This window comes from Musa acuminata, chromosome BXJ1-6, assembly GCF_036884655.1.
Source record: "Musa acuminata AAA Group cultivar baxijiao chromosome BXJ1-6, Cavendish_Baxijiao_AAA, whole genome shotgun sequence".
Classification (NCBI taxonomy): Eukaryota; Viridiplantae; Streptophyta; class Magnoliopsida; order Zingiberales; family Musaceae; genus Musa; species Musa acuminata.
This window is the reverse complement of record NC_088332.1, coordinates 17501703-17567500: the sequence shown is the minus strand read 5'-3', so window position 1 is coordinate 17567500 and position 65798 is coordinate 17501703. Positions and strand designations below refer to the sequence as shown.

At 36.7% G+C, this 65798-nt stretch overlaps 3 protein-coding genes and 1 long non-coding RNA gene across 10 annotated transcripts in view; all 4 read right to left on the bottom strand.

The window, feature by feature from the left end:
* Nucleotides 1–20608: 20608 nt before the first annotated feature.
* LOC135676559 (poly [ADP-ribose] polymerase 2-like) lies at nt 20609–35225 on the bottom strand. 2 transcript variants are annotated; one of them, XM_065187883.1, is made up of 18 exons: nt 35059–35225; nt 34776–34965; nt 34588–34703; nt 33644–33725; nt 32657–32889; nt 32426–32552; nt 31288–31343; nt 29570–29643; nt 27608–27654; nt 27451–27500; nt 26585–26647; nt 24796–24894; nt 23017–23127; nt 22793–22868; nt 22199–22341; nt 22034–22107; nt 21056–21161; nt 20609–20951 (listed from the first exon to the last, which is right to left on the bottom strand). In XM_065187883.1, exons 1-18 carry the CDS (start codon nt 35140–35142, stop codon nt 20859–20861), a joined length of 1824 nt encoding a protein of 607 aa, XP_065043955.1. In that variant the 5' UTR covers nt 35143–35225; the 3' UTR covers nt 20609–20858. The 2 variants fall into 2 exon arrangements, with proteins under 2 accessions (XP_065043955.1, XP_065043956.1); XM_065187884.1 differs by having other exon boundaries at nt 24796–24876; nt 35059–35223.
* A 2121-nt stretch (nt 35226–37346) lies between these two features.
* On the bottom strand, nt 37347–40283 carry LOC103988576 (universal stress protein PHOS34). Its single transcript, XM_009407155.3, has 4 exons — nt 39983–40283; nt 39778–39872; nt 39057–39178; nt 37347–37695 (listed from the first exon to the last, which is right to left on the bottom strand). Exons 1-4 carry the CDS (start codon nt 40194–40196, stop codon nt 37608–37610), a joined length of 519 nt encoding a protein of 172 aa, XP_009405430.2. The 5' UTR covers nt 40197–40283; the 3' UTR covers nt 37347–37607.
* A 5373-nt stretch (nt 40284–45656) lies between these two features.
* On the bottom strand, nt 45657–46344 carry LOC108953066 (uncharacterized). Its single transcript, XR_001978459.2, has 2 exons — nt 45913–46344; nt 45657–45823 (listed from the first exon to the last, which is right to left on the bottom strand). It is a non-coding gene; the product is annotated as an uncharacterized LOC108953066 (long non-coding RNA).
* A 442-nt stretch (nt 46345–46786) lies between these two features.
* LOC135586072 (DNA mismatch repair protein PMS1-like) overlaps nt 46787–65798 on the bottom strand; it is a 20248-nt gene continuing 1236 nt past the window's right edge. The window contains exons 2-14 of one of the 6 annotated variants that reach the window (XR_010514333.1): nt 65039–65362; nt 63531–64700; nt 60918–61198; nt 60705–60831; nt 57408–57476; nt 57154–57227; nt 53215–53280; nt 50290–50393; nt 49992–50173; nt 47813–47913; nt 47360–47418; nt 47168–47246; nt 47011–47068 (exon numbers count right to left, since the gene is read on the bottom strand). Coding sequence is in view for 3 of the 6 variants with exons in the window: in XM_065187878.1 (XP_065043950.1) it covers nt 47032–47091; nt 47168–47246; nt 47813–47913; nt 49992–50173; nt 50290–50393; nt 53215–53280; nt 57154–57227; nt 57408–57476; nt 60705–60831; nt 60918–61198; nt 63531–64700; nt 65039–65362 (2637 nt within the window). In the remaining 3 variants the exon portion in view is untranslated. The other 5 variants (XR_010514332.1, XM_065187879.1, XM_065187878.1 and 2 more) reach the window with 5 other exon arrangements.

The following is a 65798-nucleotide window of genomic DNA, read 5'->3' as shown; positions in this document are numbered from 1 at the left end:
GTTAACTCCACAACTCCGATATCCTTGGCGCAATATCCACTCTTCTTGGCCTGATACCCGAATCTACAACCCGAAGCCTTCTGTTGATACATTGACCAATCTACCGGTCCGACGTCCAATCTTCTGACATGTTCTACCGGCCAAACATGATTTTTTCTGCTTTAATTGTCTCATCCTGATCGAAGCATCCTACGTCACTCAAAATGTAGATTAAAACATAAACACAATTATCAATTGGTTTCATCATCAAAATACGAGATTCAACATCATCGGTATGAGACATCTCTTAGAATTTTTCATGCCAAACCTTTTTATGATGGTCTCTATGTACTTGGACTAGGACAAGCCAAGCATCCTATTAGATCTATCTCTATAGTTCTAAATCCCCAATATATAGGATGCTTCCCCTAAGTCCTTCATGAAGAAGTGTCTAGATAATCAAGCCTTTATTGTAGATAACATTCTTATATCATTCTCAATAATCAGGATGTCATCCACATATAACACCAAGAAGGTTATAGCACTCTCATTTACCTTTTTGTACACACAAAGCTCATCTTCATTCTTAACGAAGTCATAAGATCTAATTGCCTCATCAAATCTTATGTTCCAACTTCGGGAAGCTTGCTTCAGTCCATAGAGAGACCTAAGCAACCTGCACACCTTATCTGAGTTATCCTTATACATGAATCCCTAAGTTGTATCATTTGCACCTCCTCCTCGAGGTTGCCGTTAAGGAAAGCGATTTTCACATCCATCTGCTAGATCTCATAATCATAGTGTGCCGTAATAGCCAATAGAATTCGGATGGATTTTAGCATAGCTATGGGTGAAAAGGTTTCGTCATAGTTAACACCTTACATTTGACGATACTCCTTAGCCACTAGCCTTGATTTATAAGTTTCTATCTTTCCATCTACTCCGATCTTCTTCTTGAAGATCTACTTGCAATCAATGGGTACAATATCCTCGGGTGCATTAACTAGGTTCCAAACCTTGTTGGAGTATATGAAATCCATCTCAGAATTCATGGTTTTTTGCTACTTCCTGGAGTCTATACTTATAATAGCCTCATCGTAGGTTTAAGGATCAATATCCTTAACATTATCTCCTTTAATATGTCTCACATATCTCTTAGGAGGATGTGATACTCTATTGGACCTCAATTAAGTTAGAACTTGTGTATTAGGTGCTAGTCATAGGTGCCCTACAAGCAAATCATATGAACGATGACATGTGTGATATGATACATATCCTTTTTGCTTATTATATTATTTGATATTTTATCACTTTACATTGCTTGTTGCATATATGCATATATATTCTGTGATGTCTATGGATCTGTGTAATGAGAATCAGATCGTGATGAGATCACGATAATGAGATCGATTCAACGTATATCCTAAATAATCCTAGTCATAGGTTACTTGAGAGAGATATTGAGATAATCGGATAGATTAGTATGCTATATACCTATTCATATGATGGAGGTAGCTAGTCTTATAGCTGGTTATATGAGGGCACTAGGGCTATAGTGCAAGTACTCATTGGAGAATGTGTTTACTGATTGATCCACTCATGGAATGCTCGATGATTAATGATACCTCATTGTTAGATAGTAATTCCGTTGTCCTAGTGGTGTACCTGGTCCTTATACTTGAGATATCAAGGATGTCCTATATGAGTACTCCACTCTTTGATACAAGACTTATAAGTTTGAAAGTTCCAGATCTAGCACAACCATTCATCGGGAGTGACAGTCAACCTTACGAGAACTATTGAGTGTCGATAGAGGATTATATATTCTTAGTGTCATAAGAGAAGTATCACATGTGTTCTTGCTCAGACAAATCCTTGGACAAGGTCATTCGGATTGAGAGAGAAAGAGTTCTCTAGAAGAATCCGATTAAAGCGAGACTCGAGTAGAAACCATATGGGTTTGACATCACCATACCCGGTATATGGTCTTTGGGATATTAGATAGATAAGAGACTATATGTATATAGTAACTGAGAACAAATAGGTCCTAAGGATTGGATTCCCCTATGTCGTATGGGGGTTATAACATAGTGGCCTAGTACGTCCATAGTTGATGACTTGAGTGAATTATTATCAAGATAATAATTCACTGAGCTAGAAGGAGTTCTGATAGGTATGACTCATAACCAGCTCGATATTGAGCCTAGAGGGTCACACATATATGGTAGGCATTGCGAAAAGTAGAGGTTCGAATATGAGATATCCGTCGGAGCCCCTATATTATTGGATCCTATGGATGAGATCCAATAAGAGCCAAGAAACTAATAAGGATATTAATCAGCATACTTACGAAGATGCTATTACGAGTATAAACATCGAGAAGTGGCAAAAAGCCATGAATTCTGAGATTGATTCCGTATATTCCAACAAGATTTAGAACCTAGTTGATACACCCGAGGGGTTATACCCATTGGTTGCAAGTGGATCTTCAAGAAGAAGATCAAAGTAGATGGAAATGTAGAGACTTATAAAGCAAGGCTATTGGCTAAAGGATATCGTCAAAGATAAGATATTGACTATGACAAAACATTCTCACTCGTGGCCATGCTAAAATCCATCCAAATTCTATTAGCTATTGCAGCATACTATGATTATGAGATCTGACAGATGGATGTGAAAACTACGTTTCTCAATGGCAACCTCGAGGAGGAGATGTATAAGATATAACCCGAGAGATTCATGACCAAATAAGGTGTGCAGATTGCTTAGGTCTATCTATGGACTGAAGCAAGCTTCTTGAAGTTGGAACATAAGATTTGATGAAGCAATCAAATCTTATGACTTCGTCAAGAATGAAGATGAGCCTTATATATACATGAAGATAAGTGAGAGTGCTATCACCTTCTTAGTGCTATATGTGGAATGATGTAGGAATGCTCTCCACAATAAAGCTTGGCTATCTAGACATTTCTCCATGAAGGACTTAGGGGAAGCATCCTATATATTGGAGAAATGTTTAGATAGCCAAGCTTTATTTTGGAGAGCATTCCTACATCATTCCCAATGATCAGGATATCATCCACATATAGCACTAAGAAGATGATAGCGCTCTCACTTACCTTCATGTATATATAAGGCTCATATATACAAGAGATATATCCAAGAGAATACTTGGCTTGTCCTAGTCCAGGTACATAGACACCATTGTCAAAAGGTTTGGCATGAAAAATTCCAAGAGATGATATCCAATAAGCTCTTGAATTATTGGATCCTATGAATGTGCTCCAATAAGAGTCAATAAGAGATTATTGGGTAGAGACCCACTAATCTAAGAGGCTTGAGTAGTTGGATGGAGATCTAGTACCCAATATGGTAAGATCCATTATGGTAAGTTGATTGGGGGCCTTTATAAATAATAGAAAACCAAAGGGCCATGGGCTAGGTTATTTTTGGTTGCCACCTCCTATTCTCCTATCTCCCTCTCCTCCTCAACCTGTAGCCCCTATTTGGGGCGTGTGGATAGCAAAAAGGGGTAGCCCCTTTTTGATTGCATGGTGCACACAACGAGGAGGATTATGCAATGATTTGATGAGTGTCTTCGCAACCTCTACCGCGTGGATTACCTCTAGAGAAGAGGATAGTTGACCTCCTTCATCCTCTCCCATAGATCTATAGGTTTTCAAAGATATATGATTTCTCTAGGTAACATAATCTCCCTTGTATGCATAGTTTTTTGATTTTACGAGTTTTTGCACACTAATCTTCATACGACGATGAACACCTTTTGAAAAATCTGGGATATTTGTTTTCTATTCTTCCACTACGCATGTGATGTTGCCTTAGATTTTCTAACATTTCGCCTTCCCAAATAGTGTCAAATTCTTAGCATTTACTAAGGGTCTTCCTTAGGGCATACGATGACATGGGGGTGGCATCGTCTCGTAATCTCTTATACTCGTGCTTCCGGTTGAGTTGGGGGCCAAACAATTACTTGTCAACTTGTGCGATGTTTAAAATAAGTGGAACAACTCCCTACAGCAAGGGGTGGAGGATTCACTTCTACATTGTTAGTGAAAGCCAAGATTGGGGCTTCCCGGTGGTTTGGGCAACGCACTCCATGGACAACGCACTACCTCCTCTATCCTCGGGTGAAGTTAACACTCTAGAGAAGATATAGGGGTTCTTCACATATGTGGCCTAGAGTATGAGGAGGTCCCTTCGGTGGAGGCCACTCCTCCTTCGACCCCAGATGGTATAGTCATTCTTTCATGTTCTGACCTTTTCTCCCTTGTCTCTGACTCTCACTCTGTAGTCCTTTGGTAGGTATAAATCTTTGAGAGCTGAAGAGGCGACGCCCTTTTGCTTCCCTCTCCATCCCTAGTGAGGGCCTAACAGTGGGTGAGCAATCGATGTGGGCCTAAGGCTTTTCTCGTGGTCCTTTTGTTGGGGCCTCAAGGGGTTCCAAGGTCAGCGCTTACCTGCTCAAGGGGGACTAGCAACCCCTTGTGAGGGTTCCAACGTCTTCGGGATCCTCGAGCGATCACGACATCGCGGGCCTATGCCCCCAAAAGAGGCATCAAGTAGTCGTTCTTGAGCCCCCGGAGCCATTGCCCATGGATGTAGAGGCAACTCCATCTCCCACGATAGGTTTGCCCAAGGGGGCAGGGGCCTCTCAAGGACCTCCCCCCGCCTCCCCTATGGGGCCCTCGACTGGGGTCCCAGACCTTGCCACTTCTCCAAGGCCATTGCTTGGGCCGACCCTGGAGCCATCTAAAGAGGCTACTCGCCAGCATTGCCACCTCAACCCCACACTGTTCCATCTTTTGAGGCCACGACTCCACATGTGGAGCCATACATTGAGGGCCCTAACCCGCAACTATCTTTGGCAGGGAAGGGTCCTCATGTAGCTCCTTCGGGCCCATCTTTAGGTCCGCTTGTGGTAGCGTCACTGCATGAGGAGGCGATTGAGGAGCCTTCTACCCCTTGGGAGGGTGACACCACCAAAGATCTGCAGGTTGTACCTCCGCCTCCTCCTTTCGACCTTTCAGTGGACTAGAACTTCCTTGCGTCTAGCTTGTCTACTATAGCTATGCCCGACCACGTGGTCGACCCTAGGCGCCCCCCTAAAGGTGCATTGGGTGGGGCTAACCAAGGGCCAATGGTTGTAGGAGGAGGCTGGACTGGCCACCACCTACTGTCGGGGGTCCCTTAGCCCCGCCCTGGTTGGCCTGGTGTACCACTAATAGCCAGGGGTACTGGTTGACCTTTGTTCTCGTAATGAAGTCTTGGTAAGGCCTCTTCCTTAAGCATATCCGTCACTTTCTTTGGTCTTCCTTCTTAACCACCTTGCTCCTGCCTCTATATAGAACCACCATTATGTGATGATGCTTGTTGACCGTCTGCGGGATGTGAGAGCATTGATCAGCCAACTCTCCTAGGCCAACTCCGCCTTGCAAGCCCAAGGGGAGTGGCTTGCAAAGGTAAAGAGCGTAGTGGAGGCCCGAGTTATAGAGTTGTCCTTACAACTGACTCGGGCCCACGTTCAAGTCGAGGAGGTGGAGCAATACCTCGTAAAGGCTTATAAGAAGGCAGAGGCCGAGACCTCCAAGTTGTCCTTGGATCTTAGGCTTGGCGCTTCGCTGTACCAAAGAAGCTGAGGCATGGGCAAAGGAGGATCAGGACGCGATGGCTACCACTGAAGACGAGGCTTCGAAGAGCATGGCGGAGGCCAAGAAGCGGGTCAAAGTCCTACGCCGGGAGCTGAAAGATGCCCACTGGTAGTTGGGCAAGGCCTTCGAGGAGGGTGGGTAGTTGAGAGAGTAGTTGTCGATCCACTCTAACGAACTAGTGGTTATCTATCTGGCAACCGAGGAGGCGAAAGGGGCTTGGGAGGAGTAGAAGAACCAAGCCTCTAAGCATGAAAGGAGAGTCGTGGCCTCCTACAAGGAATCCGAGGGGTTCCGGCCTCTAGTGCTCTAGCCAGGTCGCGTATGAGTTTGAGTACCATATTGCCATCGGTCGCTTCAGGGCGAGGTACCACGAACTCGAGATTGATGAGGATCCTAATACGGAGTTTCCCTCAAACGTCGAAGTGCCTACTCCTGCAAAGGTTCCCTTCGATGATCGCTCGGCGTCTCCTTTGGCCCTGCCTCCTTCATCCTGATACAATTGGGTCCTAGTGACTGTTTTTTATTTTTTGTTGGCTATTATTTGATGGCCTCCCCTTCGGGATGGCATATGCTTTTGTAACTCATTTTGTCCAGATTAATGAAAAACTTCTTTAGAACATAATGTTTGCCTTTGGGATGATTCCTGAGCGGGGTTGGGAATGTGTTGAATTCCTTTCCCTCGCTTCACCTTACTTAACTCACAAGGCAGGAGCCCCTAAGCCTTGTTGTCGTTAGAGTTGTTGAATCTCGGATTTTGATGATGAAATCAATTGATAAATTATTGATTTAATCCATATGTTAAGATCAGTGTTGCAAGATTAACTATGATAATGAATAAGGCATAAAGCAGATGTTGGGCCGGAGTCAAAGATCGGACGATATGACGAAGATTCAGACGATGTGCTGGAAGCTCGCCGAGAGTTCATCGGGAGCTCGCCGAGAGTTCGTCAGGAGCTCGCCAAGAGTTCGTCAGGAGCTCGCCGAGAGTTCATTAGGAGTTCGCCAAGAGTTCGTCGGGAGTTCGCCGAGAGTTCATCGGAAGTTCGCCAAAAGCACATTGAAAGTTCACCAGAAGTTTGTCCGAAAGTTCACCAGAAGTTTGTCAAGACTCCGCTGGAAGAACAATTGACATACTAGATAAAGATTGCCTAATTAATGTCTTAATTATTGTAGTTAGAATTTAGATTGAGTTAGGATTAAGAGGTAAAACCACTAACTTAGTTAGGAGCCAACTGGGCCCAAAACAAGGTTGAGTTGGGCCAGATGAAAGGCCCACTAGGCCACTTGGAGCCTTGCTAAGCGGTGGCACCGCCCAGGGTGGGCAGTGGAATCGCTTGAGGCTCAGCCTCATAGGTGGTTTGGGCGGTGATACCGTCGGTAGTTAATGTTGTCAAGCGGTGGTACCGCTAGAGCCCAATCTCCTAGGCTTTGTCAAGCGATAGTATCGCCAGACTAGGCGGTGGTACCACCCAGTGTTAGAGTGTTAGGCAGTGGTACCGCCCAATACTGGTGATGGTACTGCTAGTACCCCAAAAATCCGGGATAAGACATTTTTTTGCTCTAATTATGAAACCTTTGGGGCCTATAAATACCTTACTCCTTTCTATATGAAAGGGTAACAAAAAGAGCAGAAAAGTATGAAAAAATCTTGAAGTATTAGGGGTGTAAAAGTATTATAAAAGTGCTAAGGGTCCTCCTCCTCATTCTTCAACTTTGTAATCATTAGAGAAGAGATGTGAGGCTTGTAAGGGTTATCTCCTAAACTCGTGAAAAGGAGAAAGCTTTGTAAGAAGGTGGTTGGTATTCACCTAGTGAAGGAAGACCATTAGTGGATGCCAGTGACCTCGACGGAGTAAGAATCAGAAGTTGATGTAGGTCACAATGACCGAACCACTATAAATCCAGTGTGTTCTTTCCTTACAGCTTTCTTTCATTACTTATCTGCACTCTACACTTTACATTTACTCTAAGTCACTACTTTCGTTACTTTCCGAGATGGGCTTTGTTGAAATAATTTTATCGAATGAAAATTTTTAAATCAACGTAATTTCTATCACTGCACTAGTTCAACCCCCCCCTCTTAGTGTCGTATTAATCCTAACAATTGGTATCAAAGCAAGGTTGCTCTCGATTTGGTTTAAAACTCAAGAGAGATGACTTTTACCAGCAATCATGAGGGTCATTCTATCAGGGGTCCTCCCATGTTCAATGGAACGGACTACACTTATTGGAAAACTAGAATGGGGATTTTCTTGATTTCTATGAATTTTGAGTTATAGAATATCATTGAAAACGAAGTTTGAAAGTCTTCTCTTCTGATAAATGATTCGAATGATTTGGAGAAGAAGACTTTCTCTTTAAACGCCAAAGCTATGAATGCTTTATTTTGTGCTTTGGATAAAAATAAATTCAATCGAGTTTTTATTTGTGAAACAGCTTATGACATTTGGCATACACTTGAAATCACACACAAAGACACAAAGTATAGTTAAGGAGTTAAAAATCGATCTTTTAGTTTATAGTTATGAATTGTTTCGTATGAGACCAAGCGAGACCATTGGAGATATGTACACTCGATTTATGAATATCATCAATGGTCTAAAAGCACTTAGTAAAAGTTTTTTTAACTTTGAACTTGTTAAAAAGATATTAAGATCTCTTCCAAAGAGTTGGGATCCTAAAGTAACTACAATTCAAGAAGCCAAGGACTTGAATAACTTTCCACTCGAAGAACTTATCAGGTCTTTGATGACCTACGAAATGAAATGCAATGCATAGGAAGAACTTGAGAACAACCTTCTAAAGAATAAGAATGATTTGACACTTAGAACTCAAGAAGACCACCTAAGAGAAAACTTAAGTAATGAAGATGATGATGATGATGATGACTTGACACTTCTAACAAGAAAATTTAAAAATTTCATAAAAAGAAACAAAACTAAACATGACATTAAATATTAAAATGAACCTAAAAAGGACAAAATAATTTGCTATAAATGCAAGAGTCGGGCCACTTCAAAAGTGAATGTGATGAATTGTTAAATATTTTTCATGATTTATTTGATGAATGTAAAATAGTTAGTAAAAAGTATAAATTATTTAAAAAGGAGCATGCCTCTCTTATTAGTGAATTTCATAGTTTAAATATTAAGCATGATAATGAAATATTGCCTCCTTGTACAAAATATAAAGAATTAAAGATGCTTAAAAAGAAAATTTTGCTATTACATGAAACCTTAGAAAAATTTGAAATAGGAAGTAAATCCTTAAACATGATCCTAGCAAAAAGGGATCATGTTTATAGAAGAGATGGAATCGACTTTGTGAGTAACACTCACCAAAAGCCAACCATCTTTGTTAAAGGCCCAACTTTACATGTTTCACCCCGAAACAAGTGTAACTTTTGTTACAAATTTAGACATTATACTCATAAATATCCATTTAAGAGTTATAGTTCACATAAGTTAATTTAGGTCCCTAAAGGAACATTAGATGACTCAATACAAAATAATAAGCTAGGTAGATCTATTTATGAGAAACCCAAAGTAAAATGGGTATATAAAAGAAAATCTCATTTCTTGTAGATATGTCTACAATCACAAGCTAGGAGCAAGAGATGATACTTTGATAGTGGATGCTCAAGGCACATGACTAGAAATCCAACACACTTCTCTAAGCTCACTAGCCAAGACGAAGGATTTGTCACCTTCGGAGACAACAACAAATGAAATATTATTAGAAAAAAAATATAAGTAACAAATCAAACCTTTTGATTAAAAATATTTTATTAGTAATGGTTAAAGCATAACTTACTAATCATTAGTCAATTATGTGATAAAGGTTACAATATCAAGTTTGAATCTAATGCTTGCATTATAGAAATACCATACATGAATAGATCTTTGATTGTCTTAAGGACCAACAATATATATACCATTGATCTTAATGATTTTTTTAATGAAACTTGCTTTTCGATTTTAAATGATGATGCTTGGCTTTGACATAGAAGGTTAGGTCATACTAGCACGAAACTAATCTCCCAAATTTCATCTAGAGAACTTGTAAGAGGAATCCCTAGCATCAAGTTTGTTAAAGGCAAAGTATGTGATGCATACCAATTAGGAAAACAAATAAAAGGTAACTTCAAGTCAAATAATCAAATAAACACCTCTAGACTATTGCAATTGATCCACATGGATTTATTTGGACCAATTGATACAACAAGTCTGAGGTAGCAAATACGCCTTAATAATTGTTGATGATTATAGTAGATACATTTGGACATACTTATTAGCAAACAAAAGTGATTATTTTAAGTATTTTCTAAAATTTTATAAATTTATTCAAAATGAAAAAGGCTTTATGATTTCATTTATATATAGTGATCACGGCGATGAGTTTCAAAACCGTGATTTCTAAAACTTTTATGAATCAAATGGATATAACCATAATTTCTCTACTTCAAGAAACCCACAACAAAATGGAGTAGTCGAAAGAAAAAAATAAGAGTTTATAAAAAATGACAAGAACTATATTAAACGAACATAGCCTACCCAAATTTTTTAGGTCGAAGTTATTAACATGGTATGTTATGTCATTAATAGGGTTATAGTAATACCATTACTTTCCAAAACATCTTATGAGTTGTGAAATAACAAAAATCCTAATGTTTCATATTTTAAAGTTTTCGATTATAAATGTTTTGTTTTAAACAAAAAAAAGATGCCTTAGAAAAATTTGATGCAAAATCTGATGAAGATATTTTTCTTGGTTATTCTTTTACTTCTAAAACATTTCATGTGTTTAATAAAAGAACTTTAGTTATAGAAGAATCCAAGAAAAAAACTTTGTTTTCGAGGTTTCTGAATCCAAGAAAAATAATTTTGATGATGATTTTGATTTTTATGGTTTAAATTTGAATGAACCCTCTCCTCCCACTAGTAACTTGGATGCATCTTTTTCCAAAGAATTCTTACCTAAGGATTGGAAGTATGTAGATGCTCATCCTAAGGAGCTAATTATTGGAAATACTTCAAAATGTGTTCAAACTCGTTCTTCTTTTAAAACTTTTTGTGCGAATGCAGCCTTTTTATCTCAAATTGAACTTAAATGCATTGACGAGGCCCTGAAAGATTATTCATAGGTTATTACAATGCGTGAGGAATTAAATCAATTTAAGAGAAATGAGGTATGGAAGCTTGTTCCTAGACCTAATGACCATTTGATAATTGGTACTAAATGGGTCTTCAGAAACAAGCAAGACAAACTTGGTATCATAGTTAGAAACAAGGCTAGATTAGTAACTAAAGGTTTTAGCTAAGAAGAAGGTATCGATTATGAAGAAACATTCGCTCCTGTGGTTAGACTTGAAGTCATAAAGATTCTCCTTGCCTATACTAGATGTAATAATTTTAAGTTATTTCAAATAGATGTTAAAAGTGTTTTTCTTAATGGCTTTATTTCTGAAGAAGTTTATATTGAACAATCTCCCAGATTTGAGAATGCTAACTTTTCGAATCATGTGTTTAAGTTGACTAAGGCTCTCTATGAATTAAAACAAGCCCCTAAGGCTTGGTATGAGAGGCTTAGTTCTTTTCTTATTCAAAATAATTTTAAGAAAGATAAGGTCGATACTACATTGTTTATCAAATATTTTAAAATAATTTTTTCATTGTTTAAATTTATGTTGATGATATCATTTTTTGATCTTCAAATGAGTTTTTATGTGAATCTTTTACCAATAGTATGAGCCATGAATTTGAAATGAGTTTGATAGGGGAATTAACTTTTTTTTTTCAATTTACAAATCAAACAACTTAGTGATATATTTTTTGTTAGTCAAATAAAATATGCTTGAGATTGTTGAATCTTGAATTTTGATGATGAAACTAATTGATAGTGTATGTCTGATTTTGAGTGATGCAGGAAGCTTCGATTAGGGAGAGACAATTAAAAGTAGGAAGAATCATGTTGGGCCGGAGTGGAACATGTCAGTAGATTGGACGTCGAGCCAAAGGATCGGTCGATATATCGATAAAAGGCTTCAAGCCATGAGTTCAAGCATCAGGCCAAGAAGAGCAAAAATTATGCCAAGGAAATCAGAGTTGCGGAGGTCAAGTGGCCGATTGGGCAATAGACCGCAAGAGAGGACGATGCGTCGAAGAATTGGACGAAGCATCGATGAACCAATGACATACCAGACAATATGATTTAAGCTTTGTAATAATTGTCTAGATCGAAGTAGGATTTATTTGTATAAGATTAACTACGATAGTGATCAAGGTATAAAACAAAATGAAGTCCCGGAGTGAAGAATGAGACTTTATTGGGAGTTCGAGAGTCAAAAAGAATTTCTATCGGAATTAACCAAGAAGTCCAGGAGATTGCCGAAGAAGCTCGTCGAAACTCGCCAAGAAGATTGTCGTGAGGTCCAAGAGCTTGCTGGGAGTCCGCTAGAACATTGTCAAGAGATCATTGAAAGTTCGTCAGAAGATCGCGGGAAGAAACCTAGACTAACCGGATCGGATTTGCTTAGTGTATGCCTTAAATTTCATAGTTAGCACATAATTGGGATTGGAATTGAGCCAACCCAATTAGAGGCCAGTTGGGCTCATGTATGGACTGTGTTGGGCCAAGTGGAAGGCCCAAACAGTGATCCAACCGGTGGCATCATCGTGGCAGAGTCCTTGAGACTGTATCAGGCGATGGCACCGCCAAACTGGATAGTGGTACCACTTAGTGTCAGTGTTAGGCGGTGGTACCGCTAGTCTGGGTGGTGGTACCGCCCAGACACAGTTGGTAACGTCTAGTGTTAGTGCTACAGGCGGTGGTACTACCAAGACCCGGGAAACCCGGGATGAGATATTTTTAGGCTCCAAGTTTGAATCCACTTGAGACTTATAAATACCCCTCTCATCCCTGGTTAACTTACACTAGAATTGAGTGAAAAAAAATAGAAAAACTTTGTTGTAATCTTGTGAAAACTCCTCTAAAAGCTCTAAGTGTTAGTATAGTTTTAGAGATGAGTAAAGGGGGTATAAAGATTGTCTCCTAAACCTGTGAAAAGGAGAAGAGGGTTGTAAAAGGGTAGTTGATCTTGAAAGAATATTGTTAGTTGATGCCTGTGGCCTTGACGGAAAGGGAATCGGTAGAGTGGATATAGGTCATGACGACCAAACCACTATAAATTGATTTGCATCTTTGTTTTACTTTCAATTCTCATATTGTAAACTAATTTACTTACTTTATTTGCTCATGATATTCTTACAAATGTTTTAAAGTTAAGCATCTTTCTGAGATCGATTTTAATCGTATGAAGGCTTTCAAAATCGACGTTTTTATCTCTACACTAATTCACCCCCCTCTTAGTGTCGACTCGTTCCTAACAGAGATCTATTAAAAATATTTAATATGGATAATGCTAAGGCTATTAATACATCAATGAGCACCTCTACAAAACTATATATAGACACTAATGAAGAATGTTTTGATCAAAAGACTTATAGGGGTATGATAGGTAGTTTATTATACCTCACAATAACTAAACCCGATATCATGTTTAGTGTTCGACTATATGCTAGAATTCAATCTAATCATAAACAATCTCACTTAAAATTTGTTAAAAAAAATTTTAGATATCTAAAAGGAACTCTTAATCTAGGACTATGATATCTAAATTTTAAAAACTTTGAGTTACTTGCTTATACCGATGCTGATTTTGCTAATTATCAAATAGATAGAAAAAACACATCCGGAACATGTCAATTCTTAGGTCACGCATTTGTCTCTTGGTCCTCTAAGAAACAAAACTCGGTTGCCTTATCTACAACCGAAGCTGAATATATAGCAGTAGGTGTATGTTGTGTACAAGTTATCTGGATGAAGAACACTTTAGAAGATTATGGAATTTATTTGAAAAATATACCTATAAAATGTGATAACACTAGTGCAATATGATTAACAAAAAATCTCATTCAATACTCTAGAACTAAACATAATGATATTAGGCATCATTTTATTAGAGATCATGTTAATAATCATGACATATCTTTAGAATTTATTGATACAAAGTATCAATTAGCAGATATTTTTATAAAACCATTGAATGAGGAATAATTTAATTTTATTAGAAGAGAATTAGGCATGTTAAACCTTCCAAATGCATGAATTCCTTCATAAGTTTTTCAGTTTTCTTGATTTTTCATAACTTGAATTTTCATTTTTAAATCGAGATCGTCTCATATAAATCCTTCCTCTTTCAATTTGCAAAAGAAGAGCCTTGATTTTTTATCTTTCATTTGATGATCCTTTCTCATGAATTCTTCCTTACTCTACTCACGAAAGAAAAAAATTATCTATGGACTTTTAATATGTGATGATCATTTGCAAGAATAGGGATTTGATTATTTTTTGTATAGACATCTTGATCCTTTGCGATGAATCCTTTCTCTTTGCTACAGTAGAAGAAACTTAACTTTCATGAATTTGGTTCTTGATTTTTCACGGAGAATGAATTCCTCCCTTACTCTTCTTCCTTTTCTTCTTATTTTTATGACAAAGGAAGAAAGAAACTTCCACATCTCAAGAAGAATCAAAAAGCTCTTACACATCTAAAGCAAAAATACTAGCTTACCCATTTCAAAGAGCAAAAGAAGTTATCATGCAAAGTTTTTGCTTAACTTTTCATTTTTGCTAGCTTGGATAAATTGGTGTAAAACTTACTTGAATAATTTAAAACACTTGTATTGTTGAATCATTCTCCTTTCTATTGATGACAAAAGGGGAGAAATGATGAATGTTTGGTATCATGATCAAAATGTTGATTTAATATATGAAGTGATAAATGCTTAAAAATTTTAATGCCTTAGCATAATGAATGTTATGCTTAAAATAATATATCATGAATGCTTTAGTATCATGCGATAAATGATGAATGTTTGGTATCATGATCAAAATGTTGATTTAATGCATGACGTGATAAATGCTTAAAAATTTTAATGTCTTAGCATCATGAATGTCTTAGTATTATGAATGTTATGCCCAAAATGATGTATCATGAATCCTTTAGTATCATGTATGATATGCCCATAGCGATGATTGATTTATTTTTGGTATCATGCCTGAAATGAGGATGAAATGTAAGGTCTTGAAATTGTGCATGTTTTAATTTGAAACTATAATGATGCACAAACATATGAAATTATGATTTGATATATTACATTTGATCCTTGTGATTAAAATTGTTTCACTTGAATTCAAAGGTCGTGATTCCTTTTGAATTTAAGTTAGCTTATATCAATATAGCATATAGATAGGGGGAGTTAAGGTTAACTCCATCATCAATTGGTTGTCAACATCAAAAAGAGGGAGATTGTTGAATCTTGGATTTTGATAATGAAATTAATTAATAAATTATTGATCTAATTCATATGTTGAGATAAGTGTTATATGATTAACTACGATAATAAATAAGACATAAAGCAAATGTTGGGCCGGAGTCAAAGATCGAACGATATGATGAAGATTCGGACGATGTGTTGGAAGCTCGCCGAGAGTTCGCTAGGAACTCACCGAGAGTTCATCGGGAGTTCATCGAGAGTTCGTCGAGAGCTTGCCGATAGTTCATCGGGAGTTCACCAAGAGTTCATCGAGAGTTCGTCAAAAGCGTGCTTAAAGTTCACCGAAAGTTTGTCGAGACTTTGCCGGAAGAACAATTGACATAACGGACAATGATTGCTTAGTTAATATCTTAATTATCGTACTTAGAACTTATATTGAGTTAGGATTGGGAGGTAATCCCACTAACTCAATTAGGATCCAACCGGGCCGGTGACCTCGATGGAGGAGGAATCGGAAGTGGACGTAGGTCACAATGACCGTACAACTATAAATCCGGTGTGTTCTTTCCTTACTACTTTCTTTTATTACTTAGCTGCAATCTACACTTTACATTTACTGTAAGTCACTACTTTCATTACTTTCTGATACGAATCGGGCTTTGTCGAAATAATTTTATCGAACAAAATTTTTCAAATCAACATAATTTTTAACACTACACTAATTCACACACCCCTCTCTCTCTCTCTCTCTCTCTCTCTCTCTCTTAGTGTCGTATTGATCCTAACAGGAGCGCCCCCTAGGTGTCATCAAGGGTCTGGCTCTAGCTCTCCTCTAAGCGGGGAAGGCTAGGCACTCACTTAAAGGGGTCAGGCAATGGTGTTTCCAAGGGTGCAGTAGAAGTGCAAGGGCATAGATACTTGGCTCCCCGACTTCGAAGCCTTAGGGGTTCTTCTGACAAGATAAGTGTGGAGTTATGGATACCTAGCCCCCCCGATGCCAAAGCCCGAGTAGTGCTTCTGATGAGGTAAGTGCAGGGCTCACCTCTTCCCCTTGGGGAAGGGAGGAGGGGCCCTCCTTGTCCTAGGTGTTCATCAGGAAGAGCGGTAGAAGGGTGTGCTTGTAGCATTCTATCACGGATAAAATTATAAACAAGGAGTTTAATGTAATGCTCATGTATGTCTATGTCCTTCTATTTGTTCATGCTTTGAACAGCATGTAGAGGGACAGTCGAAGACTTAATAACCCCAACTTAGTTGGGTTTGGTGGCTATTTTAGGCTTGTAAATAAAGGTTATGTCATGTGGACACTTGTAGGAGATCTCGATCTATAGTGGACCATTTTGGATCCTTTATTGTACAACCGTTCAGAGCTTATGAAGTCTGTTTGTAATTTGCATTGGTTATGAAGTGTTTTCTGAAATGTTTGCTTGTAGATCCCGAGTGAGGCGCTTTCTCTAACTCGTTTTCTCTTTTGTAGGTCTTAAGGGGCCATGGGAGGTTTCAGGGAGGCTGACCTTTGCGCACGGACACTCAAGGGTGTCATACGACATAGGCAAAACCAGCTAAGTCCGTGACAATTCGGCCCTCATTTTAGTACAAAAATGATGGTGTCATGAGTATCATCGATTGGTGAGTCAACACAGTTGGTTCATTACCGAAGGTGCAAGCTAATTTGGGAGCCTCTACCTGGCTGATGCATGAGACTTGGTGAGATGAGACCACATAGGTGGCTCGGTCGGGAGCTGTCTTGTCGATGGGGAACCGGTTCAGGATGACCGGTAGGCGGTTTGGGATCTTCCTGGCTGCAAGGTTCCCTGGGTTCCTTTTTATACATGATCCCTTGGCCTTCTTACTAACCAATCTCAGATAAGATTAGATGAACCACCTAATCCTTCTCTAATCTTGAGAGGGTAGAGCAGTTATTAGGATGCATTGCGATGCCATTTTGAGGCCAGTGATCTGGAGCCTGATAAGACCCTTAGGGTTTTATCATAGAAGAGGGAGAAAAGGGATTATCACTTCAAGGGGATCAGTCTCCTTGATCACATCGAGGAGATTGACCTCCTAGGGTTTGTCAAAAGACTGAAATAATATTTCATTGATTGCTGAAAAGAAACAAATATATCCCTATTTATAGAGTTCTACTCAAAGTCCACCAAGACTTGGACTCTTAATAAATAAATAAATATCAAATAAATCTCTATCTAATTCTTATTAAACTAGATAAACTCAATAAAATATTATTCAAAACTTGAAAAATAAAAGGATCCTAACAATTTCTCCCCCTTCAAATCAACCTTGTCCTCAAGGTTGAGCAGCATCAAACTCGAGGAGCTTCTCTTTTAGCACCTCAATCACAGGGTATCTACGGTGCATCACAACTCGTTGATCAAATAAGTACGATCTCCACTTCTTGATAGTGTAAGCAATAGGTCAATCTTTTGTTGTAGTAGCCATTGCAATCTCCTAAAGAACCGTCTCCATCTGATGGCTAGTAGTAATTGTGACCATACTTCCACGTCTTCCCTTTAGGATCATCTACTTTCCATTAATAAAAAACTTCATGATTAGTTTAGAAAAATTTCAAGAAACATCACCTAGGGTTGATAGACATTCAATTCTAAGCACCATTCTAAAGTCTTCCAAGGGTAGCAAAAAGAAGTCCACAAGCAACTCTTGGCTCTATATAATCAATTTTATATTCAAACATTTGCTATCATAAGTTAAAATCTATCCATCAATGACTTTTACTTCAAATTTGTCATAGCCTTCAATGTGGTAGGTCAATCGATCAGCAATCTTACTATCCATAAAATTATTAGTGTTACCAGTATCAATCAAAATTATAACATGCCGATTACTCTAAAGTTTCTCCAACTTTCATAGTTTGCAGGTTATAGTAGCCGGCTAATGCATGCACTGTATGCATGATAGATCAAATATCTTAATCAAAATCCATACATTCATGATCGGAGTCCACATTGTTAGCTTCCGGTTCCTCCCCAATTGGTTCAATCATTAGAAGTGCCCTTGTTTACATCGGTGCTCCCTACTCCATTGTTCATCACAGTGCCAGCACAAACCCTTCGTTGATCTTTCCTTGAGTTCTTCTCGGGTTAGTCTTCAGGTGTTAGGGTTTTGGTTGGGAATAAATGGGGCGAGTGGCTTGTCGATCATCTGTTTGTTGTCACTTCTATTTCGATTATTTTTCCTGCTGAGTTTTTTCTCATGTAAACATGCAAATGAGATTGTAGTTGTCATAGTACAAGGTTGGCGAGCTTTGATTTCACACTGGATATCTGGATTAAGTCCTTCAATAAATATTCCCACCAGTTATTATTTAGACCAATCTGTAGCTTGATTTAACAATCATTCAAATTTGCTCTGATATTCTAGCATTGTAAAAATCTAACAAATTTTAGCGAGCTGCCTATTAACATTCTCATATTCAGATGGTCCAAAGCGAATGAGAAGCCCTCTCTTGAATTGCTCCCATGAGAAGATTCGGTGGCAAGCTTCATGCCAATCATACCATTGGATTGCATCTACATCTAGCTGGATTGAAACTATTTCCATCTTGGATTCTTCTAAGGTTCTGTGAAAAAAAAAAAAAATCTACCCTAGAGATCTAATTGGTCGGATCCCCATCTTCTCATTTTAGAAATTCCACCTTAATGTGTAGGTAGTTTGTCATATTCTTAGGGCCCTTTTCTTATATCTCCATATATGTTCAATATGGAACTTGAACTTTCATCTTTTTAAAACTTGCTAAAGCTCTCCAATAGACTTTTTTTGAATTTGTTAAAGGTTTCTTGCGATTCTCAATTCTAATTTCCAATACTTAAATTTTGGCTTTCACTGAGTTTTCGATAGTCATTGCATAAGATTATAAATCTGTAATCCCCAATTCTTGTTTATGATGTCTGGTCAAGAGCATCAGGACTATCCTATTCAGTGTAACTTTCAGTGACATCAGCCCGAGGCAACGACAACAACCCTTTCTCGCTCAAGCAAGATGGAGCGTGGCTGCTGGCTTCACCTCTTTTTTTTTTTTTTTTTTGAGATGATAATAACTGCAACGAAGTGTTATGAAAAATTACAATGAGAACGTCGAAGATCGCTGCTCTGATACCAAATGATAAGACCCATAGGGTTTTATCATAGAAGAAGAACGAGGAAAAGGATGATCACTTTGAGAGGATCGATCTCTTTCACCACTTTGAGGGGATCAACCTACTAGGGTTTGTAGAATTCCACCTAGAGTCTACCAGGACTTGGACTCTTAATAAATACATAAATATCAAATAAAGTTATAGAGAAAGGTTAATGTTGTGGTATTGTTGTAATCCACCTCCTCCTACCCTGTACAGCCAACATGGAATTGTTGTAATCCAGTATGACATAGACAGTGTATAAAACTAAGCAATATCAAAAGTATATAAACCATGTCCAAGTTAATGTTTGGTTGTGGTAAAAGTTGTCAAAAACTTCAACATATTAAACTAAATTCCTAAACAAGAAAGGGTAATGCATTATGATTCGTGAATAGAACAGCTCCATGGAAAAAGAAAGCAGTGGCAAATAGAGTTGCAAATATCTGCTAGAATTACCTAAGCTATAGAACTAGAGTGGATGATCAGCATGTTGTCTGTCATCAAACTGTCACTTAGAACATAAGTGTCATGGTACATAATTATTTGGAATCTTTATAGTAAAGCATGGCTATCTATGCAGCTTAACTGTCAATTAGAACAGAGATGCAAAAGAAAAAAACTTCCTGCAGCTGTTAAAATTAATATTTATAATCAACACAAAATAAGAAAATGTTACATTAAAAGGAAGAGCAAAATGGCTCTCTTTCTAGCAGACACTAATAGTCACCGACATGAGAGGAAAATAGACAAGTAAATCTTGATTCCGATATTCTCTGAATCAGATAACTATTCAACTTTTTACATTGAAATGCCACAAGCTGTTCAGAGTCCAGAGTTTCAGATATCTATACAAACAGAAAAGCTGGTAAAAATGTCCAACCTGATTTAACCTTATTGTTAATATATTTATTTATGCTGAACTCTGTTTTTGCATATAAAAGAAAAACAACAAGAGAATAAAGGCTATATGAGATATGTATATAAGAATCTGTAATTAGAAATGCCTCATATCTGATATCTCATCTATGTTGTGGCTGAATAGTGGAAAACAAATTATGGACCATGATCTATATGATTCTATATACTATGAATCATTTCAAATGCCTCATCAATCTTATCCTGGAATCATCATTAAAATCAAGTACAATAACGTAATAGATTCACCTTTCATAACTTAATATGGATCTTGGTGGAATTTATGCTCATTGCAACTCAGTTTTCTACACTTTCCAGTGTGGCCTCAGAGGACACATGATCTATAGAGTCAACCACATATTAAGCTTCAAATTGTTTTGCACAATGCACTTCTGATTGTGATTTAATTCTTCCTGAACAATAAGCTTGCTATGAGTCATTATACAGTAACAAGATGTGTAACAATTTAACAGTCTTACTTTTTGACCCACGAGGTTATTTTTATCAGCAAATGCTTAAGGAAAACAAAAACTTATATTGCATCACCACGAGATTGTCAGTCAAAGAAAACTCAGATGGGCATCATATTTTCAGGTTACCATGTCCAAGTTTATGGTTACAACATTGTACGCTGATGCAGAAGGTTGCTTCAAATTTGTACTTAGTGTTTTACAATAGCTAACCTTTCATATGCCCAGCAAAGATACACAATAAACAACAAAACTGATTCTCCAGGCTTTAGGATCCTCAGATCTACGAAGCCCTAGACATGCTGAACAAGAGAAGCAAAGGTACCACGTTGATCAATTCTTGAAATCGAAAAGTACATGAATGACATACCGCATCCGAATCTGCTCTATGTTGTACACAATATATTCATTGTATAGCAAACTACACTGCAAAAGAGAAAAAGAAAACATTCTTGTCTCTCTCATAATTACTTCAAGAAAAAATTATATCTTACTATAACAACCAAGTACTTCAGAACAGAACACATTACCTGAAGATTATTTTGTTCTTTTGGTGTTCCAAGAGGGACAACTACGCCATCTTCAAGGATCTGGGAATCCAATATGTCAGGTGCTGTGGCTCCAACCCCTTTTGTGCTGCAAAACAAAGAAGGTATGCTGTATCAGTTATTTCAATAGAAAGACCACCTACTACATAATTCAGATTGCTGATATTTCAATGGTGCCTCAAGTGCCACTATCATTATCCTATCATTCGAGGCACCTAATGAGGCCTTGAGGAAGGCACCATGTAGGCACCAAAAGGGATCACTGATAGGATTGAGAAATTCCTATTTGGAATTGACTTCTCATGTGTAAACATAGAATAGACTAACCATACCTATCAATGATTTGAATTAAACTTGCTTCATGAAAGAGGTCATTACACTCACAGCACTGTGCCAATAGTCAAAAGTGTCCTTTAAATTGTCAGCATTCAGTCTTTTGCACATGACAATAGTACTTCTTGCTCACTCTTGCCTTAAAGCTTTTGCACAAGGTCATGCTAATCCTTGGTGTTGTTTCCCATTCAGCAAGCTATAGGTGATGACTGTCTCTGGTATTTAATAGTGAAAGCATGTGCCAATCTAACTACCGATATTGCCAAAGGCAATTTGTTAAGCTTATCAGTATGATAGCATTTGCTTTGTGTCACATTCTTATTAAGGAAAAGATCCATATCATAGAATAGCTATTGAATCACACCCATATTCTTTTGAATATCTTAAATGTCAAATAAATTTATATCAGAAAAGTGAAAAGGACAAACAGCAGAAAATTCCATGAATAAACAGTCAAAACTAAGAAAAGGAGTATTTGATCAATTACTACTATCTGATCTTAAGAGAGGACTGTGACTGAGCAAAGACTTAATTTTCTGCACCTCCTTTGTTGTGCTTCATGTTTCAATGATCAATATATCAGATGAAGCTAATCACAACCTAGCAAAAAGAAGTAGAGTTGTGAACCTTAGTTTTCCCTTTGGTAAGCGATCAGCATTATAATCAGCAGCTAGTAGCTCAGCCATCTCACCAAGCGCAACCTGTGAAAATACATATCTCAAATTATCAGTGATTCTCTTCAAGAAAAAAAGAATCACTAAAAAAGCAATTATTTCAACGTATGACATATACCTCACATAAAAGCAGCACCCCATCCCTTGATTGACTTGATGCACAACAATAATTTGCACTTTTTGAGAACATATCAGCAAAATAAACTCCCTTTCCAAACATGTAACCTGTAACTGGTGCTTCTGGAGGAGCAATACGCAAACCTGTTGTTCATGGAGCAAAAGAAGTAACTTCAGGTACTATCTCAACTCCAGTAACAGAGTCAATAAATAATTGTTTCCGTTAAACATCAGTTTGAAAAGATTATTTCTTATGACACCTCAGAAACTTAAAAATGATTAAACAATTGGAGGAATGAATAAACTGTACATAGAGTGGGAAAGTGAAAGAAGCCAATTTCACTTTCAACAGAAAGGCCTGGTTTCTTACATAAAGCAAGAATATTACAACTTACAGTGAAATGAAAGATCACTTCTAAGTTGCAAGACCATGACATCATTCAAACAGTTGGTCATACAAGTAAGATATTATAAAGAGAAACTTTATATTCAGAAGTTCTTTGTAGAAACCTGTCCGTCGAACTTATTGCAAGAAAACCAACCCATCAAAAACCACTTAATTGTTAAACAACATTAAAAAAAGGAGAAGAGATACCTTGTGAAAAGATGCCAGTCCAATTGGTGAGGCGAGAACCATGCCAAAGAAGCATCCTATTCTTTGTACTAGAGAACTGCAATGAACAAAAAGCATATTTCTGAGAAATAAGCATTAAGCATTCTTGACACAAAATTACAAAAGTGAAACTTTGAAATGGGAACAATTTACCAGAAAAAACAAATGAAGCATAAAAACAAGGAAACTAGAAGAGCCCATTTTACCTTTCCATAGCGTTCAAGTTCACCCTTCCTGGAAACCTTAAATATCTGCACGATATCAACTCTATAACCCGAGTGTGTTTTGGCATGCGTGTTCAGTAGATATTTCTTTACCTGCTCAAAGAGAAAAGTTTAAACATAATGTAAAGGTTACCATAACAGAGTATATAAATTTAAGTTTAATTCAAGTTAAGTCAAGAATTTCACAATTTACATCATTGGTTTTTTGATAGCCATCAACATTTTCATCATCACTGTGTATACAGTAAAATAAATATAAATAAAATTTACTTGTAATATATATATATCCTCTAAACAAAGGTAGTAACCATCCGATCACTATCTATATTTCTTAAGGTAAGAAAATATTCTTCTGTTAATATGAGCAGAAGAATTGCATTGTAACATACATAAATCTTGCAGGCATTTAGCATGAGGCTGATTAAGCAGATGTAAAGAAACGATGTACATCAATCTTTTAAAAAGTATCACTTGAATTGATTATAGGTTTGCATGAGCTTTATTTTTAAGTGCAAATTTAAAAAGCAAAAGATCTTGTAACATTTGGATTCTGTAATGCAACATACTGACATCCAGTGAACAACTATCATGTTTTTACAAGAAATATGAAAGCCAATAAACCATATATCTCATGGCATATTGTTAGAATAATCGATGAACCAAATATTTCCCCAAAATATAATTCTATCATGAAAACTGCATAACTTATATTTCACATGACCATGTTTTGTGTACACAACATGTAAGGTATGTAGTTGTTTAATAATAGCACAAAAAAGTACCTAAATGTATTTACCAATCCCACTTTGATGCAAATAGAAGCAAGTTGATATATAACCATGGGTTACAGGTACCAGTATGCACCATTGATTGGGTATAAACATGTACTTTGCTATTGAGATATTAGCACAGTGCAGAGGTTTCCACCATGCCCGTACACATTTTGCTGAGCCAGTATAATAGTGCATTTTGGCATGCAAGTGCCCTATGCAGCACAACGTACACATCAACATGAACTAATCTTGCTACAGAAGGACCCTGACATATTATTGAAATGTGCCAGAATGGGAGGCAGGAGATGGTATGAAGATCATGCCAAGACCAGCATAACATTACATGATAGTTTGATCCTTCTATATAATCCAAACAGTGCAGCAAGAATGTCATTATATGTGCAGGTTTGATTTCGTCATTCCATTTGGCAAATTTCAGATTTACAAATTAGGGTTGCTGCATTAACAGACAAAAAAGTTTATACTTCACAACAAAATTTAATACTTTTGTGCCTGCATAAATCTTAATTGTGCAGTTGGTAAAGTAAACATCTGATATCAAAGTTATACAGAGATGAAATTACATTGAGAAGTTATGATACATCTGTTATATCAACTACAAAGACTTAAGGGAAAAAACTCTTGAAGATCAAATCAATGAAACATTTTTTTTACAACAGGGACTGACGGGACTTTGAAAATCAGCTACTACTTTATTAGACATCAGAACCGACCAAAGTAAACAAAATTTGAGTCAACGAATTATCTGGTCTACCATATTCGACAATATGAAAAGGTAAATCTAATACAATAATACTATGGGAATGACATCCAGTGTGCATGGTCAGAAATGAAAGCCAATGGAATAGCTTCCAGAAGCTCAAAAGTATTTATATTGAAAATGATTTAGATAAAGCTGAACCAATTGAAGTTTTAACATTTGATGTCAATCAATTTTTAACACATAAGAAAGAAAAGCATGGTTTACCATAGCAAATTCATTGGTATCAGCTTCAATTGGTGATAGTTCACAATGCAGTTGCTCATAACGACAATATAGAGGGTCATCCTTCAACATCAAAACAACCTGCTGTCAAACATTTTCTAAAAGACAAGTAAAACATATGTGCTTGCACTTGGCTTTACAAACATAAAAAAGAAAAAGGTATACTGACATAAGTTGCAGCGTGTGTTTCCAAGCTTAAGAAAATTGTAAGCAGACATGAAATCAGAGAAAGAAGAGAAGCTACAAAGCATATAAAAAAATTAGTAACTAGATACAACAACCTAGATACACTTGAAGAGAATCAGAGAGACAAGAAGGGGAAAAGTAAGACATAGAACCAAAGGTAAAAAAACAATCACGAAAATTCAACTTTCCAAATTGAAAACAATCAAGGTAGCCTCATAGGAATCTCAATTCCTGAACAACAGTTTAATGTGTTCTATTCCCTCTCAAATACTTTGGAAATTGTATTCTTTGTTGAGAACAGAGTGAAGGCCCACCTAAATCAGCATCTACTTGTTTGAACATCCTGACAAAGTGTCGAATGTTAGTTTTCTAGGAGCAAAACATCTAAAAGTTGTTAATTTCATCCTTCTTAAAAATTCATCTGTATGGGTAGTGTGGAGATCAACCTAAATTTTCCAAGATAGTGAACACACAACTGACCCATCGAATACAGGGTGTTCAATATATTGAATAAACAAGGACAAATATTTAGTTAGGCAAGCCTCCAAACTATTGCAGCTTAAGGGTAATAAGTTGTCCATAGATTCATGTTAATACTGAATAATAGGAGTCAAGACTTTTTTCTTCTATGACAATAATAACAATATCACCAACAACAACAAGCAGCACGGTCCGAACCATCTGGGGTCAGCTGCATTAGTTTTTTTCTCACTATTAAGCTACATTCTTCCTAATCATACATTTTTTTTATTCAACATCAGATCATTTTTTAGAGCAATCCAGAATTAATTTATTTGCAAAAACCTAATCGATGACTTTGTATTATCAATAACTACAAATATTAGCTCAAGTTACCAAGCAAACCTACCAAACACAACCTTAAGTGCAATCTAAATCATCATATTGCAGGTTTTGCATCTGCCTGAATCTGAAGATGTTCTGCAAAGAAAAATTGTCTAGATCATATGTTCAGAATGAATCCCTCCAACTTAACTACCTCCAAAATCACCTGCCATAAAGTTCCATTACTTCTTCTGTGATGCACAAATACAATCATGATAACTTGCAAGATGTGTAGATTGTTCAAGATCAAGGTAAAAGTTGAAATATCCCATAGAAAGTAGTATGACTAATAACCTTGCCTCAGATGAACTCGACTCAGAAAAAGTAATACTCAAGGAGAAATCCAAATAGGATAAAAAAGCCCTCTATGAATTTGAAGAAAGATCTACAGTAAAAGGATAGGGTTTAAAGAAGATGATGTTTGTTGAGGAAATCATGTGCAGGAAATTTCTTTATTCAGTTTTTCAGGATTCAGACAACTTGTTTCGTCATATAGTTGGACATGTAAATCAGTGAAACATCAGTCAGTACCCCAAAACTGCAACTTTGTTTTGCCAAATACAACAGAAACGTTCAGTTCTCACATAGTAAAAACTGAGAAAATCATATTTTAAATGAACCATATGTGAGTGACTACTCTCAGTATGTTACAATTAGTTATTATCACATTACTGCTATTAATGTGGATCTAAATTTGGAAAAAACCCTGATTATCAGGATTACTATTCACATAACAATATACCTGTGTCTCAGAATCATCCTTCAGAAGTTTAGTCGCAATCTCAATCTCAGCTAGGCTCTCAACCTTCAAGTATAATGGAAAAAGAGACATTAGTAGAGAAGCAGCTAGATGTTGGAAGGTCCAAATTTATGGTAAAGATAGAAAAAAAGGGACATGTAAGAGAGCAATACATAGGGTAAACCATAAACTGAGTAACACAAATGGTAAAATTGGAGGCTAGCTTATATAGTTGTCTAGAGACTCCAAACATGGGTTGCTAAATATCAGGTGAAGTCTGGTCCAGCAGGTCCCCGACTGATATATGGAATGAATTTTGAAACGATCTAATTAGCTCAAGTCAAAAAGTGAAAACTGGAAATATATATGCTACGGTAGAAGTTCCTGGGGTGGAAAGCCTTGCAGTTCAACATTGTATACAAATACCACAATCAGCAAAAGAGAAGCCAGTAGTTATCTGTAGACATCTAGTCATGCTTGTGCATCTATTTCTGACTTGATTCTTAGTTGATAAAAAAACTTGATTTGAAACTGAATAATCCAATGATTTAAGTCAAGGCAAAGGTACTTCACTAAATCTGACATGTTGTTCCAGTGCTAGCAAGTAACTTCTACTCACAATTTAGTAACAATATAGATTACAGTGTTCAAGACAAAAACATAGCAGTAGGTGGAATTTATGGACAAAGAAATTGATGAATCAGTTAGCATACTGTTTCCTCAAAAGACACATGCAAGTATACCTTATGCTTGAGATAACAAAATTCAATAAACAATATCTCAGCAAAGCAGATAAAGTTACCCTGATCTAAGTTAGTAAATATAGACAAAATATACCAAAGTTCTTTCGAAAAAAAAAAAGGGTTTACCATTTCTAGCTTTCTCTTTAATTTGCTAGGGCTGTCGATAACAAACTCACCTGGAAGGCTCATTATTTACACGAATCAGTACCACAGATAGCCAGTTAAAATAAAATTACAACAAAATTAAGCATTGCACAAACTAGACTGGAGAAATGGAACATACGCATCTTTCTAAAACCGAAGTCATGAGGTATCACAGTGTAGAACTCCCTGCAGAATAAATTTAAGATACCAAGACGGTAAAATTCAGATAACATAAACAGATCACATCATATTATATATATATATATATATATATATATATATATATATATATAAAGAAGGAGCAGAACCATTGTAGAATGATGTCATAAAGAAAAGGGGAAAAAGAAAGAAAAAACAAATATATTGGTTTATATTTCTTCATAAAGATAGAGGCTGAAGTTATAGATCTGGAATGTTTTGCAGTTGTAATGGTAGAAGAGACAGGTGATGCTTTCTTGGGTTTGAACTTTGAAGCATATCCTTATCGGCTCATTCGCTGATCTGTACAGAGACGAGTATTGCCCCCTATAACAAAGCTGGTCAAGTTGTGATTTCCATCTTTCCTCAACTCTTCTCATTTAAATTTTGTTTTTTATAGATTCGTTCCATCTTCCACAGTTATACATCACCATGATAAAATCATTAAGGTAAAGTGTTGACGTCAGATTGACAATTGTTTACAATTTATATAATGTTGATGAAATTTTGCTTTGTAAGCAACCAATACGATGGTTGCGCACTTTTAATTGACTAAATGTCTTTTACCAAATAGAAAGAGAAGGCAAAGACAGGAATTGTGCAATAAAGCAAACAGAGAAACAGAATCACTGATACATATAGACGCACATAAACAAATACAGACATGCATGTATATACAAAATATTTAAGTGTCAATTATGCCCTTCAGGTTTTGTATATAGGGAGTTTCAGACCAAATAGAAACCATCTAATACATCGTAACTTTCAAAATGCTCACACTATTATCATATAAATGTGATATAGACGACATTCAAAATTTAGAACACTTAGACATCGATGGACAAGATAAGTAATCAGGAGATAAAGGCCATCTTAAAGCTCTGTATTCTTGAGTGACCAGATCCAACCCAATATCTAATCATCCATATCTTAAATTGACTGACACACAATTTATGTGAAATTTATCCTCTTAATTTCCCAACTTCTCTCTTGGTACTTTCCTCCAAGGCTAATATTGATCTCCAGTTTTTTGTGTCCTAGCGTGACAGCCTCTTTTTATGACTATAATCCTCTAACCGCATAACTAAAAAACTTTAAATCAAGAGTCTACCCAAGAGATCAATACAACCCTTCTAGTATTTAAACTCAATTTCAGTCCAAAATCAAAAGGCAGTGCTTATCATGCTCATGTTGATTAGAAACACTAGCACCTTAATGTAATCAACTTTCTAAACCAAAAAGGAATATTGAAGGATGCCAAGTAGGGCACACCTCAGAGAATTGATGAAAAGAAGTACGTGAAGGAAAGGCTCGTGGGGTCTAGGAAGGGTCCAAAGTAATGTTAATAAAATATTTTCACTAAAGCTAGAGGATCTACATTAAATAAAATCTTTTCACTAGAGCTAGAGTATCTACAATCTTGTACCAACAAAAAGGATCTTATTTGATTACTTTGGGATAGACTAACATCGGAATAGTTCCTTTTTGACCAATATATAATCATATATTTGTGTATGCAATAATTACAGCATTAACCTTGGGCACTGCTATATATATGCCATTCAACACAAAATGTCCAACTACATTGTTGTATCTCAAGCCCACAAAAACAGATGATCATGTTGAAAATTTTCTAACATAGGAGAGATTAAGTTTTTCTGGCATGAATTTAGTTACATCTAGCAGACTCTGAGTTATTTGCTTAGGTTCTATTGCATTTTTTCTCAGTATCATTTCTCAAATCACTTAAAGTGGAGTAAAATTATTCTTAGCCAGACTAATAAGTTAGTTGCTGATACAAAAATAAATGCACAAATCATTCATCTTCCAACCTCTAGCAGCCATTTTGAAAACAATTACACTCTAGTAGTAGATCAAGCCAATAAAAGTATCACATGCATACCCACTCAGTTCTTCCAATTTTTTCCTATCTGATTGTGCAATCACCTCTGAGATTCTTCTCAGAACATCATAACCCTGTAAAAGGAACTTACCATCATCTGCAAAGCATCCAGTAGATCTATAATAGTAGGTGCAACATCAGAAAAGGCTTAAAGAAACAAATCTGTTCTATATTCATCATCAACCTTAGACAATATATAATAATGAAGGCAATAAAATGAACAAAACCTATAAACAGAAAAAGAATATCCATCCCATTAAATGTAGTAGTTAAGACTTCAGACAAAAACAGAAGTGTTCGTTCTTAGCCTTAATGGCTTCAAAAGTGATTCTTGTCATACAAAAAAAAAATTGTTTAAGACACACCTGTAAAATACAGTTCTGCAAAAGCTGGCACACTGTCCAAGACCTCAATCTATATCACAGTGTTTGTCAAATGACAAGTCCATGATTACATGCATAAAATGAATCAGCAACATATACTAAATTCAGAGTTACTAGATCTGAAATTTTATCAAGAAAGATCGTATTGAAGTCCAAGTCCACTGAAATATTTTCTGGAATCGCAAATGTGCAAACTAAACAAAAACCTTGCGCAAAGGCCATGGATAATTGTTCTTATAATGGACTCACAACCTAGAATGCAGACCAATGTTAACCTTCCTATATCACGGCCTCACTTTTGTGCAGGGCTTGTGCTTCTTGCAAGTCTCACCTGAGCCGAGCAGTGTGGTCCATGTTAGATGGTTTATTTTTCATTAGTGGGTTCAGAGGTTCTGTGAGTCAGATGAGGTATGCAGATATGTTAAGTGATCCTTGAACCATAAATCATGGAGTAATTCACCAAAAGAATCAATCCAAATTCACTTATGAAATTAAGTCTGGCAGAAAATACATGCATGACTAAAGGAAATGTTGTAGCATGCCATGTGCATTTACACTCCAGATCTAGTAGGTTTCAATTATTGTTAGAACCCATATTGGATGACAGTGAGGAGGGAAGAGAGGAAGGGCAACTAGTGCTGAATAGCTAATGTTGACTAATTCATCGGAAGCAAATATTTTAAATAGTAACAGTCAAAAAAAGAGGTAAAGGGAGCTAAGGATGTTGACCAATACAAAGAAGATAGATGAGAAATATAGGACACAGAATAAGAAAAGGAATGTCATGTGATTACTTTGAATGACCTTTAGCCATGCTTTTAGAAAATTCAGGCATCACTTAGTAACAAGATTGGTAGTACCCTGATAACATGCTGGAACCTACTTGCAATACAATTAAAACTAACAATTTTCCTTTTTAAGAAATACAATCTACAAATGAATTTTGTTCCCTATGTATGACCTGGAAAACACTAATATAGTAATAATGATGTCATGCTAAAATGGATTGTTTTTTACCTAAATACTTAATTGACAATAAAAACTACAGAAAAAATATATATTATAAAATGGATCATCTTTTTTTCTAAACAATTAATCGACAAAACAATGCCTTCTTATTATTCTTACAATTCCATATGATTGAAGATGATATCACTTTGCACAGTTTATAGAATAAAAAAATAAAGCTCATACTAGACTTCAATTACAAAAATTTTTATCATATCACACATATACTAGGCCTTCCAATTCCTTAAGGGGTTTATCTATCACAAGTTGTTTTGCATTATGTAATTCAAAAAAGAATAAAAATGACAAATCCGAGATGAGCTTCACCTTTAAAATTGTAGCCTTACTCAGCTTACCAAGTGGCAACTTTTCAGCATTATAACCTGGATGAATAAAGATAAGATGGTTATCTCTAAAAACCTAAAACCATAGGCACTCAGCATCATCACATATCATACTTAAATAATCCAAGACATGGTAGTAAATTTACAATAGAAATGCCAGAAAAATTAAAAATTAGTGATATGTACTGCCAAGGTATTCATTTAAAGGAACATGAAATACTATGGTTAGACTGTTGCCCAAATTAATTTTGTTCGACTATTTTGACCATCAAAATGATTTGTCAAGTTCTGCAGCATAAAGACCATTGCATCACCTTCCTGGTCATTTGATTGATAATCATCATGAAAAATTTTCTTTCTAAATCTTGCATCTCCAGCATTTCATGCCACTACATAGAATCTTAGATGGTACCTTCGATTCCCTTCAAAAGTCCAGATGAACGTTATCAAACAGAATTGACCCAACAAAATGGTACCAATATAGCCCAGATATCAAACTTAATAGTTTTAACTTCTAACAATTACACCATGCAAAATATACGATTCCCGATGTATGCAAACCATGAAACCTGCTTCTCCATGTCTCAACTTCCCTCAACCACAATTTATTCTGTCCCTGCTCCCCACATCACCTCAACCTTGTCCATCCACTTAAGAGGCCCACTCACCTTGAGCCACTCCATCTTTTCAGCAAGGAACTGTAAGTAAATTTGCCACATCCCAGTTCTTGGTTCAAACCCTCAGAGCCAGCATCTGGAACTTTCTCCTTGCCAGCATTTTTCCCTCATTGTCCCCTTTCTCTTTATAATTGTAATACCCATCCTGCCACAATCCTAAAAAATATGTATCCTGTGACTTCCACACTGAATAATGAGAAACTTGCAGCAGATAGATTTGAGCACAAAAGCTCATTTAAATGTTAAAACCATATGTTGCAACTAAGTACACAGCTTGCTGTTACCAAACGAGCTAGATCTTTCACCGCATCATAACAAGATCATTAGTACTCGCCATAAGCTTCTCCATCCTTTCATGTCAAACAAACAGCTCCACCAAATGCATCATGCATAATGTTAGTTATTAAAAGAAATGTTAATCATGTGCATGTATAGACCGCTTACCTATTTCCAACATTTGCTGCTTCATCATGCTGATATTGCAGATAAGGGAAATAAACTTGGCAATACGGGAATCAAGTTTTGTAGCACGAAGTTGACTACTACTTGATTGACAAGTCTTATCGGGTGCCTGCAAATAAAAGAAAATCAAATGTCTATGTTCAAACATATATTCTACAGAAATACTAAATAGAGAAAAGTTAAAGCCTGTCATCACAGGATACAATGCATAACTGTTCCATTTTCTGAATCGGTATAATCCATTTCCAGCCAAGTGTAACATTTTGGGTGACATTTAAACTCTTTGCGAAGACACCACTGGTTCTTTGTCTTGTCATAAAACTTCTTCTCAAATTCATGTATCGCAGCTTCTTGAGAAGTATAAGGACCTAGTAACTTGTCTTGACCTCTTACTCCGACCCTACCCCATCTATGGTAAACCATGTACCTTATACCATCATCAGATTCTGCAAATAATATATGGTTAGTCTATGAGTATATAAACAATCTCTCAGTGATAAAGTACAATTACATAAATATGACTATGACAAAAACAAAGAATTATATTTATAAATGCACCATGAGTATCACAAACTTCAAGTGTAGATCTAATGCCTAGCATGCCAAATGGTCTAGAAGGAAAGTGTTGAGAATCTTGAGACATGGGGAGGATACAGTTGCAATTATATGCTTATATTATACTAAAGATGATAAAATGTGAAGCTGAACTTGTGATAGGTCCAAAGATAAAAATTAAGCTACTGCACAATTAACTTGAAACATATAACTAGTGGATTAGTGTTAACACAAGGTACAAGTCATATCATAAAATTTACAAGTGGGAGAGAAGAACCAGCAGATATTCAGAAATTAACGGGAATCTAGACATTAATTCACATAGAAAACTAACAAAATTTAGCATAATTCCTACTCCATCCTTTCCACTATGCTTTGCAATCTTCTATGAATGTTCCTCTTGAGCAGAACAGCTTCATTTTGTCTTTGCACTTGACTAATTATGGATCAACAACTATCACATTCAACAAACCAATCCATTAGTTTTTCTTTTTCTAAGACGCATTCATTTACATTTCAAAAATCCAAAAGCCAAAATGAGAAAAGAATTTTTTTTTTGTTTTAACAAGACTTTAGACTTGACCAACTATCATAGATTTACATGTTGGATCAAATCAGAGAAGAACAGAACATAGAATTACAAACCTAGAACCTGGATCACAAAAAACTTGTTGTTGTTATTTCCAACATTTGTCTGATTTAGGGTAGCACTGTACATCTCCTCTCCCTGCAACAAAAACATAAAGAGTAATTAAATCTGATGGGTTCCCAAAATTCACAACGCAAATTGCCATAAAAACATTTAAAGATAGTTTTGCATTAATACTAAAAAGCTGATTCAGGACTTATTAACCACACAAAATTATACTTGACATGAACAATCAACAGGACATCCATCAGGTTTCAAGAATGAGGTACAGGTCAACTCCATAAATGACTAACAACAAAAACCGCAACAGGAAATCCGTCTATCTGATCTACTCACAAGTAACATCCGGCTGAACAATGACAAGTTTTGAAGATTACTAGAGAATATTAAGCAAGGTTCATCGTACCATGGTGTACCGCTTGGTACGAGCGATATATATCGATTTAACAAATCGATATAGACGGTACATATTAATATATCGGGGCACTCCCACCATATCATATGTTGATACGTGCCGTACCGATGGTCGGTCGGTACACTGGTATGAACCGGTAAGGCAAACCATGATATTAAGAAAAAATCAGCATTCAAAGAAATTTCACGCATGCATCTTGGTTCTTAATAATTAGATCCTAGACACGCAAGCATGTTCTTTCTATGGGGTAAAACAGCAAATAGCATGAGCTACCACACCTCTGGATTAGACAAGCCAGAATAGAAGAAAAATGCCAGAAGGATCTATGTTAGGGTATTTCTCGGCAGTCAAAAAAACATTATAATGATAGCCATTTTAAATTAAAGATTCAACAACACTTATTTAAACGAAGGTCAACCATCTAGAGATGCACTCCATGTTGAAAAATCTACATGCTCTCCTCCAACATACTTTTATTCATTCCCAGGCAAAATTGTGCTAAAGAAAAGGTCTTTACTTGCATACCTTGTTCAAGACATGAAAGCTCAACTTTATATGATCTGGGAGGAAGGGGTCCAGCACGGCGCCATTCTTTTTGGTCATTGTGACCCGCTTCTCCTCCTTATTGCCCCCCTCGTCCTCTTTATCCAACCAAAATCGATGAGATTAATAAAACCAACCGCATGAAACCCACCAAGTAACCCAAACTCTACCTTCGGCATTTTCCACCATGGCATCGCCAGCCGCATCTTTCCGCCTCTTCTTGGCGCCCTTGGAGACGCCAGCCGCATCTTTCCGCCTCTTCTTGGCGCCCTTGGAGACGCCATCCGTCAAAGAATCCGCCTTGTCGGATGCCTCCGCTTCCCTTTTCTCCTTGCGGAGAGCGGCGTCCAGCCGGCGGACCTACGGAAGGAGAGAAGGAACTGTGAATGAGCGATGGGATCTAGGGGGAGAGAGGGGCCGAGCGAGAGAAGAGGAAGGGGAGTGAAGACTTACGAGTGTGGGTTTCGTCCCGGAGGTATTGAGGCCGCGGTGGGAGAGCTCGGCGCGGAGCTCGTCGACCTTGAGCTTCGCGGACATGGCGGTGACGAAAAGTTTCCTTTCTGCTGCTGATTCAAGAGAGAGAGAGAGAGAGAGAAAGTGGAGTCGTTGTGACGAGCACCACTTGAAGTTCGACTTAATAGGGAGGAGGGGAGGGAGGGAAACGTGCCGAGGAAGACTGGACCGAGTAGGGATGAGAGCTCAGGCCCATGGAATTGGGTCGGATGTAGAGCCCTTAAAGAGATCCGGTTCATCCGCATCCGCATCCGCATCCGACCCAGTAAGTTTTAACCCACATACAGCAACTAAGGGTTGATTCCTCGTACGCCTCACCTTCATTTTGTTCTGCAGATTTACCACATGACTCCGACTTGTTTCCCTGCTTAGGACCGAGGGTTGTCACACAGCACCTGACACAGGTTTAATAGTGTCTTTCAGAGCACAGGAATAAGAACTGTGATCTGAATCCAAGATTTATCATCGATCATATGTGGACCAGGATAAATCAGATAGTATATTGATGCGGGAATTGTATCATCCAATACACTTAGTATAGATAGAACATATACCAGTATCATGCAATTTTTTCTTTTGTTTTTTCAATCTTTTTTTATGATTTATCTAAAACTCAGTAACTTCCTATATACCAACAACAGTGTTGCATCGGTATGGACTGCTACAGTACTAGTACAAACCTTGACTCGTTACACTACAGAAATATACAATATACAATATATATATATATATATATATATATATATATATATATATGAATATTAAAACAAACATATACAATAGGCAAATGAAAATTTTAAAGAAACAGACATTCACTGGATTTTTTAAACTCGCGATTGCTTCAGTGAAAATTTAGAGAAGACGTATTAATGGCTCTTTAAGTCATTAAAATACGGTCAGATGATGCCACCCAGGTCGTTATGTGTCCATTAAAAACCCATAATATAATATTGAAGGACATCCAATGTCCTCCTAAGTTTCTTCTACATCCAATATAATATTTCATTATCCTCGATCCCATTGAAAAGGGAAATCACATTTTACTCACTGGTTTCCTCTTCACATAGTTCACCAAGCCACGAGTCTTGATCCTCTTCATTGGTTTCCTCTCCGCTTTATATCTGCTATCCTATTCACAACCAAGCACAAGTCTTGACATCCCATTGGAAAGCAGCAGCTATATCTTGCGCATTCTCCTCGCCGGTTTCCTCTTCACATAGTTCACCAAGCACAAGCCTTGACACTAGTAGAGAAAATTGCCTCCCAAATATTCTGCCAACACTCAATTGCTTACCATCATGCATTATTAGCATCCATCAAGTGCAAAGAGACCAGATCAAAGTTTATGTGATGTGGCCACATGTGCATACGGGCTGTGGAATACCTGTAGGAAACCTGCAACGCCGGATCTTGATTTGCCCAAGAACCGTTCGCGACGGGGATCTGCCTAATAAAGCCCAGCCCCAAGATTCATGGCTCCTCCGCCGGAAAATTGGACGGCTCGAGATGCAGCACCGGGGGCGGAAACTGAAGTCCCGAGCCAGGATGCCCGGTAAGTCGTCCATGGGAGACAGAACCGTGAGATCGAATCGGAAGAAAGGCGTCTTACGTAGCGATTTTCCTTTTTTTATTTTAATTTTCTTGTAATTGGTTCGAATCGAAATCGAACCAAACTGGAATAGAAATCGAATCGATTTGATGATTCACCTATTCCAAACCAAACTGAAACTGATCTGATTTTATTTCGATTCTTGATTTATAGAAATCGAAACTGGTAATTCCAATTCTAGATCAACGATTCTAGTTACAATGATGTATAGAAATCGAAACTTACAGTCCTAGTTCTAGACCACCGATTTCAATTTCAAACCGGATAAGCATGATAAAAAGATAAGAATATAACCCATAAAGCACCTGTGCTACATTGGTTAAGTGGTTAATTTCAAATTGATGATTCGAACTGACACCATCGATTTCAATTTTGATTCCAAAATAGATCTCAAGCGATTTAATTTTGGTTCCTGATGTTGAGAACCAGAATCGAAACTGATGATTCTAGAATTGTGATCAGGACTAAATGTGCTTGTGTTCTTATGTTCTTTTTTTCCTTAAAATAAGAACCAGAATTTGTGTTCTTATTTTCTTTAGCACATCGAGGCTGGTGATAGACCTTTTTCAAGTGATAGGGAAATGCAAATGCTGATTGCAAAATAATAATAATTCAAGCATTATTTTGCAAAATAGAAACATTAAGCTATGAAGATAGTGCTTATTACACTTCAGACAATAAAATGATCATTTAGTCTTTCCAGACAACAGGAAAGAATCTGCACTATGAAGATAGTGCTTATTACATTTCCAGAATCAAGATGTGTGGATAATAATAGTTGTTCTTTCTTATCATCCACATCTTAACATGCTATCTGACATAAGGTTAATAAGCTGGGCTAATAAGCGTTCAATTTGTACGGCAGGCAATCGGTATTAGTTTAGTGCTTTGGCTTAGGCTTCTTCACTATCATCACAGTGCAATGCGCATGATGAGCACAGTAATCACTCACACTTCCCAACACAGCCCTGCCGGAAAAATATAAATACAGTCCGCTTCAGTGGAATTAAGAAACTCTGCAACCGAATGATTTAAGCATGGCTATCTACTTCAGTTAAGGATCCTGGAAATGCTATGTTTCTTCTTTAACTTGATAAAGTCTAAGTTGGTTGTTTATAGTGATGCAAAGCCAGAATTAACTACCACATTTCTCAAAACTAATTATTTATGTGAGTTTGCTTCGCCATTTCAGTCAACATTCCATTTGGAGATTGCATGCCATGTTACATCACATCACATCCCTGTCCAAGAAATCACCAATTATTCAGAAATTTATCATCCTCCTATTATTCATAGGTGAATTACCAAAGGACATCAAAGGTCAAACGTACTTCAAAATATGTTTTCTGGTCTCTCAAACTTCCCGTGTGCTCTTTGTTTTTCATGCAACTTTATTTTTGAAAAAGATCTTTTGATAGCTTAGTCCAACATCCAAGTTTCAAAGTTCAATATATCATTAACACAAATCAACTTTATTTTCTAAAATAAAATCACCAAGAATAAAGAGTCTCCATCTTGTCTTTTCTTTTTTGTGTTTCCTATATGTGCAAAGTCGAGATTTTATGCAGTTGCAGACAGTATACATGCCCAGAGTACGCCAATCTACACAGTTTTACCATTTTTTTCAAGACTTAACCTGTTATGTGAAATCTATATATTCACATCCTTCAAATTACACTGCAGTCAATTTAATCAATTTAATATTGATGTCTAACAGTATCTTAATGCTATAAACTCAGTAAAAATTAAGCCGCAACAGTGATTAAAAGCTTAAAAGATTAAACAAGAATTTCACTACATCCTCGTAGAAATTGCATGATTGTAAATTATTGTTTCAATCCACATCTTGGTTTTTACATTTCTATGTTAAAGTTAGACATGCCTAAGTCTAAAAACAGTCTGAATCTAAGCTCTTTGGCTTTCTTCCAAACACACAGTACAAGAACAACTCATCCTCCATTATCCTTGACCATCTTTTCCAGACAATAGGTGAGTGAAAATCCAACAAACTCTATAGCTCAGTAAGAAATAAAGGTTAATAATTTTTACCATTATTGTAACATCAAATATCTTGACAAACCTTATTGAATGCCAATTGATGCTATATTCCATCACAGAGTTTATATGTTAAATGAATCAGTTTCTAAGGCTATTGCACAAGGTGATTCAACAGGTGATGCTACACAAATAGGGAAACTCGAAGATCAAAAATAGAAAGTAATATCTAAAAAATGCATCACTATGGTGACTGGAAGATCAAAAATAAAAGAAAACAATATGCACCACTGTGTAAAATCAAATTTAATACGAAATGGAAAAAACATGTTACCTTTTAATTGCTCCGTATCCATGGCTTCCCACAACCAACATTTCAGCATGGTGTTTGTCCACTGCCTCACACAGAACGTTTCTGGCATCTCCTTCCACCACTTCGTATTCAACATCAAGCACCTATGTTGAGGGAAATTAATAAAGAAAAGGTCCCAATGAATTCTAGCATTCAACAGAAAAGTCCATAAAAACAATAATCTTTACAGTCCTCTTGGATTGGTGATTATTTTGAATGTCTGTATTACAATACACCAAATCCTTTTGCCACTACTGTGGCTCAAGAATGGTATTTGCAAACGTTAAAAGTGTAATTCCTTTGTTTGCTATGAGCTCAACGCACTTAATATCAAAATGGTCACATTCTTAGCTGCCAAAAGAGGCTTTTATAAAACTATAAATAGGATTACGTGTTTCTTATTTAGTTGAAGAGCAGTGCTTTAGACACCTTCAAACGAAACCCAAAAAGGAAGCACCATCTGAGATACTATGTTGGGCTGATTTTGTTGATGCAAGGAAGCAATCCTCAAAAATGTTTACCGAGATCACAAAATTAACGAACGCAAGTAACCATAAGTCTGCCAAAACAACAAACATAACTATGAAATGACGGCTTCACTACGACCACTAGTTCACCGAATTATATGGCGGTAACGACAATTCACAAACAGCCTCGCCAAGATTTGGAAACCCTAACGAAAAATTGAGAGCCACGAAGTTACCGAATGGGCGGCGCAGATATCCTTAGCTTTCTCGATCACCTGCGACGAAATCTTCCTCAGATCTGACTCCACAAACGGCAGCACATCGGTCGCTCCTGCGATCGTCAACACAAAGACCCAATCGATCGAATCACAGGCTAGGGGAATGGTAACTGAATCCAAACTTCATATGGAGGGATAAGAAGAAGAAGGAGAGGTGGAATACCAGGGCTGGCGACGCTGATGACGGAGGTCGGCGTGGGCTTGGCGGTGACGATCACGAGCTTATAGGACCCGCTGGGACGGACGGCAGGGGAGAAGAAGTGGAGAAGGGTCCACTGGAGGGCGTAGAAACTGTGCTCGCTATCGTCGATGCCCACCACCATCACCGCCTTCCCCACCGCCTCCGCCGTCGACGCATCCTCCGCCTTTGCAGCCATTCCCTCTCACTCTTTTCTCGTCCCAGAAAGAGGAAGAAAGCAAGACAGAGCAGTTCGGTATAGGTTCCAAACGGGAGCGGTAAAGAAGGCGGGCTAATTGCGTATTAGCCTAAGCCTACGTAGTTAGCTAGGTTTAGTATCCCGATTATTATATTTTAAAAAAAATTAATATTATATAATTATGAAAATAAAATATCTAAGTCTATTTAACGTTTTAGTTGATGACGAAGGATGATATCTATGGTGATGGATAACAACATCGTCGCTAGGTCGTGAGTGGTTATTATGAATGCAAAAAGCAATAACAAAGGTGATGGTCACTTAACAACTACATCGATGACAAATACGATATCATACTCAATATCGAATGAGACTAATATTTTTTTTTATTATTGGATATATCTATCGAGAGCTCGACAATTGCTCGCCTACTAATCTCATGGAGGTTCCCTTCCCGATCAATGAGAATCACGACAAATAGAATTTCTTCTCTAACGAGCCTCTCAATCTCCCCTTTTTATACTCATGTCGAAATGACACAACAACAATGGGAGTGGTAAGAGCTTCGATGACTCTAGATTCACGTCAACGATTCGCCTAACGGGTCAATGACGAGGCAATCATCATCTTCGTTGTAGACACCACGACAACCACCACCATCCATGTTAATACCGATGTAGTTGTCAAGTGATGAAAGGACCACCGATACAGATGCCGAGCACCCCTTTTATCACTTAACAACTGTGTCAAAATCAACACAGATGCAAAGCAATAAAAAAAGTCACTCAAACAATTGCATCAGCATCGACGATACAAATGCATAGTGACCCTCACCTCTTATCATTGCTTTATTCATTCATAATAATCAGACCCCCAACAGCATCGTTATTTATCATCACCGACTTCGTCTGTTATCACCAATTAAAATATTAAATTTTTTATTTTTATTTTTGATAAAACCAATGATATTAGAATAGACATTAGGTTTAGGAAAAATGGATGCTTCACCGTCGGATACGCTTTCTATGGATTTCTGGCCCTCTCTTACACAACTCTCAAGGTCTGCGCGGAGTCCTTGTGGGCCATCAGTAGGACCACTGCGATAACCAATCATGAGAAAGGTATGTGTCACATGAGGCAAGCGAGTTCAGTCAGAGAGAGTGTTTCTCTCATTAATCAAGGAGTGGACCGTTGCTAGTGATTCCCCAGCCCTACCAAAAATCATTAATCTCCTTCTAAATGACATCCTATCTGAGAGATGTGCCGAAAAACTTGCACCATTCATCACTTCTACTTTCTTTTTTCCTCCTCTTATTTGTCTATATTCTTTTATTATATCTTTCTATTTAAAGATACATCTAGATTTCAAACTAGAAGATGGCAAAACATGAGTGCAAATTTATCATGGCAGATACAATAAATAATGACCCATGGCAGATGCCAATGATACTGCCTTCATAGATGATCCTATGCAGTAAACGATGGTCTAATCAATGCTATTGCGCCTTTTGATGCTTACCTTGTTTTCATGTCATGCGTATAAAATAAGTGGATATTATCTTTTCGAATCTTTTTCATTGATAGAAGATCGATTTAAGGAGTTGATTTAATTATGTGATTTGAATATATGATTGATAAAAATCTATCCTTTAAAACTTATATAAATATTCATCTTCTCAATGAATAAAAACAATCTCTTTCGTAGTAAATTTAATATGTATATGAACCAACTCAACGATGATCCATGTGACAAACATTGTGCTCAAACCCTGACTTGTGAAAAGGGATTTTGCCAACTAATTGGGATGCCCATGAATGGAGTGGATGCTTTGATTGGACTCCCAAAACAAATAATGAGGTGACAACCCACATGGTTTCCACCAACACATGGTTTCCACCAAAGAAAAAGCTTATTTTGCTACGGTGGAAGTGTGTGGTATCCGAGGAATCACAGGCCCACCCTTTCCAAGACCAGCAGCCCTCCATGGCCCCCCACCCCTCGCACTTATATTTCAATCAATTATAGTATCTTGTTCTGTGTTATATAGTTGCATTCCATCTTCTTTCGACTTTCTTTTTTGATTTCCTGAGAAAAGTGACAGATTTTGTGTTCTTCGGTTCTTCCCTCCCTTATTTTTATTTATTTTCTCAGCAAAGATAAACAAAGGATAATCGTAGCGAGTAGCTACGAACCCCATAGGAAGAAAGTTGCTGATGGACCTTGAGAAGGTGGCCATTTGGTGAGCCCAGGAACCACCAGATCTGCAACGGGGAACACACAAAACAGAGGAGGAAAGATATAAAGGAAACAAAAGAAAGAAAGGATAAGTAAACTAATTGCATAGAAAATTGGAAGGTGCAATTACTCAACACGGCTCAATACAGCATCAATATCTCATTAAACGCAATGCAAGACAAAGACAGCCATGGCATCATCACGAGGCAAAAGAAAAAGACCTTCAATGTTTCACTAATAAAAATAACATGATTTTTATTAGTGCTATAAACACTGTGAAAACCCAACAGTTGTCTCAAGGGACAGAAATGATATTTGATGGAATACAGGTCTTTACTAGTGGGAATCGCTGCTTCAATCACGAATCATTTAAAGACTGTTAACTACATAAGAAAGTGCAGCACCTTCCATCTCAATGCAGTGTAAAATTTGGTGGTCATCAACTCCTTACACCAATTGTCCCTTGATATCAACCAAAAGAAAGTACCATAAAATATACAGAATCTTCTATGCAACTTTCATGTTAGTGTTTTTGGATATCTTCCCTATTGTTCTCCTTCCAGATAGAAGGCAAAGAGAAAAAAGAGACTGATAGATATAGACAAGGTACACAAAGCCCCCACTTATATAGAAACAACATAAGTGAACCATTTGATTAAAATTTACACCAACAATATCTCATCTGACATTTAATGAAAGTAAATAAAATCATTTTGAGGAAGCAAAAGAACAGTGGCACTCGATTAACTTGATACATATATTTACACCAGAATCAATATTGATACAATCACAAATGGATGCCTTCACAGCATTCTTGCCATCTGTAATACCCCATAAGCTTGACACTTACATATTTATCCATCATAAATTTGCTTATGTACGTCTCCTGAAAACTGTAGTTCTGTCATACATCATTTTTTCAATAGGAATAAATAAAAATAATCACATGCTAATCTTTGCCTTAGTCTCTTCTATATTACATCTAAAAAGAAATAATATCTACTCATTATGTATGTGATAGTTCAATTGTATATAGTTAACACACTGTTTGGGACTTCTCCATGAATTTAACGAAAACGCCTTGGACTACTCAGTTGGTTGGACAAGCTCACGCTCATGGTGGATAAGATTTAAATCAAAGATTTGCAATAATAAAGTTCATTTATTGAAGAAATAAAATGATTGATTTTAGAAACCATGTCGATCACTTAAAAGTTAAAACAACAACAAAATGGTCAAAAACGACTCAACTGTTAATCTTTCTTTAGTCTCTTCTATATTACATCTAAAAAAAATTGATATCTACTCATTATGTATGTGATAGTTCAATTGTATACAGTTAACACACTGTTTGGGACTTCTCCATGAATTTAATGAAAACCCCTTGGACTACTCAGTTGGCTGGACAAGCTCACGCTCATGGTGGATAAGATTTAAATCAAGGATTTGCAATAATAATGTTCGTTTATTGAAGAAATAAAATGATTGATTCTAGAAACCATGTCGATCAGTTAAAAGTTAAAACAACAACAAAATGGTCAAAAACCACTCAAATGTCAATCTTTCTTTAGTCTCTTCTATATTACATCTAAAAAGAATTGATATCTACTCATTATGAATGTGATAGTTCAATTGTATATAGTTAACACACTGTTTGGGACTTCTCCATGAATTTAATGAAAACCACTTGGACTACTCAGTTGGTTGGACAAGCTCATGCTCATGGTCGATAAGATTTGAATCAAGGATTTGCAATAATAAAGTTCGTTTATTGAAGAAATAAAATGATTGATTCTAGAAACCATGTCGATCACTTAAAAGTTAAAACAACAACAAAATGGTCAAAAACCACTCAACTGTCAATCTTTCTTTAGTCTCTTCTATATTACATCTAAAAAGAATTGATATCTACTCATTATGAATGTGATAGTTCAATTGTATATAGTTAACACACTGTTTGGGACTTCTCCATGAATTTAATGAAAGCCACTTGGACTACTCAGTTGGTTGGACAAGCTCATGCTCATGGTCGATAAGATTTGAATCAAGGATTTGCAATAATAAAGTTCGTTTATTGAAGAAATAAAATGATTGATTCTAGAAACCATGTCGATCACTTAAAAGTTAAAACAACAACAAAATGGTCAAAAACCACTCAACTGTCAATCTTTCTTTAGTCTCTTCTATATTACATCTAAAAAGAATTGATATCTACTCATTATGTATGTGATAGTTCAATTGTATATATTTAACACACAGTTTGAGACTTTTCCATGAATTTAGTGAAAACCCCTTGGACTACTCAGTTGGCTGGAAAAGCTCACGCTCATGGTGGATAAGATTTGAATCAAGGATTTGTAATAATAAAGTTCGTTTATAGAAGAAATAAGACGATTGATTCTAGAAACCATGTCGATCACTTAAAAGTTAAAACAACAACAAAATGGTCAAAAACCACTCAAACTGGTTCAAAATCTGCAAAACAACAAAATGCACATGTGAGATGACTGATAAAGCTACCTCAGGAAAGAAGAAACTATAACCATAATAAGCCTATTGATCATGCAAAGACCACTTGTCCGAATTCAACTGAGCAGAGATGAAGCTCTCTCTCATAAATCCCTTGAAAAGGAAATGGCCCTTTGCTTCTTGACTCGGGGAAAAAGTACAGAAAATATCCGGTCAGCAGGTAACCAATCTCGCTGTTATCATCAGAGATATGTGCTTCGACCAAAGGTTTCTCTCCTTGTATGCTTAGCAAAAATTCCCAAGACAGGAATTTTCACCAAAAGCACCACTTATATGCAAAGCTTAGAGAGAAAGCCTATAGGAGCACATAAATGTCTGATTTGGCTAATTTTGCATCATACCAGAAGAAAATAGTTCGATAAATTTTAGCTACAATCAAGACCTATGGTGAAGAATATATGCACTAAGGAAATTCATTGTACGAGTAAGATAACAGTTGCTAAGTGGGAGTCATCTTAACATGAATGTTTCCATCAAGAAATAGTGTGAATAACATAATATTTTCTTTTCTAAAATCAAGAAATAGTGTGAGTAATCTTAACATGAATATGTTCTTTTCCCTGATATCAAGAAATAGACCCTTTTTTTTTCCAGTTTAGACAATATACTCTTGTTAGGCTACTTCTTCAACGTCTACGTTCAAGGCCACCCAGATTGTATTTGTGAGAGATTAACGCATGGCTAAGATTCAAAAATCACACACATAGTCAAACCTCTTTCTTACTATAATATACTTCAAAAGGAAGTCTTCAAAAGTGACGAGCACAAATTTGAGTAAATCTGCAGAACTTGAAAAGTACGAGGATCTCATGGCCATTTGAGGGAAAGTTTAGGGGCAACTAGCGACCAATCCCATTAGCATCTTCTCAAAACCAGCAAAGGAACAAAGATAAGTATCAGGGTGATCCACCATAATAGATTTCGATCACAAGCTGAGGCCAGAATCCTTACCCTTTTGTTTTGTTGAGATGCATCTTGCACCTAGATCCGTCTCATTCACCGGACATCGCCCGCATTATCAGCAACCAATCCCATTATATCCAATCTCACTGTTTCCAGAGTGTAAATTCGTTTTGGCAGAATAGAGAAAGATCGACTTTAAGATGAAGCTACTGATCAACGAGCAGAACGATTTCTCCTCGAAGATGCCACGTCTTTGACCAAATGATTCACTCAGAAAAGGACTCAAGCATCGAACTCCATAGCATGGAATGGGAAAAAATGCTACAAATGAAGAACGTATAGGGCAAAGAACCGAACCGAATCGAGAGAAGAGGAGAAACGCACCATTTGCCATCCCTCTCGCAAAGCAAGAAGGGTCGTCATCCCCCGCCATGGCGCCGCTCTCGCGAACGACAGGAGCGACAAAGGTCGATGAATGGAAACACGAGTCGGCGAACAAACACGAACCGACGAAACAGTTAAATAGAACCACTAGCCCCGATTCGGGCCGGCCGGCCTTGCGGTCATCGGTTTGCCTTTGGTTGCACAACGTGAACCGGTTAATAAGTTCCCTTTTGTCTCCTAGTATAAAATAAAGGCACGCCATGTTCCCGTCGCGTTATATATTAATATAACGACTTAAATGATATAACAGCCATTATGTAACAAAGATCATAGATTTATACTAATTATTATATCATTTTGTACGTCCATTTCTCATCTAACGGGAACTATCAATGGTTAACACTAGCGCAAAGGTGGGTTGTCTGTAATTTATGCACAACAGAATATAGTGACTACTGTTGCTGCAAATGCTCAGCTTTTAGTTCAACTGATGACTGAGCATAACATTTAAAGGGTTACCTACCGGCTCAAATCTCAGTGAGAGAAAAAATTGATATTACGAGAATAGAAGTTGTAACTACAAAGACCTGCTAAATGGCCTCTTGCAATCATTCAGGATGATGGGAATTAATCTTGTTCAAGCAGGATATAAATATATAAGTTACAATTCTGATGTTGTCGGATGCTGGTGATACAAGCCAGGAGAGTATACACCTTCAGATTCTATAAATGTACTTGTTGGGGTGCCTCGTTAACTTGGATCTCAGAGCCAAGAAAAAAACCTTAAGACCGCCCATATCTGATCACAGGATCTGCAAGACTATTGATTTGGCAGCAAGCCAGCTATCAAAATGGCCAAAAAAAACCTGGTTGTATCATCCAAAATATTGATAAAAGCAAATGCCACTCAATGACGTACTTCAAATCCTTGGGGAGGATGCAATGCTTCCATCATTAGTCCCCGTTGAGTGAGACAGACGTAGACGCCCAGGCACATTCTGTGGCACAGCTACCATTAGAGTACTATCACGTGAATAATAGGCTAATAAGCAGTACTGGTGAAATAAGACAGCCAATATGAACACGGGGGAAGAAAGGAAAGAAGGATCACCGGCGTTGATGTGGTAAGAGTGTAGTTAAATGATTGACTCAACATCATTTCTTTTCAACCTGAAAATGAAATCTTCCAAGTTAATGATGGGAAAGGCAGCGCCAGCATGACGAGCTGCTGCTTTAGGGATCACAGATTCCATTACTGAAAGCAAGTTCTCCAACAATAATATTAAGAGAGTGCAAAGAAAAGGTTGAACATAACAAGGAAACATAGTTTATGAAACTATGTTTTATAGAACAAACACACATTTGTTTTAAATTTTTGGTGGTCGAAATAGCAACATATAGATCATCTTGCATTCATGTTCAGAGAAGGTAATATTGTTTATGAAACTTTTCAGTATTAGCAAGTTTAATGTGACATAAATAACACTGAACCAATAAATGAAAGAAAAGGTTATTAACAATTATTAAAAAAATCAATTTTCAAATAAGAACATAGTATTCACACCTTACATAGCCAATAGCAGCCAAGTCTGCCAGATGCCGCATTGTTGGCCTACCATGTGGACAATTCCAAGGTGAATTAAGATCCGCCAAATTCCGTAGTATCTAATGGCAATCAGCAAAAGAACATTTAGACATTAGCACCCCTCAAGCAAATGTCAAAGTTGTGGACTAGATAAAGCCAAAATTTAATCAACAGAGATATGGGAATGCTAATGATGAGTCAGGCACAGCCAATTGCATAATCAGGCATGAAAATAAAATATATTGAGAAGGGAAAAAATGGAAAGTGCATGAGCAGAAGTATGTTTCAGAACACCTGCTGAATCCTGCCAATTATCATGTGGATGTAGAGATAATTTATGCCATATCATGACAAAACTCCCACCAATATACATCTTCAGGAGGGTAACTCACGTCCATTACATCTATAACTGGAGTTGTTTCTGTGACTCAAATCCTAATCACTTACATTTCTGAGATTCTAAAATCAAGGTTAAACATTTTCAAGGGAAACAAAGTAATCTTTTTAAGCATAATACGCATTAATATGAAAATGGTTCTGTAATCTTACAAAAGAAGTAATCTTTTTACACATAATAGCATTAATATGAAAATGGTTCTGTAAGAAAACCTAAGAACAAATGATCAAGCAAATGATATCAAAAAATTTACTCATTTGTTAAAGCCTAAAGCATCACATGCACCTGCATTTGAAGTAAGATAATACCGGTTGGACCAGAAATACTATTTATTGGTCCAACCAAGGACCATCACCATCTCATATCATAAAAATAGGTAACAGTCAATATTCATTTTTAATATTTTTCCTATCGGGCGATAGGAGAAACTATACTGCCAAGCATACCGGTATGTTATAGTTGCTAAAATCAATATTGGACTGAGATTTAAATCCTTTCTCCAGCAATTTGAATCTCAGGACACATTGACCTTTTAGTTATCTTAAATTAAGCTTCTACATATGCTACCGAGAGTGAGCCTCAGTACAATGATAAATTTGCACCTTTGCCAAACCTGGGTAACCAAGATTCAATTCACACTGAGTGTGATCATTCCCAGACTCCAGATAGACAGGGAGCCTTGTGCTCTAGGTTTGCTGTTCTTTTACATATTTGCTACCAAGAATATAATTTTCTAGAAATCCCTCACATATTTGACATGAGCAGAAATTCCTAGAATGTTTCTGATCATGCAAAGAAACAAAAATGAATTTTTACTTTTCATCTAAAGGGTTAATCAAAATAAGGGCTGAAGTCCATGCCAAGAGGCAAATCCTCAAGCTCAAAAACAAAGAACAAGGGTAATAATTTTCTAGAAATCTCTCACGTGTTTGTTGTTAACTTACTTCATGAACATGAGATTGTCCTGAAAACAAGAAATGAAATATACTGATCTCGAATAAATTACCTTATCCCAAGGGTTCAACAAATGAATGCTAACTGCACTTCTAAGGAAATACAATTACACAAAACAAGTTGATTATAGTCTAATGAAGATAAAATTTTAGTTTTGTTTGCTACCACAGTTATGGATGCCATACTGAAATGCTAGAATCATCAGGAACTTATGAGTCTATATTTTACCAGATCTAAAATGATAGGATTAGACCATTAGAATACATTGTGTACCATGAATCTCTGAGGGACCAGAAACCATGCTGATAAAATTACCAAAACATAAATGAAAACAACAATAAGACCAAATCCGAAGCATACAACTAACAAGAACACGTTAAAGAACTTATATGTGCTTATTACACCAAAGTGACATAGAAGATCCTCAGAACATCATCTATAAAAGAAGAAACATCAAGGAACACAAAGAGGCACGTGTGAACATGCATATATAAATGCACAATGACGCAAAAGACCTGCAATATTTTGATGCTGTAAAGGCAGGCAAAAGCAACTTTTATGGAACCACTAAATCCACAACATAAAATGCAATCTATGATTTATTCAGCAAAAAATGGAAATCATGCTAAAAGCTCCACACAATCAAAATTTGCTATATTATGTTTTCCAACTACATGCAATTTTGTGAGATTTCCGACCTCCACCAAGGTCAATTCCATGTTGAACTTCCACAAGAATACAAGATTACAACAAAATGAGCTATAAAGACAACTGAACATGTTTTTTTGCAAAAGTTTCATCAATTACCTTCTGCATCTCACTTTTTGTCAATGGATCACCAATCATTACAGATGTTCGACAAGCCCGTGAAGCCAACATAGCACGGACTCTTGATGGACAGACAGAATCAGAAGTGTCCATTTTGTAACATCCCATTACTCCACACTCACCTTGATTATCAGAAAGAATAGAAATAAGCTCCTTGACATCTGGGTCAGAAAATAGGAAAAGAAATGATATTATACCAGAAAATGATTCAGTTATAAGACTCTCAAAGATAACTAGCATAAGATAGAAATCAATCTAGATGTACAAGCACGAGTACCTTCAGCTCCAAAAATGATGTTTCTACTAAATGGTACAGCTTTTAGTAAGAATCGATGACCAGGTGATGCATGCATGTCCTCTATCAAGGTAAAACCATTCTTTCTAACACAAGGCACAGAAAAGTGTTAGAAGTCCAAACAACACATACCAAAGCTACTATCACAATGCAAAGAGTGCAATAAAAATTAGAAGCTTGAGTTAAAAATTTTCTTGTTGCTAATGGAATAAAGGCACAATTCCCAATAAGATGATCCAGACATTGGATCCTAAGCTGAAACCCAGCAATTCAAGTAACTTGAATAAGCTAAGAATTTCATTCTTGATGCCGACTATATTGGAATTTAATTTTTTGTGACAGGATATTATTTGGTGGACACATCTATATGATTGTGTTTGATAACCATATTTTGATTCATAAACATGTTTTATAGTGACAATTGGAAAATCACTGCAAATACTTTAATATGAAGAACTATCAGGAATTTTATAAAAGTAAAACCATAGATTGACCAGAACATGTATCAGAACAATTAGAGTGCAGCTGAACTTGAACTTTCCTAACCCAGTTAACTAACAGGCCAGGTATAGATTGAACAATTTCACGTGACCAAACCAACAGAATCCAAAGCATTTGATCAAATCAATGTGACAGGTAACACCCTGTGGCACAAGGTCTTGAAGGAGACCCAGGAACTTAGAGAGAGAATAGAAGATAAATCAGTCTAAAAAGGTTGCCAAGAGAGATCATGATCTTATCTTTGATATTCCCTACAATTTGTCTTTTATATTCCTAATACTGCTGAAACCTCTCTAACCTTCCCATTTATGTGAACAGCAAATTAAGTTAGGATCAGTTTTCAAAAAACCCTCCTCTCCAAGAATCTTTCAACAAAATCCAATTGTACATTATAGAAACTTAAAGAACTTTTTCAATATTTTTTCATGAACAAAAGACATAATTTCATGGATGCCTATAAAGCTATCTAAACTGAATCCCTTGCCACATACATAAATTGTTCTTGATGTCCTACTCCAACCTCCCTCATCCCTCAATTACCATGCCAAATTCCTTTGATCCAGACACCTGGCTAGTACCAACCCCCATTCATGGGCTCAATGAGTTACCTCATCAATGACCCAGTGATTTAAAAAGCGCTAGGCGCCAAAAGGCGTCAATGTCCAAAAACGCTCGAAGCGCTCGCCCGAGCGAAGCGAGACGATAAAATATAACAATATATAATATAATTAATAAATATAATTATTTAAATAAAAAATTATTATTAAATTAAGAAGATCGAGTACAAAATCACAATGTCACATTAATAAAAAATCTCAAAAATCAAAACAATAAAATTTTACATCAAATCTATTGAGTTGCTCTGTACACTTGCCATTTATTCTGAAACCTAAAAATAATTTTAAATAAATAAAAATTAATAGTATTAAAATCAAAATAATATATTATTAATCTAATAAATAAAAATACTAGTATTAGTATATAGTTAACAGTATACTGTTAATAGTATAGTGAGAAAAGTGTGAGAAGACCAAGGCTGCTGAGGCAACGGCAGCGGTAGCAGGCGACAGCGATGGCTGGAGCGGGAGCGGCAAGCGGCGACGGCAGCGGGAGCGACAGTGGGAGTGGGAGCGGGAGCTGCGAGCGACAACGGGAGTGGCGACAGTAACGGCGAGCGACAACATCAGCGGCAAGCAGCGCCAGTGGCAGAGGCAGCAGAGAGCAGCGACGGCGGAGAAGAAATCTCGGCGACAAAATCGCGAGTGCTGGGGTTGGGAAAACCGCGAGAGGGAGCCTGATATCGATGATTTAGTTTTTTCGATTGAACCAATTAAAAGCACTAGAGACCAACCATACCTAAAAATCTGGTTCGATCGCCTGGTTTAACCCAGGCGCTCGCCCGAAGCGCCCGGCGCCTAGGCTCGGGCGAGCGCCCAAGCGACGCCTCTTTGAAGCACGCCACCTGGAAATGAAGCGAGGCGCTCTCGCCTCGCCCGAGCGCCTATTATAATCACTGCAATGGCCTTGTCTCACCCTGAAACAAACTATAGTTAGACAATGTTCTGTGCTACACATAACTGGCCTTTAAATCAAGGATTACAATTTCGAATAATACCGCTCGTACCGGGCGGTAGGTCCGTCAATAGACCGGTACACGAACCGCTAGCTATTGAGTGGTATTATATATATATATATATATATATATATATATATATATATATATATATATATATATATATATATATATATATATATATATATATATATATATATATATATATATATATATGTGTGGCATTGCCGAGGCAACATCGCCTCATTTTTCTGTGATGTCGCCTCGACAACGTCGACCCACCTGGGAAGACGAGAGAGGCGACGTCATCGAATTATATATATATATATATATCGAACAGTATACCGAACGGTATATCGCTCGATATATAATACCGTACCGTACCGAGTGAATGTTGAAACTCCGATATGGTACGATATTTCAATCCTTGCTTGAAAGTACTCATCTGTAGAGATTGAAAACAGACTAACTAGAACCCCTTCACTACTTTCCTAAAATTTTAAGTTGAAGTGGCCATCAATCTTCTGCAATAGCATTCAATTTCCAGGAAAAATTAGGACCTTAAAGCAAATTATCATGGAAAACTTATTAAGCATTAGTTAGCTATCCATTAGCTGATAAAACATTGTGACTTTATTTCAAGTTCATCCCAATGCCTTTCAGAATGGGCCTTATTACTACTATATCTTCAAAATTTTTCTATAAACAAACTAGAAATTAAGATAGGACAAAAATTCCAAGAAGAGATACTTTACATATTATGATAGATAATTACTTTTGAAGTAATCAATTTGTGTATAGAATAGTATTGTAAAAGACTAAAAGTTAGATACCTAATTATTTGCATATTCATGGAAGCTACAACTTCCTCCTCCGGTGATAATTCCAACCTCATTGGCCTGAACGTAGAAATGATATAGTACAAAAAGTATGGAGATGTCAAAAACCAGATTCTTATTAATAAGAAAAAAAGGAAAAGCAACATTCATGGTAAGATGTTAATTGAAGAAAAAAAGATAATAATAAAACCAGGAAACAGAAAACACTAGTGCAAGTCATGACCACATAATATTGAATGATTTCATAGATTAAGCACGTAGTACAAGAGTAAGTTAACATCAATCCAGAATGGCCAGGCAAATAGTGACATTGGACACTGTGTACATCATCAGAATTGATCAGAAGTTAGAATGTCAAATTCATAGCAATGATCAAGTTTGCAAGTTGACAAAATCTGAAATTTCTCAAGTTCCTTTAGCTTTGGTTTTAATCTGTAAGAATAAGCAGCTTTTACTATCATTATTAATACAATGCCAATTTAAAAGATAATGGGTGGTTCTCTAGTTAAGTTTCCACCCTTCAAAATATGTCCAGTCAATTTCTTAGTAGAACTTTCTTTTTCTAATAAACATTTTCCACGCAATGCTAGATCTGACATCATAAACCAACACAATTACCATAACAGGTAGGAATACATGATGATTGAAATTTGAGGTTACAAAAACTAAATTTAGGTTCTCTCATTTCTAAGGATTGAAATTTCGTACCGTACCAGAATTTCGAGACTCGCTCGGTACGGTACGATACTGTATACCGAGCGGTACAATTTGGTATATCGCTTGGTATATATAAAAGTATATATAAAAAAAACCGACAGCCTCATCGCCCTTTTTGGCGCATGGGGAGAAGAAACCTTCTCCCCAAGCAGGCAGAAAGCTATATATATATATATATATATATATATATATATAATTTTTTCTGCGACGTCACCTCTCTTCTCCCTACGCGGGGCGGCATCGCAGAAAAACGAGGCGATGTTGCCTTTATATATATATATATATATAAGCAAAAAAAAAAATCATTTTTGTCGAGGCGACGTCTCCTCTTTTTTGCCCACGACGTCACCTCTCTTCTTCCCGCGATCATGGATCCTTCTCCCCGCGCCGAGAGAAGTCGCCGACAGACGAGGAGGGAGAGCAGCGCCGATCTCTAGGTTTTCCTCTTCTTCTCCCTTTTCTTTCTTCCCTCACTTAATACCACCCTTTCCTTTCTTTCTTCTCCCTCGGTCATCGTTCGGGGCAAAAACAACCCCTACTGCCCGATTGCAGGCAGTATTATTCGAAATTGAAGACCTTGCTCTTTTCTTGTTGTTCTCTATATGTTTGATACAACTCAATAAAGAAGGAAAGTAGTATAGATTTTAAAGATGGATAGAAGATCACAGAATATAAGCATAAAAAATATTTTAAATAAACATTCATTGTTGAAAGATTACTACAACAGTACAACTACTATATATTTAATAGAATCCGCAACAAATTAGGTTTCTGCCAATAAATAAATTAAGAATCCCACAACTGATGACATTTGTGTCCTAAAGAACAACTTCATGTGTTGCTCCCAGATCTGCATTCTGGATGAAGAAGATTAATGATGAAGCTTTCATAAAAAAAGAAGATTAACAATGAAGCTGAACTTTCCATATCATTTTACGTCTCCAGTTCTGTTTTCATATTCTGCAACTTTTCTTCATGGTTTATTTCTTCATGAAGTAACAACAATTGACATCAGCCATAAAACAGGAAACTCTGAACAAGTTCTTCCCATTCTTAATTTATATCTTCCCATTCTTAATCTATATCTTCCCATTTGTAATCTGAACAAATCCAAAGCTGAACATTCCATATCATTTTACTTGTCTAGTTCTGTTATCATATTCTGCAACTTTTCTTCATTGTTTATTTCTTCATGAAGTAACAACAATTGACATCAGCCATAAAACTGTAAACTCTGAACAAGTTCTTCCCATTCTTAATCTATATCTTGGCTTCTCCTTTTCTATTTGTGTTAAAAGGCAGCAAGTCTTTAACCTTGCCAAATAAATCTGAAACAGTGAATCCATTAGCTTTCAGCTGACTTCACTTCTATAATCCTTTTCACAAATCTGTTGTTCACTTGAGGTAAAAGTAAGTAATACATAGATACTTTAAATCATATATTTAAGCATCATCAATGTTGGAACAGTATGTTGGGATTGTGCCATGTGAAGGACATGCCAGTATTGTGTTATACTGGCAGGGAGCCTATGTAGGATAGCACAATTCCATGTTGGTGGGCACACAAATATTATGTTCTTTTGGCAGGGACCAATCTTGGCTGGTATGGTTCCATGTTAAACGGCACTTACCATGTATGATGATAGCATCCTTACACACCATATCTGCACAACACCCTATGTCCCAAATTTTATAACCTTGCTTTTTACTGCCTTATCCCTTCTAAAAGTTTCAAGTTCCAACCTTCTCGTTCTCAGAAAGCTTAGAAGCCAAATAGTTTACTTGACTAAAAACTTAATGAACTAGTTAGGAACTTGATTTTCATGATAGATGAGTGAAAAGACATCAACTTACATTTTGTCACATAAGGCCAAGCATCAATGGAACTAAACATTCAGATAAGAGAATAGCAACCTAAACACCCATGTTGCATCAGTACACCTTTATTGATATTATGTTTAGCATCATCTTTTCAGTTAAGTTCTTAATACTTTTTTTAATAAAGAGGATAAGGAATTTTATATGAACATATTTGGTGCAACTTAACAAAACTTATAGATCCCTAGATAAGCTAACAAATCTTTAGAGCTTGGATACATATTTGTTATTCACACCATACAGACAAACAATCCTGCCAATCTCATCAGAAATTTATGTAGACTGTATGTGGTACAACTGGACATTGGAGAGGAAACCCCACAATCATATGAGCTTTCTTTTATTTATATTTCCTTCTTTATCTGTCCTATTTCTTTTTAAGTACTTGCCTTGTATCCCCTTCAAAATTCACTAATTGCATATATGCTCCTCCAAAGTATGAATTTGCTTATATTTTATCAAGAGCTGAATTTATTTGAGCTAGTATCCTTGAGGTTAAGGGCTTCTGACAATGTCAAAAAGCATCACTCATCATATATTAGTGTAAATTGATACCCGATAAGATTCTCTTCAAGTGAAGGTGAGGAAGAAGGATAAGGTAGGTAGATTGAAGTAATACTCCCCAAAGTTCAGCATGCATTGTAAATGATTACCGCCTTAAAATGAGGGATAAAAAGGTTCACTTATAGTTTAGGTCCATAGGTTGAAAAGAGCTCAGAATTAACTATAGTAAACATCCATGGATTGACTTTGACAACAAGGGCACTAGAAAAATAAATCTGATTACTGGCATGTGTGAATTGATACATTTAAGGGGCATATCCACCAGTAGCCAAACTAAAGAGGAATTTGTAAGAAAAACTAAATCTTTTATTTCTTCCTGAAAGGTGCCACTAGCAAGTATTTTTGTAGGGGATATGCCAAATCTCCAACAAAATTTCCTGTGGCAAACATGGATTGGCATAAGATACACCAGCAACACTTAGAATGTTGTAAGAATTTGCATCAACATATGTGACATTAGAATGGAACTTAGCAAAGCTCAAAATGCAACAAGTGAATCGAACAAAAAAAGGAAATAAGTTAGTGTTTGGCTCAGGATTGTAATACAGGGTTCAGATTTTCATGGATATCATGTTCATCTCTGGAAGTTTGCAAGAAAATGGATGGTTTAGTAGGCCAGATGACCAAGGATGGTTGTGAACTTCAGCATGTTTGATTAGAGGTGATACCAAAAAAAAAAGTGTCTTTGCACACTAGTGATTTCTACAAGCAACTTAAAATTTTCAAAACAGCTAAGTTCATAGGTTCTCAGAAAATGAAATGAAAATTCCTTACTTAAGTAGGGGCTGTAAGTTCAAGATGGTTGATTGTGAGAGTCGTTCAAAATTATATTTTTCATCTGCAGCATGCTGCAAATAGAGAAACACAGTAAAGTGTTAAATGACATTCTACTTTGTAAATTGATGGTCAAATAATAAATGGTATAGCCAAGAGTTAAACTCAAGGAAAAAAAAACCATTTCACAGAAACTTCACATAAACAAAAATGAGAATTGAGGATATTGTAAACTTTAAGAAAGAGATGCTTACCTGGTCTATAATAAACAAGTCTTGTTCTATCTTTCCAATAATGAACCCAAGATTGAACTGCCCAATGACCTAAATCATGAACAGATATTGAAAATGTACAAAGATCCATTAAATAACTTAACTATCTAAAGTATGATAGTATATAATTAATGTTCAGAAAGGTAATCTTAGATCACATATTAAAATGACAAAGCTAAAGTACCTGAAATAACTAAAGAACAAGATAAACATAGTATATGCGTGACAGGTTAAGGAAGATTTGATGATATTAAATACAAAGTCCAATGCTTTATCAACAATGAAATCCAAGTTTTATATGCTTGGGTTATAATATTCACAATAATAACTTATGGAATCAACTTGTGATCAATTCAAGGGCATATTGGATACCAGACTAGTAAGTAGTAACAGTCCCATCTTGGGCCAATATCTACAGTTGTTTCAGGTACCTGACCTGTTTCAGTGATCTGGTCAGACCGGTATATCAATCAGTAACCATGTACCACGTTTCAGCACACTGGTATGTATTGACATTTCAGAGAGGAAGAAAAGGAAAGAGAAGAGGAAAGGCGGGTGGAGAAAGAGGAGGAAGAACAGAAAGTAGTGGAGGAGAAAGAAGAATAAGAAGGAAGAAGAGGAGAAGAGGAGAGAGTGTACCTAGGAAGAAGAAAGAGCACGGCAACAGCAGCGTTGGTAGCAGCATTGCAAAGCGGCAACATTGGCAGCAACGGCGGCGACAACAGAGAAGAGGGCTTGTGAAAATTTCTATTTTAGGTTTTTTTAATGCTAAGTTGGATGGGTCCCATTGCTATTTTAGGTTTCTTATTTTTCATGAGTTGGACCGGACCACTCCAAATGAGGTTGGTCTGCGTATTGGTCCACATCCAGACCAATACGTATCACCCATTTCATACCATTTCGGGCGGTACGATAATCCTTGATCTACACCAAACTATGCTAATACTATATCATACCAAGTGTTTCTGTGCCCAGTTGGATTGTTGGTCCAAGTGCGCTGGATGCGATGCCTGGACCAATAAAAAAAATACTCATTTTCGATTTTCTTTGGTTTCTGATGGTTTTGATTTTTGAATATAATGTATTGTCTACAGTATCTATCGTGGCCATATCTAATGACATATCTAGGGCCACATAAATAATGATCATATATATCTAGGACTATATTAATGATCATGACCATAAGGATTATATAACAAATTGGTACAAAATAATTAATAAATCAGTCAGACAACTGCAATCCATAATAACTTAATGAAATACAATACATGATGGCTTAATGATTCAAAGACAAAACATCAAGTCTCAAAAGAAATACAAAGCATACTAGAAACCTAAAATTATGTTTTGTGACATTAGGGATTAAGGAGTCTACCAAAGATATTCAGATTGGTTTGTGAACAGCTCGAACTCGAGCTCCTGTTTGGAATCTGCTTGTTCAGATAATGTTGGATGAAGCTCAACAGGAATTTAGTTGTTAACCCAAACAAGTCAAGCTAAAATATGACTTCGTTCATTATGTTTGGATAGATAAGGGCTTAAGTAAAAGGAGTAATATAATTATATAATATATTATCAAGTGTTGTTAGGTAGAGTTCCAATGAATTTTCTCCTACTAGTCATTAGATTTTGATATACTAGATTTGATCGTAAGCTATATAATTAGTTGTCATGTAAAAACCTTTTACCATATATTCTCCCCCATATCTCCTCTTCAAAAATATAAAAGCCCTTACCATCCCTTGATGTGTCATTTTAGCTCTACCCACCAAATTCTTCCATCACCATCCTCTGGCCCTCTTTTGTCCCTCTCTTTCTCTGGTCTAAATAGGGCTGTCAAACACAGTAGTGCTAGCGACCAACTTGAGCTCATGTTCAGTTTGAACTAGAATTGTTCAAAAAGCACACACTATCAAGCTCAAGCCAATTACAAACAACCATAAGTTTGTTTAAACATCAAACACAAACAAGAGAGCCAATTCTTCATGTTCAGCTTATTTACACATCAATATTGATGTTGTAATTTCATCTAATATATTCGGTCATATGATGTTTGAAGATCTCATGGTACAGGTGAAATAGATGAGAGCACTAGATCAGATTATGCATATCAATCTCTAACTAATTATAAATATGGATGAACAAAGAAGTCCTGTCCAAGCTTTGGGCTGGACGTGGCACTAGCTAAGCCCAAACATGGCAGACCTATATGCAATCGTACTGGTTGATAATGACTTGCAGCAAAACCACAAGTTAGTAAAATTGAGGTAATCACCTCAAGCGGTAGCAGTGACAATGAGCACAATGAATTAACTCCACTGATAGATAAACCGAAATTTAAGCATTGAAAGAAAATATACTGGATTATCCAGAATCAACATAAATCACAAGGGATGTCTACATGACATAGGACAACTTATACGGGTACTAGATTCGAGCCCAAGGGAAATAAGGATCAAAAGGGAATAAGGAAATATACTCGATCTAAGCATACTTAATTTGTAGAAAAACGATTTCAATGGTGAAAGTACAAGTTCACACTATGCCAAACTTGAGGATTGAGTTAGTTACGTAGCACAACTTCACAATGGAGGGAAAGAATTTTTAATTTATTTGATAATAGAGAGAGAGAGAGAGAGAGAGAGAGAGAGAGAGAGAGAAACAATAGTAGGAAAAAAGGCAACTACCAGACTCATTCAAGGATGACCTCTGAAGGTTCACACCTCCGCACGTTTCACCTATAGCCATGAAATCATAACATCGAGAAAAGAACATGGCATCACATTACTCACATATAATATAGGAAAAACACTATCCTTTCATTTCTTGATTATTTGATTTGAATCTTAGTTACAATCACCTATTATGCCAAAAAAATCAAGAAAAGAACATTGCATCATTCTAGCCAAAAAAGTAATTTGACAGTTGTAAATGTTTGTAGCTGCTCCTATTATATCATACTGAGCAAGCATTATGCACGAGTTTTGATGGCGTATGAAACTGTAATGCTTTTGTATGCCATTGGACCATATTTCCAAAATTCCAAACAACTCAGTTAAAATGGTTAGAACAACAATCCATGCCTCTCAACCAAAATTCACATCAAAGGTCACAAAGACATTTTTCCAAATCCCAACCAAAACTTGATTGGCATGTCTAAGTAATTGAGTAAGCATCCATTACATAGGCACACAATTAGCATTGGTTGACTTGGTGGAATACCAACATGAGCTCATAATGAATGTTCAAAGTAATTGGAAATGAACTACATCTGATTACCTGCATTTGCCCAAAATATTCTTTTTTGAACAATCTATTCAACTCGCTAGTAGCTGCAGCCAAAGATTCTGCTTTTCCCTCATTGTTTTCTGGTTGAGAATTTTCAAGTGTTGCAGCAGTATAGCAGCTGAGATAGGCAAATCCAACATGGATATTATGTCTTGTTAAGGAATGAAAGTAAAATTACTTTGTCGAAAGTGATATAGTCAAAACCTTCCCATCTTTGTTCTGTGACTTCTGTCATCGGACTGTTTGCTAGAATGCAATTTCATAAATTTCAACTGTGTCTTCCTTCTAAGATCATCCATCCTGAATTGCAAAACAGTGTAACCTTTTGAAGTAGAACAAGGTTTTATAGTATCATATTTTTCATCATGTGATTCAGATGATGGTGGTAAGCTTGATATATTTTCTGACTTCACTTTTAAATCTTCATCAGAACATACTGTAGCATCAGCAGGTGATATAGGCACATCCTGCATTTCTGAATCTGACTGCAAGAACAAATTCGTTATACAACTTATGATAAGTAGCATCACCAACTTGACAGAAGACAAATTTAGAAGATATAACTAACAGAGGAGCAAGAACATAAAGATTAAAAGAAAATTCTGTCCTCTAGATTCTAGAGGAAACAAATAAAGCGCAATCAAATCAAATAAAGGTACTTATGAATTAAAAAAACTAATCAAAGGTAGACTACACTTGTTAGAGCAAAGTCATCACTGGTTCAGAACTCACTTGTTGCCAAGGTTTGCAATACCTCAAGATACAGTTCCAATCAGTCCAACAGGTTATCAATATACAGATTACGGACCAAGGCAAACCAGGTTGTACGCCAATACCAGACCCGTACCAGATGGTATAGGACATGTACCACCCTCGAAGACCCAGTACAAGGTCAGTAGCACCCTGGTATATGGCGATATAGGCCGTGTACGACAATTTTTTTATTTTTCAGTTGTTTTAAGTTTTTTCAAAACTTAATACATGCTGGTGTGCCAATTGTCATCAATAAAGACAAAAGTACGGTACCAGTCTGACCCTGAACAGTATAGTACCGATACATGAAATTGCAAACCTTCCTTCATGCAATAAATCAGTTTAATGATTTGGCACAACAATCAGCAATCCATCTATCAATACATTCCATAATGAATAGGATATTGGGTTCAATTAATCTGGCAATGACTCAATCCAAAACTGTATAACATTTATGTACATATACATTAAAAATAAAATATATATACCAAGGAAGAGGAATAAACTCTAGCCACTATCACCCCCCTTGTCAGTACTTCTCGTGTGCCTAGTCCATCTTCAGATCAGCGCCACTATTCTCTTCCAAAATTTCGCTAGCTCTACCATCTCCACTGACAAGCTATCATTGTTAGCCCTTCTCATTATCATTCATGTTATCATTCTCCTAAACTTAGTCTTCTCTCTCCATCTCTCCCTCTCTCTTCTCTTTTCTCGTGGTAGCAGGTTGGAGGTCCACAGAATGGAGCACCTCATCCCTCCAGCTTTCCCACCATAGGTTGCACCAACTAAAGTCCCATCATGATACCATTGCTAGAACCACAAACACTACCCTCAACTCCAGCACTCCCACCCACTAAAATGCCTGAATCCCTGCCTTCATGACTCCATGCTACCATAGACCTGAACCAGAAACTTCACACAGCTATCAAGTGAGACACTAGATCCATATATGCAATCCCTTTGGTTTAGGTTTTCTCTTAAGATGACCATTTTCATTTTATGATTGTTTTGTAAAATCCTTAACTACCATCAGTTGGTGTTGCCATTAGAAGTGACGCACTTTCTCTTCCTCTCCCTCTTCCATTGATAGATTGGATCAGAGATATAGATATTCTCCAAAAAGGATATATATTAGCTACCAACCAATATGAAGAACCAGATCGTAAATCGACAGAACTCAGACCAATATATTAGCTACCAATCAAACTTTGATTAGCCTAGTGTCAGTTCTAATTTAAAGGCCTCAGACAAAGAAGCCCTTCATCTAGTGGTTTCCTTTTAAGATGGGCAAAGGTGATGATGTCAATCTCAATGTAGGATAGGCACAAGAAAGGGAGGGCCATCGATGAAACCTTAATATGATCAGCCATCTTACTTCACTATGTCAATTTATGCTCTTGTACCAAAAAGCTTATAGTTAGATAAATTGCTACTTGCAGTCTTCACCGCTATGTAGCATTGAGTAATCCAGGCATAAATGATATACAAAAAACAGCATAAGAGTAAAACTGACATCTCTCTGATCATTATGATCCTTTATCTTAATTCTGCATGATAACTCTTGATTGAGTGACAATCACAATATTTGGTGATAAGGTATTAACATTAATATGAATTTCTCTTTTTTCTGCTGTGGTAAGCTATCTATGAGCTGTCCAGCCACCATTCATGTGCTCAGCATGACTAATGCTCTTCTGCATATCAAAGAGTTGGTATCAGACTCCACTTCTATTAATGCTCTACATGTAGAAGTGCCGATCACAAAGGCATTCATTGATATCAAACTCCACACCTTATTTAAATTAAAGCACCATAAATTAAACAAAGAATCACTAGTCTGATATCAATTGTGCTTCAGTAAATATGTTAACCACATAAATTTACTCCTGATGGTAATTTATACAATCACAACTTAGCGGGAATACTAAAATTAAGAGGTAGAAGCAAATTGGTCGTCTATTGTTTTGAGTATCGAAGCAAGTCTTGATGGAGAAGATTAGAATGTGAAGAATTATGTACAATACTTAGATAATAGTTTAAGAACTTCAGAAAATTTTAGCATACCTCATGAGATCCTCTATCATGAAAATCACGTTCGCCGGAAAAGGAGATTTCCTCTTTATTAGAGACATCAGGTGGTACTTGGCATTCTAGCAACTCTATTGTATTGGCTCCAGGTGAATCATCTTCTGGAACATACTGATGGGATTCTGAGACTGAAGTCCGCATAGCTGAACTGGTTTTCCTGACTTGACAGGAAGGTGTTTCATGTCTCAATACAGGTGCTTCAGACAATACTTTGCAACAATTCTCATGTTTCCTCTTGTTTGGAGAAACAAAATTTGTAAGAGAAGACTGAACAAGATTTGAACGAGTAGAATTATTATTCCTTTCTAGTCTAAAATGATTTATTGCCATCTCATCGATCTTTGGCTCATGAAAGTCACTTGAGTGCTGAAATTGATGGGCATGGGCGGAAGGACTTCCAGAATCCTTCATTTCACATAAACTAGTATTCACTTTTTCTGGCATAGAGTTTTTTTCATTAAGGAAAATTCCTTTTTCCTCATCTAACTCTTTAACTTGCAGCATCTTTGGAGAATTGTCTTTAAAAAATACTTGACTGCCCACACCATCTTCAGGAGATAATTCCTTGGATGCTGATAAAGGATTTTTGTCCTCTGAAGCAACCACTTGCGATGTATGTGCTTCTTTCTCAGGCTTTTCAATCATATTAACAGTATAACTGCAGTGATGAGGACAGTATATCTTCTCAACCTCTGCCCTCAGGGAGAGCATAAGGCCACCCTCATCAGAAAAGAAAATTTTCCGCTTATCAGGAGTAACATTGACATCATACGATGTGGTTGGTATGATAAAGTTCAAGATTGCGATGGGAAACTGTTTGGAATTTGAATATCTATACAATTCATTTACAAGTTTACCAACCTTTGGCATATCTACAGGTCTGCCATTTACATAAAAATATTGCCTATCTCCTAAATTACGACCACTACCATATCGAGACTTAGAAAGAAAGCCTTCAACTTTGCAACCCTCTGATACACATAAATTCAGTGGCTCTAAGCACTGCAAGGTACTTAGACCAAATACAGTTATGATATTATCTTTCAATGAACTGCTTCCTTGAGTTTTCAGTACCATGGACTTCGAATTTTTTCCAGTTGTATTTGTGCAAAGCAATCGAACACCCTTAGCGATTAGGGCATATGCCTGCGATAAGAGAAAGGCAGTTTATCATCATTATCATTTAAAACATTAAAAGGAGGAAACTGATTGAATGCTGAAAGCATCAGCAATCAGAACTATCAAATACCATATAGGACACTTTAATGGGAACTAATCAAATGCTAAAAAAAAGCAATGAATGCACCATTAAGGAGAGGAATAAAATTTATGTTATGTGAGAAAACCATGAAGATCCTTGGACCTTAACTTCACATACAAAATTTTCTTGTGAATATGCAGGATCATGTTTTGATACTTCAGATGAAGTGAAAAATTAAAAAACTATCTGCCAAATGAAAATAGACATAGAAAGGCTATCTCACATTCAATAAAGAAACAAGCTTTCCGTATTCTCGTCGTATATTCCGACTGAATTCCTTACTTCGCACTGGCAAAGTGGAGAATAACTTCTCAACGGTCACAGTGGTTCCAACCTGTCGTGCAATCTTCTTTTCAGCTGTCACTAAACCATAATGATCAAAGATTAAATGTGTACCAAGTGGTTCATTTTTTGTTCTTGTTTCAATAATCAAATTCCCCAAGGTACAAAGGGAGCTCAGTGCTTCCCCTCTAAAGCCAAAAGTTCTCAGGGAGTGAAGATCAGAAAATTCTGATATCTTAGATGTATGATGCTTTAGGGCAAGGGCCTGCAGAAATTAAAGAAAGTGTCATTTCTTAGCAAAAAGTAAAAAACAAAAAAGTAAAAGATATATCCTTCCATCCACATGCCCCAAACCATGATGATAATCACTATTGGGAATGCAACAAAAACTAATGTGTTATTTCTAATGGATAGAACAGAGTGAAATATAATATTAAAGAACACTAAAGGAAAAAAAGAAGAAAGAAACTTAATTGGGCTGTTATAAAAATAATAACAACTTTTAACAGCACCTAACATGGCAATTATTTCAATGTCAAAGAACATAAGCTGCAAGAGGGAAATTGAGCAGAAGTTGAATGGTGAATAGATAAAAAGGATCACAGCCATCATAAAATATGAAAAAGCAACTCCTAATTGCCTTTAGGAGTACTTTCCTCTCATTGTTCCACCAGGAAATACTGATAGTTACAGTATCTAGT

Bases quoted from the DNA above. Each gene is read 5' to 3' on its own strand.
- LOC135676559 (XM_065187883.1), bottom strand. From the start codon at position 35,142: ATGTCCGCGAAGCTCAAGGTCGACGAGCTCCGCGCCGAGCTCTCCCAC. The intron at 22,342-22,792 runs GTATCTCTTCTC...CATGAACAACAG, and splicing joins GACTGGCATCTTTTCACAAG to GTTTGCGTATTGCTCCTCCA. The intron at 20,952-21,055 runs GTAATGTGTTCT...TCTCTTTTGCAG, and splicing joins AAGAACAAAATAATCTTCAG to TGTAGTTTGCTATACAATGA.
- LOC103988576 (XM_009407155.3), bottom strand. From the start codon at position 40,196: ATGGCTGCAAAGGCGGAGGATGCGTCGACGGCGGAGGCGGTGGGGAAG. The intron at 39,873-39,982 runs GTATTCCACCTC...TGACGATCGCAG, and splicing joins CATCAGCGTCGCCAGCCCTG to GAGCGACCGATGTGCTGCCG. The intron at 37,696-39,056 runs GTAACATGTTTT...TTTTTCCGGCAG, and splicing joins GGATACGGAGCAATTAAAAG to GGCTGTGTTGGGAAGTGTGA.